Source organism: Zonotrichia leucophrys, chromosome 5 (genome assembly GCF_028769735.1).
Source record: "Zonotrichia leucophrys gambelii isolate GWCS_2022_RI chromosome 5, RI_Zleu_2.0, whole genome shotgun sequence".
NCBI lineage: Eukaryota > Metazoa > Chordata > Aves > Passeriformes > Passerellidae > Zonotrichia > Zonotrichia leucophrys.
This window is the reverse complement of record NC_088175.1, coordinates 1,826,701-1,881,133: the sequence shown is the minus strand read 5'-3', so window position 1 is coordinate 1,881,133 and position 54,433 is coordinate 1,826,701. Positions and strand designations below refer to the sequence as shown.

Here is a 54,433-nt window from a genome sequence, read left to right as displayed (position 1 = left end):
TTCTGTTTCATTTTGTCTTGTTCATGTGTTGCCTGATCTGTTCTTTCCATGTCAGGAAACTGCAGGAAGGTGTCTGAGCAGACACAAATGACTGAATTTTGTATTGTACTTGTTCTGCAGGAAAAGCATCATTTGGTTGGCAAATATGGTGATTAGATAGAATGTAAAGCCTAGGTTTTTTGTAAGCAGTATTTGGTTTTAGAAGGATTTTTATGTTGGAGATCCCTCCAATATGGAGATTGACAAAATTAACTTCACTTTCTTTGAAGCAGACGAGGTTTATGGTACGCTGGCACTGGATGATGTGAAAAACTTCACTTTTCTGGTGCATCCTGAATGCACTGCTATGAATGTATTCAAACTGAGCTATCCAAAACTGAGAGTGTTCAACAACTTCCACAGCTGAAAAGACCTCACCCAGTAGAAAATGGTTAGCTTGTTTCAGTGTGTATTTCTGGATTTGATTTTTGTGTCTGTTCCTCTTTTTTGCAGTCCAATGCAGAATGTGCAGTTAGAGGTAAATTGGTTTCTGGGGTTTTGAGAGTGGGATTTCCACTGATCTGGCTTCACACACCAAGATAGCCATTAAATAAACAGCTGGGGGAATGTACACAAAATGCCTTATGCTTAAAGCCCTAAGCAAGTGGTGTAGTTTCAATTATATTTAATTAGTCTGAGGACTGTTAAAAATAATAGGATAACTTTCTCTGAAATTTAGAGCATATTCTCCTTAAATATCCTAGCTTTACAGTTTATAGCAAAAAATGTTTAAATTCTAGCACAGAAAAGGTAAGTGAGCAAAACTAATTTTTTAAGGTACATATTGGACTTGTAAACTTGGAGTTTACATCATAAAGAGCATAATTAAAGCTGTATTTTCTAGTTTGCTCTCCTGTAGTATTAATGGAACATGAGATGTACTGTGGAGGATCTGGAAGGGGTGAAAAGATCACACAGAGCTTTCAACAGGCTAAGGAAAATTGCACTGTAGCTTATTCTACTGTCATAAATTTATTTTTTATATTTTTATACAGTACATTGAGTAAGTTCAAACCATCATGTTCCATGTTCCACTCCCCAGGAAATGTCCATCAGAATGTCTATACAGCACCTTCAGCAACTGCTTCACTGATGTTTACATGAGAAAAAGTTCTCCTGTTCTGTTTTCATGTTTTGTAAAGGGAGGGCAGTTAGCACAAAATGTCATGCAATATGAATACCTTTAGAGGATAAAGAATTACAGACATGCACATGCTCAAAAATCCAAGTAAAGTATTTGTATTGTTGTATAATTTTGTTTACTGATAAGCTAAAATTCCTTGGAATTGGGCATAACAAAGCAGCAGGTAAAACTGGAGCACTTTCTTTGCCCTGATCTATTCTTAGAGTTAAACATGAAAAATATTTCTAGTGTGAGCACCAGCTGGTACCAAATTCTTTATAAATAAAGTTAACATAGCTTTAAGAGGTAGTCAAATGTCTTTCCAGCAGGAAAAATGCTTGAAAACCTTTATGGCATGGTGCAAAAACATCCTGCTAGTGAACTCCCTCAGTCCCAGAGAGAAATACACTTCAAAGAACCAGGTATGAATGCACATTTATTACAAAAAGCTGCAGGCTAAATTTGCCTTTTTTAATTATTGTGTGAAATAAATCTTTAAACCAAGAGAGCAGCTTGACACAAAATTCTCTTTTCCAAGAGGCTGAAGAGATGCAAATTAGTCTGAGACTGCCTTAAACATAGGAGCAGGATTTTTTCTGGCCTGGCCCTCACTCAGAACTGACATGTGCATCTTGGGTGAGTTTTAGAATATGTTATTTTAGAAGAAATATTTCATTTTTATAGAAAGCATTGCTTTTGCTTTCTCCTGTGTGATCACCTGTGAAGCTGTTGGGTCTCTGAGGAGTTGGAGGAGCAACTTGCAGGTAAATTGGCAAACCAAAGGCAGTTGGGTTTTGTTTATTTATTTGGATTTTTTTAAGGTTATGTACAGCATTTCTCCTGGAAAGAAAAACCAAACAGAAAGATGCATTTCTTTTAAAAATGGCATCTCCAAATGTGATATGTGGCTTTTGTGTTGTTTATTTTTTTCTTACCAGAACAGTGTTAAATTGTCTGGATATTAGAAGCTAATATGTTTTCCTTTGTTTTGTTTTTTTTTTTCTTTAATTACTGCTCTCAGTATTTTTTACTCCATTTTTTTTGCTTATTTCTGAGAGAGTGTCCAGAACTTCTGTAAGCAATTGCTACTTATGTGAAGATTGTAATTTTGAACCTGTAAATAATTAAGGGTTGTTAGCTGCAAAAATCTATAAAAACAAATCCTTGCATGCTGTAAGTAAATACATCTGTTGTGCTAAAAGTTGTTTCTGTTTCAGTATTTGCTTTCTCAATAAAAAAAATTCAGTTTTCACAGACATAACAGAAGATATTTAATACTTCAGTGGTATGAAAGGGCATTGCTGTCAAACTTTACTGGGAGTTCTGCACTTGGTTCCTTCCACAGGACACAGAGTGAAGCCTGAAGGGCAAGTGCTGACCTGTGAGCAGTGAGTGTGAGTGACTCAGCTGTAAATGTGACAGCCTTGCTTTTGGGTGATTCCTTGTTAAAATCACACTTTGCCCTGTTTTTGTGAGATTCCTGAAGGGCTCAGCTTGCAAATCCATTCTCTGTATGGTGTAGGTGGGACTGGCTGCACATTTCCAACACTCCCCTCTGTACCATAATTCTGTGAATGAAGAGACCCCAGAATAAAGTCAGTAGATAAAATGAGATAATTGATTTCTTGGGGTATTGTGACTCAACTTACTGTAATTGGTTCTTGAGTGGTTCTTTGGTCTAAAGTAGAAGTTTGTTGGTTATATAATTTTATTTCTGTATTCTACAAATGACTTCAAGGAAACGAAACTTTTTTGGGGAGGAAGTTGAATGACTTCTTACCAGACTTGATTCTGCAGGAAAGCTTAAGTGGACTTTTGTTTCAGAAAAAAATATATAAGCCTGTTTTAAAATTTACAGCCAATGATATATTTGTCAAATTGATAGATTAACTGGGTCACTAACATCCTTGTTCTTGCAATACTGGACAAAGGCAATGAAAGCTGAATTTGGAAACAAAATGTGATATTGTGTGGCAGAGAGGACAAAGCACTTTAGGTGTTCTCTAAAAAGCAAGTTTCACATGCTGGTTTTGAAGCAGATTTAGCCATGCATTGGAAAAATATCTTTGCACTCCATTCTGTACCAGAAATTATTTGCATGTTGGTAAGAGGCCTTGTAAGAAAAGAAAGGAAAGCAGGGTGTGCTTGCAGTGTATGATCAGTAACTGTTCCTGTAGGATCTGAGGAGAAGAGAGGGTTCATGGGATAACAGTACCTTAAAGATACTGACTAGTAAATGTAAATAATTCCCATCAGGTTGGAGACTTATATTAGTCACTAAACTTTGACTAAATTAGTCACTAAGTTTTCCCACAAGTTTATTTTTGCTAGAAAGTGTAATGAAAGATAAGAGTGATGTTACTGAAACAGAAATTAGCTCTTAAGATAATTCTAGATGACTGAAGTATCAAAACTGAAAAAGATCAGTTCAGGAGCAAGTAATGGGAACAGTAAGAGTAGAGTCTGAGGGGGATTTTGTATTAAACAATGCACTTAAAAATTATGCCAAAATTTGGCCTACACTTGATTTATATGAAATCTGTAGTACAATATAGTACATATATATATATACACACATTAAAAATATTGTGTACTGGAGCTTAATTTTTATGTATGGATTTTTTTCTCTGTTTACTGCATTCCCTGATAAAAGGAAGTTGATAAAATACAAACCAGTGTTGTCTGTGTAAGGTAAGGCTGTATGTTGGTGGCCTTTTGGGAAATAATGCAGTTGTAACCCAGTCTCTCAACCTCTTGGAGAACTTGATTTAAAAAAAAAACCCAAACACAACCAATTGAGATGCAAGCCCTAAGTTGAGGATCATATGTTTGCTGTATAATAGTGTACAACTGATGTTTTAAAAATTAATACATCAGCACTTTGTTTTACTCTTGTTAATGATTTTGTACTCATTGTACACTTCCTGAGTTGTCAATTTAGCTTATATTGACTGGTAACTGAGGTGTCTAACTTCACCTGCAATGTGTGGGTAATAAACTCCTGTTGGGTTCAGTTGTGTTACTGTCTTTATTCCTTCCAGTGCTCAGGGACAAGATGTGAGTTTGTGGATGGATTCAAACCCCAAAACAAACCCCAAAGTTTATATCTGAAAGTTCTTTCCCCCTTATATTTGTTAAGGCTGATTTGATGCAGTAGCTTAGCAAACATAAGCAGAAAATACATTCTGCTTCTGTGTCAGCTGAAAAATTACCTTGGAATATTGAACCCAGCATGTTTTTTCATCTCTCCTGGCATGCCAGTGGCCACATGTGGGTGGGAATTCCTGCTGTAGAGTTCAGTCCTGGTGGCTAATCAAATCTGCAACTGCCTTAGGAAGATTGCCAAAATAATACCTGTAATGAAGAATCCTTTGCAATTGCTTACCTCATGCTGTTAGGCAAAGGGATGTAATCATGTTTGCCTCCTATAGAATGATAAATTTCAGAACATGATGACCCAGATTTCTACTAACTTGCAAAGATTTTTGAGCTGGAAATTCAGGGATGCTGTTTCCCATGCTTCACTGTATGCAGCAGGTACTTTATTAATTTGGTTTTGGTGATTTAGTGTTTGCAGCATTATTCATGCTGTAATGGCTCCTGATTGCTTAGTGGTTATTGCTGTGGACTGCAGTACATCAGCTGCAGATGCTGAAACTCTAAATTAAATAAAGCTTTTACTCAAATTGACACTTTCAGCTTTAAGAGTGAGAATATTTTATCTGATATGATGTTTATGGGACATAATGCTTTCTCTGATCATTTCTAATAAGGTTTGAAGGTGGAAAAGTTGCTAATCTCTTTAAGACAGTGGTAAAAGCACAGAGTCAGCAGCTCTGGCACTCAGAGTGATTTCCCAGCGCTGGTAATTAGCACTGCACTGTGCTCAGATCGTTCTGATGCACTGGCTGTGTGTCAGTGCTGCTATTGTGTCTAGACTTCAGGCTGACTGACCTCACTATTGTCCAGCTGAGAGAAAAATAATAAATGCTTCGGGCCAGGTTGGCTCTTTACACTTAGTGGCCTGTTTGGGCACTTTCTTTAAACCTCTGGTTGCTGGGTTTTTTCTTGTCAATGTAAAAAAATGACTATTTTACAATTTATATATATATATAGTTATGCAGTCACCCTGTTCTAGGATCAAGAGTTCTGGAATACACATCTGATACAGTGGCCTTGTGCTGAGCTTGGCTTTTGGGGACCACCCTTCTGTAAGGGATCTCTGTGTCAATCTGTCTCAGTTGGGGTAAGGAGATCAGATGCTGAAGCAAAAATAAAGATGGTACCCTCCCAACAACAACCTGTACAGCCTGTGCAACCTGACAAATCTTCCTTCTCAAGGAATTGCCCCTCCCAAAGGGCAGTGAGCAGCAGATCTGAGCTGCTTTACCATGCATGCCTTTTGCATTCAGGAATCTCACACGTGGGAGGGGTGGCTGAGGTTCTTGGGGAAAGCCAGCAGGAAGGCAAGGGCTCAAGCTTGGCTTCACTGTTTTGGCTCTGTACTGCAGAGGGGGGCGTATGTGGCCCGAAGTTTAGAGTCCGGCTAGCTGAGGGCGAAAGGCCGACGCCCCTCTGCAATTCCTGGCCAGCTCCCTTCAGCGTCTGAGGGCCTCGGGCTGTGCTGGCTGCGGACTGGCTCACACCGCTGGTATAGGGGAGGAACGGAGCTGACCATTTCCCCGGGGTTAAACATCGGTTTATTGAAGGTGTTGCGGGATCTAAACGCAGGGAAACCAACCGGGAAAAGTTCCTCAATAGGGGGTGAAACAGGATTATAAAGGAGGGGGGGTGGGTACAGGCGGAACCAATCGGGAAAGGTGAGGGGATGAACTTCACAGAACTGACACTCCATGGAGACCAATAATCAAAAGGTAAGGAAGGTGTCCTGGGACCCCAGCCAGCCACCATCTCCAGAGAGGAGAAGGTTCTCGAAACCTGGGAAGAGAAGGGGGTGATTGACTGGGCCCAGGGAGGAGACAACTTTCACTTATAAGGGAAACCAGGGGAGGAGCAATTACATATCCGCAACTATGAATAGCGGTTACTATAGCAACTTAGCTGACAGGGTGGCAGTGGCGGGAAATACTGGGGAAGGGAGGAACTATTTACATAAAACAGGGGGATACAATACAGAAAATGGGGGAGCAAACTAAAAACTTAAGAACACACTACAGCACTGTACAAGCACAGAAAAAACTGAGCATGCATTGGGTGAACTGTGCACTTTGGGTGTTCCCTCTGCTCCCCTCAGGTGGGAGGAAGGCTCCTGCTTTGGTGCCCAGCTTCATCTTTTGGCTTCAGGGAGAAATCTGGAATTCTTGCCTCTAACAAAATGGCCAATAAATCAATCAAACTTCAATCTGTACACCCCTAGCAGGCCTAGGTATTGAGGTTCAGGAATTGAGGATGACCAGGAAAAATGAAATATGTGTCTGCAGTCTGTTTTTCTATCTCAATGTGCCCAGAACATCCACTCAGCCTCTTAGGGACAGCTACAGCAAACAGGGAGGCTGAGGAAGAGCCCTCAGTGCAGGGCCCAGGTTTTTGCTTTCAACATGATCCAATATAAAATCCTAACCTGGCACCTGTGCAGGTATGAGAAGCTGTGAGCACTGTTACCAACAGCAGCATTATTAAAATTAAGGATTGCTGTAGCAAAGAGATGAAAGACACATCTCTGTTACTGCAGGATGGAGGAAGTTAGCTCAGGTTATGTGAAGTCAGGCACTGCTAACTCTGAGCTGACCTCTAAAAATGGTGTCCTTACCCAACAACTTGACTTTGCAATCAAAACTTCCTTTTATTGTACTCTGTAATTAGAGTATATAATTTAATCAGCCCTTGATTTTGGTTTATTAAATGCTTATTCAGCACTAAGTGGCAATTAAGCATTGAAGTGCCTTCAGTGAATCCCAAAACCTGATTATCATCAGTCATAATAAATTTGCCTCACTTGCACATTTTGTCAAGTTCTGCAGATAGGACTGCCAAAAAATTCCAGAGAGGTTTGTGAGCTCCTCCTTATCCCCAACAGAGGAGAACTGACAAGTGAAACCAGTGAGCTGTTCCTTTTAAAGATGTTAAAAATAAACCCCTTTCTCCAGCAAACTGCATTAACTTCTGCTACTTCAGCTGCAGGAATCTGCTGATGGAGCTGTGTTCACTGATCCCTGAGTTGTGCTCCCTGGAATGTACCACTTTGTCTCCATGCACATAGGACCTAGTTACAATCGTTACACTGAAAAAGTTGCAAGCCAAACTACACTGCCACAAGATAACCTTGGCATATTAGGTGGATGCAAACACACAGAAAAAAAAATTAAAAGAAAAAAAATTCTTATTCCAGGCAATTTGCTGTTTGAGTTCTTGACCTCTGGCCTAGAGTACATGACGCTGAAACTCAGATTTGTTTAGACTTCATTTGTTTTTAAGGTGAGGATCTTAAAGATTCCTTTCTCAAAATACCTTTTATGTCTGTAAAGTATCTGTCAAAAGTTACAAGTGATCTCTTGAGCATCTGCCCTGCAATTCCTGTGGTAAAATTCACAGCTGCATCTCTACCCACGGTACCCTGTGACTCAGCAGCATTGCTGTGCTACCCAAAAAATGATATTTTCTGTTAATCCAGCTGCTCTTGTCTGGGAGTGCTGGGCACCAACCCCATGGCTGTAAACTGAGGCTTTCCAGTCGATCCTGCAGCTGTTTTTACCACGTGAACAATGAACAGAAGGTATTTGATGAATTCGTGGCAACTGCCGTGGGAAACTCAGATGAAAAACTACCAGCTGAAAATATTATTGTAACACTGACATTTGCAATACAGTCTTATAATGCATATTGTGTTCTCAGTGGAATCATCTGCCTCCTGTTTGGAAATCTTCAGAACTAATCTCAGCAGTGTGAGCAGGCTTTAGTTCTGGGTGACAGCTCTGGCAGGGCGAGGCTTCACAAAGAGGGAAAGGTATTCACTATGAAAACATGAGTGTGTCATTGGGGTCTTTGTGCTTTGATGTATTTAGATATTTTTCTATGTTCACTGCACTGTAAAAATATCAACCAAATAACTGCTAAGGAGCAAAAATAAACAATAAAGGGGCACTTTTTCATGGCAGTTCGGTGAGCTGTGCATCTGGGACTCCTCAGGAATGCAAGTTCTAATAAACTACTCAAAATGTTGCAGAGTTATCAACAGAAAAGGGTAATCTCTGCTCACAGACAGATAATTGCACTGGTGGAACACAAATACATGCATTATTTATAAGTAGAAACATTTATAAGTAGAAACAGTTTTACTGGAGCATGTAGAATTAAAATACTGCACACAGCTAGTGACAGACAAATGAAATTGTCAGTATTTTCAAGTCTTTTGATTGACTTTCTGCTTTAAGGTGGCATTAGACTGAACTACAAGGTGTGTTTTTATACTGCTTTATGGTCATTGTCCATGTAACTTGACCATGTCATGGGGTTTAGCTAAAGCCTTTTTTATCTTGCTAGAACCATACATAGCTCAAATTCTTAGATTTCCATTTTCAAAAATGAAAGTACAAACTTGGCCAATGAAAATATTTCTATGTTTAAAAAAAGTCTTGAAATAATTTATTTGCCCATGATATTGGTAATATGATATAATATGATTCAATAATTTATTTGTACATGATGTTGGTAATTTATTTGTACATCATGTTGGTACATGATTTCTGGTAAATATGCATTTATCAGAAAAGACCATATATGTGATTTTAACTGCTATGAAAATAAAGCTACAAATTCTTTTCCTCACTGAATAACATCCATCCATCCAAGATTGTGGATTAATGCTACTCATCAGTGCTGCACAGTAAATTCAGAGTAAAACAAGGAATTTTAAATTTAAAAACTTGGGACCATATTAAATAAAACATTAAAAGAAGCAAATGTTTAGTTATGCCATATTCCTTTTCATAGCATAGCCTGGATGTGTTAGCCTGGTAATTGGTAAATAAAAGGAGAAAAATACTGTCTGGAAATTTGACTGGAAAAAAATATAAAAAGGATCTGGGAAAATCTAATTAACCTTCTTGTCCTTTTTCGCGTTTGGGTCCCTCCTAGTAAATAATCCTCCGTGTTCCTGCTGTCCCGGAGGGCGCAGCTCCGTGGGTCACCCGGAGCCATTCCCGTTTCCCGCGCCCGTTCCCAGCCGGGGCGCTCCAACCCCGCCACGGCCGAGCGCAGCCGCGCCCCGCCCGCGGGGCGGGGCTTCCCTGCGTCAGCCAATCAGACGGCGCCGATTGCCGGATGGCCCCGCCCCCGCCTTTACACCAATCCCCTTCCCGTGCGTCGTTTCCTTCCCCTCCTCCATAAGCGGAAGATGGCGGCCGCTGCAGCCAATGGGGGGTGGGGGCGGGGCTGGCGGCGGCCGCGCGGGGCGCACGCGGCGGCCGGGGCAGCTCTGAGGGACCGGGAGTGGGACCGGGATCGGGACACAGCCGGGATAAGGAACACCGGCAGGAACAGGGATTCCATGGTGCGGCCGGGATAAGGATCCGGTAAGGAATACTGGCAGGGACAGGGACAGGGACACGGCCAGGATAAGGATCCGGGTGAGGAACACCGGCAGGGACAGGGACTGGGTCCGGGACGCGGCAGGATAAGGAACACCGGCAGGGACACGGATCCCATGGAGCGGCCGGAATAAGGATCCGGGTGAGGAACACCGGCCAGGACGGGGATAAGGATCGGGATAAGGAACACCGGCAGGGCAGGGACCGGGACATGGCTGGGATAAGGAACACCGCAGGGACCGGGATAAAGATTCGGGTAAGGAGCACCGGCAGGACAGGGATAAGGATTGGGATAAAGAACACCGATAGGGACAGGGATAAAGATTGGGATAAAAAACACCGGCAGGGACAGGGATAAGGATCCGGTAAGGAACACCGGTAGGATAGGGACCGGGACACGGCCGGGATAAGGATCCGGGTGAGGAACACCGCCAGGACCGGGACCAGGACACAGCCGGGATAAGAAAAACCGACAGGGACCGGGACAAGGAACATCGGCAGGGACTGGGATCCCATGGAGCGGCCGCAATAAGGATCCGGGTGAGGAACACCGGCAGGGAGAGGGATAAGGACCGGGATAAGGAACACCGGCAGGGACAGGGATAAGGATCGGGATGAGGAGCACTGGCAGGGACAGGGATAAGGATCCGGGATAAGGAACACCGGCAGGGACAGGGATAAGGATAAGGATCCGGTAAGAAACACCGGCAGGGACAGGGATAAGGATAAGGATCCGGTAAGGAACACCAGCAGGGACAGGGATAAGGATCCGGTCGAAAAACACCGGCCAGGATAAGGATCCGGTAGGGAACACCGGCAGGGACAGGAATAAGGATTGGGATAAAGAACACCGGCAGGGACAGGGATAAGGAACACCGGCAGGGACAGGAACAGGGATAAAGATCCAGTAAGGAACACCGGCAGGGACAGGGATGAGGATCCCGGTAAGGAACACCGGCAGGGACAGGGATAGGGACCGGGATAAGGAACACCGGCAGGGACAGGAATGAGGATCCCGGTAAGGAACACCAGCAGGGATAAGGCTGCCCAGGGCAGCGGGGGAATCACCGTCCCTTGGAAGTGTCCCAAACTACGTGGATGTGGTGCCTGGGGACACGGTTTGGTGGTGGCATTGGCAGTGCTGGGTTAATGTCCGGACTGGATCATAAATGTCTTCTTCAGCATTTTCACCCTAATGATTTGTGATTTAATGAAATACATGGATAAGGAAATTGTGCTGTAAGCACCAGCTGAGCTCACCCAGGTTTGGTGCAGATGGGAATCTTTATTAATGACAGTGACAGTCTGAAACAACAAAAAAAAAACCCCACATCCAGACAAATCTGGAAAAGGTCAGAAGAAGAAATGAAAGTTGCTGTTTGGGTTTTTTGTTTGGTAGTTTTACTCCTTTGGGGAAAAAAGGAAAACAAACTTTTCTATGGTTTTGGATATAAAAGTAGTTACAGAAATTACTGCCAAAGCTGTGATATGCATATCCTAAACTTTTATATAATCAACAGATATCCTTAAGTATGCTGTGTTGCAGAATTAACGTTTCCTACAAGATACAGGGAGTGGAATTGTCAATTCTCTGTTTTGCTACTGGCTCATATTGGTTATAATCCTATAATTCTAGATTAATTTTTCCTAGACATGTGTTACATATTTGAAAGGATGCAGAAACACAAGCTCTTTTCTTAGTATGCTGATTTTTAGGTCTGTAAGAACTTTGTTCTCAGAACTAAGTTATGCTAATACCTTTTATTTCCTCATATTTTCAGTGGGTTTCCTGTTTGAGAGAAGAATCAGATTCAGTGAAGTGTGTGTGCAGAGCAGCTCCTGGAGATAATTGTCCCTGTCAGCAGAATAATTAAACAGGTTTGTGTTCGTGTGAATCCCATGGTTAGTAGGTGCTGATTTTACGTGGTTCTGGTTTAAAGTTTGCATGTTGGTTTTTGTTTGTTTCAAGACAAAACGCATTTGGAGGAAAACACAAACAGGTGTAGCAGTCCCAGACCTTGTGGAAATAAATATGTTATTTTTTTTTTCCACATAAGAGTTCTTCTGTGCATGAATTGATGATGTTCAGGTGGCTTAAAATATTTTTTTAAAAAGAGCATAGAATCATAGAATGGTTTGGATTGAAAGGGACCTTAAATCACCTCGTTCCAAGCCCCTGCCATGGGCAGGACACCTTCCACCAGGTTGCTCCAAGCCCATCCAGCCTGGCCTTGAACATTCCCAGGGATGGGGCAGCCACAGCTGCTCTGTGCCAGGGCCTCACCACCCTCACAGGGAAGAAATTCTTCCTGCTCTCTGTCAGTTTAAATCCATTCCCCCTTGTCCTGTCACTCCAGGCTCTGGTAAATATTCTCTGCATCTTTCTTGCAGGCTCCCTCCAGGTTCTGGAAGGCTGCAATTACATCACCCCAAAGCTTTCTCTTTTCCAGGCTGAACAATCCCCATTCTCTCAACCTTTCAAGATGAATTTTTTTGAAATGCTTTTTTCTTTCACAGCATCATTTTTGCAGGGCAGCCCTGGGGTCTGGGCTGTACCTGGCTGTGTGGGAGCTCTCCTGAGAGACCAGATGGTTGTTGCCTGCTGGCAGCACTTTCCAGCTTTGTTGTGCTTTTTACTGGAAGTATAAAAAATAATGATATTTCCAAGCTTTTCTGGGAAAAAAAAAAAAAGAAAAAGGGCAGAACAGAAGGAAATCAGCACTACCATGCTGCTCAGCTGTGTTGATCTGTGTTGATACCAGGCTGCCTCTGCAGACAATCTAAGTCTTGGGTTTATTTGAATGAAAAGATGGTTTTTATGGGGCTCAGCTTCTCCTGTGTGAGGACAAGCCCATTAGTGGCTTTCACACCAGACATTAAAAAGAAGCATTGAGAGTTGTGAATCAGGGTCTTGGCAAAGTTTTGGAGTGTGCTTTTGCACTCTGGAGCAGCTCAGGTGCAAGATGGGCAATGGAGGATATAAGAAAAGCAGGAGAAGAGCATATTGCCCAATCCCTTGTGGGGTTAGGAAATTCAACCTCAAACAAACATTCCTTTGCCCTCCTCAGAGACCTCCACCCTGACCCACCACCCACTTCTCCCTCCCTTCTCATGTCCCTGTTACTCTCCCTTTTCCTTCAACAGAGGAGTTAAACACAAAAGAGTTACATAAATTCTTGCCAGTGCATTTTCCTCTCTTATTTCCAAAATTAAAGTAAAATGATTGTTTTGCTGTATTGTTTATAACCTTTCTTGCAATTGCTTTATTTCTCCAGCAAAAACTTAATTTTTTTGTATTTCTAACTTACTAACAACTTTTTACTTGCACCTCTCTGCAGCTCACCATCTGAGCTCATCCTCTCACCATACTGAGATCTTTTTTCCCCTGCCTCTTATTTCAAGGCAAAACCTTGGTCAGCTTCTCATTAAAAATAAGATACAAAAGTGCTGTACAATTGGTGAGAAGACCAGCATTTAGTTAAAATTGGCAAACTGGAGTTGTGTGCTGGCAGCACCTGGAATAGGAAGCTTCAGGTATTGTTCACTTTTCAATAATTTGAGGATCTTTTCATAATAATAATTTGTGTATCTTTGTTGCTATGGGAATGAGTGGGAGAACTGGAATTAAGTGTTATTACTCCTTTGTGCAATCAGAAGGGACAAGCAGCTGTGAAAGCAAAATTTCTTGTTTAGAAACATAGAGCACTTACTAGCAATTCTAACTGACTTCAGCTTTTATGCAGATCATGAAGGAGTTTTTTGAGGTAAGAGGATTTGATTTTAGTTTATTCAATGTCTGCCAGGATATATAAGGAAATACATGACTCAGCTTTGAAAGGGAGAAAAACAGATTTAAAGAAAAGTTAATTCTAGTGGTTTAATGTCTTGGGCAACTATTACTTTGCATGTGCATTGAACACTCCTGCTTCAGGAATGTTTGTGGGAGATAGATATGAGTGGAAGAGGTTGAGAGAGGATTTTGTAGTTGCTGGGTTTGGTTTGTTGATCCCTCTTCCATAGGAAATGTGAGTTATGGGTGTTTGGACTCAGCATTTGCTGGATGCTACAAGAGCAAATACAAATGCACACAGGTCAGTCATTTTCTGTGTTTATGTGTGCCTTGCATGGACATATGAGCTGCATCTGGTAGGAAGTCTGAATGATGCAAATCCAAATGAGACTTTTAATAAAGAACTTGTATATTTTTAACCTCTGATGGTTCACAAAGAAAAGTTGTGCCGTAGTTGAATTTGGTTGGGTTTTTTTTCCTTCCATTTTTCGTGCTAGGCAGTTGTAAGCGAAAGCTGTGATTTTTGATTTACGGTCTGATTTGAGTAACGGAGGCTTTTAAAAGGAAGAAGAAAAATCCCGGTGCTTTATTAACTCCCGGTTAATTATTATTGTGTCGGTAATCGCGGTGCCGCTCTGGGGCGGTCACTGGCGACACCCGGTGGCCGAGAGCGGAATGACAGCCCCGGGCTCTGGCCCCGATTTTTGGGCTTTTCCCCCAAACCTGGGCTTTAGGTGTGGCTGTTGCTCAGCTCCTTGGGCTGTCCCCCAGCTCCAGCAGCGTGCAGAGGAGGCCACCTTAACCTGGAACCTCTGTGCACACACATGCCCTCTTACTAAATTCCTAATGCTGCTTTGGAAATTATGGGCTGAGCAAAAAACATGTATTGCTGTTGTCTGCCTGGCACTGTGGTGTCTTCCAGAAGGGAATCATGAGCCAGCTTATCTCAGAGTTGCTTGTTTCTCAGTCTGCCTTCCTATTTGGGTTCTTTGCTGTGCAAGGACAGTGCTGGGTGCCAGCCTGGCGGCGTTATAAAAGCAGATGGAGGCAGTTAAAGTTTTTACCCCCACTGTTAATAACTGGGAAGTGTTTTCTAAGATAAACTTTATGATTTCTGCTCCATATTTTATTTATGGTCAGTTTATACTTTGAAACTCTTGTGCCAGTATTGTTCTTGAGTAGCTCCCCTCCCTCCCTCCCCAGCATTAATTCCTTTGATGTATTTGTAGATAGTAATTGTATCCCCTTCAGTCTCTGTCTTTGCCAAGCTACACAAGGCAAAGCATCCAGCTACTTCTTGTGGAATAAACATTCCATTACCTGCAGCATCTCACCCTTCCTTCTCTGCCCTCAGCAAAGGGCACTGCTGGGAGTCTGCTATGACCCTGTGAAATGTGGATTTACTTCAGCATTGAGAACAAACATGGCTTGAGAGCAGAGTTATTAAAATGCAAACAACTCTTGGCTTTGCTTTTTATCCCTGCATTATTTTGGGGCAGCAGGCTGCTGAAGATGTTGGGAAGGTGTTTGTGGATCCCAGAAAAGTGAATTCCCCACCTAGGTCTTCAGGGTTTGTGGGTCCTACCAAAAACATGGAGTTCTGGTTTTGCCATCAGGGATTGTCTGTGCTGCTGCATACAGCAGATCTCTTGATCAGAAAATTTGGAATATCAATACCTGCACACTTTCTCCTTTGTCCTTCCCTTTCTTGATTTTATTTCTTGTGACTGAGTCCTAAATCACTTAAAGAGTGAAAAAACAGTTAAATGTCAACTTCCAGTGGAGTATGGAAGATCACTGTGCATTTGAGTGTCATGAAAAGTAAAGGCTGATTTTTTAAAAAAATCTTTTATGGCATTGGTGAAGCTGTTGCTGGAGTTCCATGTATGGTTCCCTGTCTAAAGGCTCCTGAAAACAAAGAGCTGAAGAAAGTGCCTTGCATGGCCTCAATGTCCACATTCTCAATTCCTTAGCATCTTTTGTGGAGACTCAAAAGTAAATTCTCCTGATCAGGATGAAGGCAACATAGCTCTGAAACCCTTTATTTCAGCCTCTTCCATCTTCCTGTTGTCACTTAGACGACATCTTTTCCTTTTGTCTGCTACAAAGCATTGAAAATTGAGCTTAGGGCACGATAAAGATTCAGCAGAGCCTCCAGCTGTCAGACTGTGCACAAAGAGCATGTTTTGGAAACTGATAGTCTGTGAACTGCCACGGGCACACAGGGGTCTCAGGTTTCTCTTGTTGCTTTGAAACTGGAGAGGGTCTGACAAATTACCTTGACGTGGGGATGTTCTGGAGCAGCTAAATATAAAAAAAATTTGATATTGTGGGATGTGACTGGCAAAGACACCTTAGTGATCTGCATGTTCTGGGGAAGCAGATGAGGAAAATGAGGAGAAGTCATTTTCCCTGCTTGGGCTTGGCAGATGTTTGTGCCTGTGCAACACATCTGGAACTGCAGAGAATTGCTTGGGCAGTGATATTATGTGACCGTGTTCACAGGGTTCTTAGATGAGGGAAGAGATGAGGATCTGACTCCATGTTTCAGAAGGCTTGATTATTTTATGTTATATATTACATTAAAACTATACTAAAAGAATAGAAGAAAGGATTTCATCAGAAGGTTAGCTAAGAATAAAAAAGCAAGAATGATAACAAAGGTTTGTGGCTCGGCTCTCTGTCTGAGCCAGCTGACTGTGATTGGCCATTAATTAGAAACAACCACATGAGACCAATCACAGATGCACTTGTTGCATTCCACAGCAGCAGATAACCATTGTTTACATTTTGTTCCTGAGGCCTCTCAGCTTCTCAGGAGGAAAAATCCTAAGCAAAGGATTTTTTATAAAAGATATCTGTGACAATATTAGAGTGGGGCTGAGAATTATCAAGCACACAAATGTTGTTTGTCTTGTATTCCCCTACATCTGCATTTAAGGGGAATCTTCTTACCTGTTCAGCAGTGACTGATTTAAGCTTGGGTAGTTAAGAAAAGAGTCCTGAAAACATAATAGTTTGTGTTCTGAAGAATGAGCTCTGATAATGAAGTGTACTTAAGGTAAATTACTGTTGTGAAAGAATTTCTGAAGTATTCCAGTAAATAAAACATTGACTTTATGTCATTGTAGGTATTCTGGCACCAGTGTGTGGTAGTAGAAGCTCTTTTTCCAATTACAGCAGTTTCTTTATATCCTTTTATTATGGTTGCTGCTAAATTCAGGCTGAAATTTCCCAGGCTTCCTGTGGTGTAGAAATAAATTATTTGGAAGAATTTCAGCAAGTTTTATAAATCTTTGGGAAGACTTCTTACTTATTTCCAGGTTTCTTCTGTATGAGGATGCTGGTAGTAAATGACAGTGTCTAAATTGAAGGAAATAAATGGTGTTGTTTCAGAGTCACTAAATTATTCATGCAGCTGTGTAAGTAATTTTTTCCTTTCACCTTTCTCTGTAGGGTGGATCATTGGTGTTGCCTGTTCATGTGGTGTTTTGTTCAGCTTAAAATGGCCCTGAAAATCATCTCTCTTGGAGTCCTTTCTTGTAATCCCAAACTAGAAAGGGCACCAGAGCACCTTGTGAGTGTGGAATTTGCAGGTGCACCACGGTGTCACAGTGACTTTTGCATTGTTTCTTGTAGCGTAGACATTCAGAACAAGGCTTCTTGTGTGACAGTGTGCTGCTGGCTGTACTCACTGATGTTTGTGTGCACAAGGATTGGGAATTGGGCAAACACTGTCCTTGTTTCACTGATTGGGAGGGTGAGGAGTGAGTGTTGGCCCTGGCTGGGAATTGCTCAGCAAGCTGTTCTGCCACAGTCAGGACTTGTTCAAATCCACTTAGATAAATCCTTTATTTCTGTCTGGTTTGAGATGACCACCTCAGTGCCCAGTCAGACAGCAAAGCTCTTGGACCCCTTCACAAAGCAAAATGCTGTTTGTGAGCATGAACATCCTCCGAGCTGCTCGTGCCTGCTGTGCTGAAGTGTGAATGCATCAAAACTGAATGCTACCTGCAGGTGACCATTGCAGCTCCATGTCTGATTTCCAGCAGCTGTGGCTGTCTGTTATTTGAGAGGCTGATGAGCCCTGGATCCTCTTTGCCTTGTTTGTGGTTACGAGAATCATCTCGGCGCGATGCGTTCGGTGGGAGGTGCTCACAGGAGAAAGGAAATGACTTTTCTGTGGTGGCTGTGGTCTGATGAGATAAGCACAAGTGCAGAAGGCTGAGACTTGGATTCTCTTCAAGGTCTGCAGCAGACTGGCAGGATAGCTGTGGTTCCATTACAGGAGCAGGCACAGGGCTCATCTTTGACCCCCCCTGTCTCAGTGCAGGAATCAGGGCCCAGCACCAGAACAGCTTCCCTGTTCTCCAGAATCCACATGAGGATGCAGCATTTGTTCACCTGCTCAGAGGCTTCTGAGATTGCAATTTAAGCATAGATGAGCTTTCAGAGTGTCTTTGAATACAGTATTCTTTGACAGAAAAAAAAGAAGATGAAAACATAATTTATAGAATTTAGAACACAAATAGCCTGATTGCAGTATCTCTTTCTGTAATTTCCCCTTTGCCTGGGACTCTGTCAGACCTGCCTTTATGAAATAGGATTGCTTCTGCTGCAGCTTGATCTGAGAATAGCCAGGAGAGCAAAATAGAGCATCTCTTATCCTCTTATTACTCCTTTATTGGATGACCACCTCAGCCACACCTGGATGCAGTCACATCCTCTGCCTGGGGAGGTCACTGCAAGGAAAGCTCCCCCTCACAGGAGGCTCCTGGCTGGCTCCAGCTGCTCATGGCACAGTGGGATTTCAGGGACAGCTGCCTTTGTGGCTCCTCTGTTGGTAGGTCTGTGTCACAGGCAGGGAAATGGATGAAAAGAGAGATTGAAAAAGGGATGTTCTCAAATGTGTTTGGATTATTGTTTCGTACAGTTTCTTAGAGTGTTTAGAAACTATGTTTCCCATGTTTATGTCAGGGCCTTCTAAATTCTTCTAGAGAAAGTAGGCTAGCAATCTGAGCATCATATTTTAATAAATTTGCCTTAATTTTGAAGCCAAAATTTGTAATTTGGCATTTTTATGGTTTTGTATAGTGCTCTCTACCTTATTTGAGTTTTAAAATTGTACATTGGATTATTCTACACTTTTTCAATTGGTCATTTGATATTCTCTTTGATTCATGTAGTTCTGTCAATAGGCTTTCAATTACTCAAGCTTGAATGTTAATTCATTGCACTTTGGACCTGAAGGCATGCCTAAATGTTCTAGATCTCCACCATATTTTCCAGTGTTGCAAAATCAGGATAGGTCTTTCTAGTTTGAATGCAGAATCTTGCACCAGAAAAACCCAATCTGAAAGTTTCCTTTTGATGAAAATAGTCACTGTATGGTTTTTGTGATCTATGCATTTAAAGCTATGCTTGATCCAGTTCAGAAGTTGTTTTTGCATTCTCTCCCTATGGATGTCCAGTATAATATTCAAAAGAGGTTTTTTTTTCTGTCCCCAAAAGATGAGTTCAGAACAGTTGTAGTTTCCATTTATAATTTTTTTTAAAAATTATTGAATCCCAAAGCACTGAGCACCTGGTCCTTTTTCCCTTTATTCTTTCTTACCTCTGACTCTTACTTTTTCCCTCCAGCCAGTGCTGTTTAAGGCCATTTCCTTGGTTCTGTCTCCCACCTACAGCTCCTCTCTCCACTGCTAAACAGGATTGTACCCCAAAGCTCACTCCTGGTGGGAGGACACAAATTGATTTCATGAAAGGCAAGTAGCTTGCTAGACCTAGGTTTTTGATCTTCCCATAGACTTTGTGTTTTATCTTTTTCCTCCTTTCCATTCTACTGATACAATTTTCTCTGTACTGCAAATGAGGAATTACATGGAGCTTCTTTCTGACTGTGCCTTACATTTGGAAGTGAGATGTAGCTGATTGGAGAGGATGAAATAATTCTCTTGGCAGTTACATCTTGTCTCTGCACTTTAGTGTAGCCTCTCGTGCATTTTATTCCCTTCCTGCCTGATGACTAAATGCTCTTTGCCTTCAGCAGGCTTTATGGGAATGCTGGAAAAACCCTCTGCTTGGGTGAAACAACAAACCCAGCTATGGGAGAGTGTGTGCTGGAGAAACTGAGCATTCCTGAGGGGCGTTTTGGGCTTGCCCTGTGTGCTCAGGTCATTTGCTGGGGAGTGGTGCCAGTGAGGAGGGGTCTCTGCAGGCTGCTGAGTGTGATGTGTTCTCCCTGCACTGCAAAGGTGCAGCTCTGATGTGTTCCCTCTTGCAGTAATTATATTACATATTGCTAGAGTTTCAGACCTCCTTGATGCTTTTTGTAGGCAGCTTCTCTAGGCACTGACTCTTCCTTATCCTCACAGCAGCCAACTGACTCCAGTCCCCCTCAGCCAACCAATCCACTCTTTTATAACACTCTTCTGACTGGCTACAGGTGTGGCCTGTTAAAATCAGGCCTGTTCCCAATCTCTAATAATTGGCTCAGCTGCAACACTTTAGGGGGTAAGATTACTTTCTATATTACCTTTATTTACTAATGCTCTATCCCCCTACACTCCCTGCACTGGGGCAGTGCAGCAGTGATGAGTTCTGTCCTGCACTGGAGAAATGCAGCTCTGATGTGTTTGTTCTCCCTGCACTGGAGAAATGCAGCACTGATGTGTTTGTTCTCCCTGCACTGGAGCAGTGCAGCCCTGATGTGTTTGTTCTTCCTGCACTGGAGAAATGCAGCTCTGATGTGTTTGTTCTCCCTGCACTGGAGAAATGCAGCTCTGATGTGTTTGTTCTCCCTGCACTGTGGAAATGCAGCACTGATGTGTTTGTTCTCCCTGCACTGGAGCAGTGCAGCCCTGATGTGTTTGTTCTTCCTGCACTGTAGAAATGCAGCCCTGATGTGTTTGTTCTCCCTGCACTGGAGAAATGCAGCAGTGATGTGTTTGTTCTGCCTGCACTGGAGCAGTGCAGCCCTGATGTGTTTGTTCTTCCTGCACTGGAGAAATGCAGCCCTGATTGTTTGTTCTCCCTGCACTGTAGAAATGCAGCAGTGATGTGTTTGTTCTGCCTGCACTGGAGCAGTGCAGCCCTGATGTGTTTGTTCTTCCTGCACTGGAGAAATGCAGCCCTGATTGTTTGTTCTCCCTGCACTGTGGAAATGCAGCACTGATGTGTTTGTTCTCCCTGCACTGTGGAAATGCAGCCCTGATGTGTTTGTTCTCCCTGCACTGGAGAAATGCAGCACTGATGTGTTTGTTCTCCCTGCACTGGAGCAGTGCAGCCCTGATGTGTTTGTTCTCCCTGCACTGTGGAAATGCAGCACTGATGTGTTTGTTCTCCCTGCACTGGAGAAATGCAGCAGTGATGTGTTTGTTCTGCCTGCACTGGAGCAGTGCAGCCCTGATGTGTTTGTTCTCCCTGCACTGTAGAAATGCAGCCCTGATGTGTTTGTTCTCCCTGCACTGTGGAAATGCAGCCCTGATTGTTTGTTCTCCCTGCACTGTGGAAATGCAGCCCTGATGTGTTTGTTCTCCCTGCACTGGAGCAGTGCAGCACTGATGTGTTTGTTCTCCCTGCACTGGAGAAATGCAGCAGTGATGTGTTTGTTCTGCCTGCACTGGAGAAATGCAGCCCTGATGTGTTTGTTCTCCCTGCACTGTAGAAATGCAGCAGTGATGTGTTTGTTCTGCCTGTCTTGGCAGCTCTGCTGCTCCCAAATGCAAACCACATGTGCTGTTCATGCAGGAGCTGCCTCCCGCTGCCCAGAGCTCTGGGTTTGTTCTCAGCCTGCTCTGGAACTTGTAATAATTGGGAAAATAAAGGGAGGGTCTGCTTGTATTGTTTGTGGTAGGAAAGAACGGTGCAAGATTTCATCTGCTGCTGTTCAGATCCCTTGCTATTTTTGGTGTTTGACCTCTGCAGAGAAGATTGCCAGAACTACAGGTCTCTTTCATTTTTATTACGTGTTTCTACCCTCCTACTTGTAAGTTACTCTTATGTTAGTGATTAAATCTTTGAGAATGTGCCATTTTTCCCTGTATTTTTCAAAGGAAAATTTGTATTTCTATATATTTTTGAGCTAACATTCCCTTTTGGAAAGGAGAACTTGGCAGCATCTTCTGTACACCGCTCAAAGGAAAAGGGAAATAACTTATGATTTGCTGGTTTATCTTTTGAAAAACGTTCTGGATTGAAGAGGACTGATGAGCCTGTTGGCTTGAACTGAAGCTGCAGAGTTTAGAATGCTGCACAAACAGCTCAGCAGTAAGTGCTGGGACAATGTTAAGTTTAGTTTGTGCAGATAGGTGCTTTCTTTTTATTTCTCCTCCATTGGAAAGGGCTGCCTTTAGCACAGCTGTTTGCTTCTAGTCTTGCTGTGTGGTTGTTTCCACACTCCACCAGTGAAAAACACATAACAAAGGCATCTGAAAATCCTGTCCTGCCTCTTTGGCATCACTTCCACTTCGTGCCTTCTATTCTAAACACTGAGTTTATTTCTTTTTTAAAGGAGCTTTGTAGGATGCCCTGGAGGTCAAAATATTTTAGGTTATTTCAGAGAATGGTATTTATTCTGAGTTCCCAAGATGTAATGAGTTTTGAGTGTCCTTCCAGAAGCTTATTTTTTCTGGTAGTTGTGGTATCCAGGGGATGTGCAGGGGTTGCATGTAACTGTGTACTTAATTCATGGAACAGATCACCTGAGTGTAGTTCCAAGTCTGGATATAATAACATATAAGTTTCAGGTTTAATTTGTAAAAAGTGGCTTTTCCTGGCTCAGGGGATGCAGCTGAAAGATGCAGCTGAAAGATGCAGCTGAAAGATTCATTCCAGGTAAGGAATGGTGATCCCAAGGATGGGATTGCACCTCTGTGTGAGGCACGAGTGACTGGCCAGAGCCAGCCACCTTCAGCCAGGTGCTGGTGTGCCATCCCAGTGCTGGTGGGGGTGTCCTGGCACCTTGGCATCCCCTGCATTTTGTCAGTGTTGAGACTGTAGGTCCAGACTGTGTGTGACTTAGCTGGAGAAACTGAAAAACCTGAATTTAATGAATTTACTCACATTCTGAGCAGAGGAGGGTGCATGGGGAAAGAAGAGCTTTTGGCCAGTGCCTTCTGTGATTTTTTTTTCTGAGACTGGAGTAGTCCGGGAGCAAGCTGTTGGTACAACTCTTTATGTCAGGGAGTTTGTCATACAGACATGAGCAGTTCTCCTCTCTGATCACAACTGGCTGCTGTGCTATGTCCAGAACATTTCAGACTCTGATTTTGCCAAAGGATTCTTTGGAAAACAGATACCTCTGTTGTTGAGCTTAAGGAACTGAAAGTGCTTCAGTGCAGAGGAGCATGTGCTCTGTAGGTGGCTGCAGTCCAGTGCTTAGTTATCTCCTATTGTGTTTGGAAGACCATTGTTTCCTATTTGTCTCATAAATTTAACACAGATCCTATTCCTGCCATTTAAACTTTCCCATCAAAATACAACAGTGACTTCCCCTTCTCAAAAGGAAGGGCTGGCAGCTACACCCTGAAGTTTGAGCATGAATTGTTTATATAACCTTCAATCACAATTTCATAATAGTCTGAAGACTTTCTTGCTAAAGCAGACATTTTACAGAGTTTTTAGCAAAAACCTGGCTGCCATGGAACACAAGTCTGAGTTTCTGCAGTGGAAATAGAATTGAACCTTCACCTTCCTGGTGGTAGAAATTGCATTTCTGTCTGAAAACATGAACATCATTTTCTGGTGTTTCAGAATAGCTGTAGTTAAGTCATTCTGAGCAAAAGCTTAGGAGTTGTATTGAGCTAATTTTATTTCCCAGAAAATATTATTAAAACTGAATGAACCTGCTTTTGCAGACTCTGGCTTTTTACAACTTCTGGGTATTTGCAGAGTTCCCTCACCTTCCCCAGCAGTAAAAGCTCTGACATGAGCCTTGTAGAAACTGCTTATTGAAAGATACTCTCTATCATAGTCAGTAATATTTAAACAACTGCAGCTTGCCTTCCAAATGGATGACATTTGTCAGGAACATGTCTGTTTGAGTTTATTTGGCCTTTTGAGTAGACTAAGTCTGAATATTTAGAGCTTAAAATTCAGGTCAGCTTGGAAAACTATATTTTTCTTACAAGAAATTCACAGAGAGAACCAGATTTTTTTAGTAACCATAGCACTGCAGGAGAGCTGGTTTACGAAAACTCCTTTCCCCACCCTCAAGCATGTGTGTTTGAAACTCTGTTTAAATAGAAGCTTCCATTGTAATTCTTCACTAAATTGAATTAAGCAGTTTTCCTAATTAATAATGTTAAAAATATTTTATGTCTTCAGTTAATATTATTAATTTGCATGGCTGTTTAACAGTTTTGTGTTTAAGCAGCGTGGCAAACAGCGTTTGGGAGCAGTTGGCTTTATGTAATAGTTCTAGTAAAAGCTTGTTTCATTTGAGGACATACCCAGAAAAGTAAGGAAGGAACAAGTTCTGTGGGTAGGTTGTGCACAGGGTAATGCCAGAAAACACGTTCAACTTCTTTGCTTCAGAGGGGGAAGGAGTTTCCACAGGATGTCTGCATTTTATGGCAGAAATGCCTTAAATGTGATGTGCCTCAGATGTGCTCTGAAAGGTTGCTTTGATGTAGAAGATTAACCTGGGGACCTCATTGTCAGGATATTACTGAGGCAAATCGCTTAGTGAGATTATTTGTGACTTGGGAATTAAGTTTTTATGTGTGCCTGCTTAAGCTGTTTTTTAAGAATTTGCTGGTTTGTCACATGGTGTCGTGAATATTTGTGTACACCAAACCAGAGGAGGGAAAGCAAACCCCTGAAACCACAAACAATGCCAAGAAGAAAAAAAAAAAAGCAGAATGCAGCTTTGTCATAGCAACTTCTCTTTTGTTTTTGGTCTCTCATGGGCAATTAAAATAATTGCAACTAAAGCAAGTAATACGTGGAAACTTGCACATTCCACCCCTAAAAATCCAGCCTGGAGAATTTGCAGAAAAATTGATGATAGAACAGCTGGGTAGGCATGAGAATGTTTTCTCACATTCTGTGTCTGCCTGGTTTTTTTATTCCATTTCTCTTTGCATTTTTTTCTTTAAAGGGTCATTTCATGCATATGGTACCTGGGGTTGGCTGCTGGTCCAGACCTTAAGGAGATATCAGTACCAGTGAGAAATCACTGGAGTGTTGACCCCTTAAAACCTGCTGTGATTCCCTGAATGTTTAAGTTTGGATTCTTTTTAAACACAGAATAGTGGTCTCATTGAACCTGTGTTCTTGTCAGAAGTGGATGACTGTAAGAACATACCTACATCTTGCTTTAAAAAATAGTTGTAGTTTGTGAATCACTAAAATTATTGCAAATATCTCTTTAAAATGTAAATGCTGCTGTGCTTTTCCTGACTCTGGATTGATGGAGTCTTTACTGCAATTACAGAATAGAATTTTCTGTTATATTATAGAAAGGAAAAGTATGTTTTTCCTTTTTTTAGGGCATATTTTAGAAGTGAATTTGTGAGAGAATCCAAGAGAATTTTGTTTAATTTTGGTTTTGCTGGGTGAAGTTTGCATTTGTGTGCATTGCTGAAATAGTTTGGGTTTCTAGGAGGGTTCAGTAGTGCCAGAGAGGAATTGCCTCTGAAGGGAAGATTTTTATCAGCTGCACTAAAAGTTCTGTGGTTTTACAGGAGGATCAGAAAACGCTGAGGTGCTTAATTGCAGTGAATTCCACAGGTGACATCGCCTGTTCAGGTGGTCCCTGATACCCTGGCAGGTGTTTCTGTGCGTCATTGGGCACCTAAATACTTGTGAAATTACCTCACCAGGCCATTTCAGGCTGCAGTGCTGTGTCATTTTGGTCTTGTTCTCTGCCTGCCCTGGGCACGTCCCTCGGCACAGAAGTTCACTGAAGAAGTCTCCTGGAGCTGCAGTGATGCAGCTGTTTGTGGGCTGTGCTTCCTAGAACAGAACTTACTCCTCCTCAGGTACAGGAGTGACTTCATTCTGTTTCCACTTTTGAGAACATCATGTTACTTTATAAAAATAATAAAGCAAATTTAGCTGAGTGATTTTCCCAGATAGGCTGTTTAATCTGTTAAGGGGATTATCTGGTGTAGTGCTTACAGACACGAGAGACTGAACTCCTTGAGTCAGGGAGCCCTTTCCTGTCCTGTGCTCCTGTGAATGAAGTTGTGTGGGGAGGACATGGGGATAATTGAATTTTATCTCCGTGCATCACCTCTGCACACGATGCTTCCTCATATGAGTTTTTAAAGCTAACCCTGTTGAAGAATGTTGTAATTAGAGCTCTCCTTGGCTTTTATTTGCTGCAGGTTGCTGGGGAGATGTCGGCAGTGGAGGAGGTGGAGCAGCAGCTGGCGGGGCTGCGCATTGCCAGGCGCTGTGTGCCCAGCGAGGAGCCCGCCTACCTGCTGGACATCCACACCTCCAGAGCTGCCCAGCCCGGGGCCAGCCCCCTGGTGGCCGTGTCCTGCTCCAATGAGTCCCTCAGGGTGTACGACGGGGACACGCTGCGCCTCCTGCGCGAGTACGGCGCCCGCGGCGGGGTCCTGGCCGGCGTCAGGTTTGCACACACCTCTGCCAGCCTGGTGTTCTCTGCCTGCAGCCAGGGCACGGTGAAGTGCTGGGACGTTCGCTCAGCCACGCAGAAACCAGTGCAGGTGTTCAGTGGTTATCCCTCCAACGTCTTCATCAGCTTCGACGTCAGCTGCAGCGACCTCATCGTGTGTGCCGGGACGGAGAAGGTTGAAAAGGACACGTTTCTGGTGTTTTGGGATGCAAGAGGCATTACAGACTGTGCCAGTGCCACCAAAGAGCCCTTGGGAGTCTATTCTGAGAGTCACAATGATGACATCACCAAAATCTGTTTTCATCCTGTGGAACCCAATTTGGTTGTGTCTGGCTCGACCGATGGCTTGGTGAATGTGTTTGACATCAACAAGGACAATGAAGATGATGCTTTGATATCCACTTGCAATTCAGATTCCTCAGTGAGTTCTCTTGGCTGGGCTGGGGAGGATTACAAGCAGGTCTATTGCATGACACACGATGAGGGGTTCTGCTGGTGGGACACGGCTCAGCTGGACACCGAGGAGCCAATAACCCTGCTGCACGTCCTGGATGCCAGAGAGTCAGTGAGCACTGAAAACCACAGCCTGCATTACCTGGTGGGAGGCTTCTACCACGAGAAGGCAGGGAAACTCTTCCTGCTTGGGGGAACCTCCACAGGAGACATCCACGTGCTCAGCTGCAGCACCGAGGGCCTGAGCCTGGTGGGGACCCTGCGTGGGGGACACGCGGCCCCCGTGCGCTCCTGCTGCTGGAGCCCCACGGAGGAGTCTCTGCTGACGGGTGGAGAGGATGCTCAGCTGTTGCTATGGAAACCCGGGGCTGTGGAAAGGTCCCTCACAAAGAAAGCATCTCTGAAGATCTCTTCTTCCGTGCAGAAGAGAGTGAGAGTTCACAACACCTCCCTCAAAAGCAGGAAAAAGTGAATTGCCTGAAGTGAGAATCTCTGCTGTGTAGAGCCTTCCTGGTGTTTAATCTCTCCAGGCAATACTTGGTCGTGTTTTATTTGGAGGTTTTCTGTGGAAAAAAACTGTGGTGCTTAAATTCCCCCTGGGAATGTATTTCAGTCATCAGAAGAATGCCTTTTATTTTTTTTTAAGTTCCTAATATTAATCAAACAAGAGTAAATGTTTGCTCCTGAGTTCTTGAGCAACAGATGCTAAATCATATTATATAAAACTGTTTCTGTGGTTATTTAATGTCTCAGACAATGTTTTAAATGTGTAATACAGGCCTATGGCTTGCAAAGTTTGTTACCTTCCCAATGATATTCCCCTGGCACATTTTAACAGCTTTTGTATTCCATGCTGTATCCTGCTTTCTTCACAGAAAACTTAATGAAATTGCTCAATTTAGTAAAAGATTTTATGTCACATCTTAATGCCTGAAGGAATTACTTCTTGATGAAACAGAAAGTAAGTAGTTTTGCACTGTCACATCACTGGTTTAGAACAAGCTCATAAAGAAGCAGCTGATAGAGCCATCTTTTTCATAGCAGATATGAATGTATTCAACCAAACAGCAGCTAATTTGTATGAGTATGAGAACTGTTCAACTGGCATTATTTCCTGCATGAAAATACCCAAGAATTTTGCAAGCAGCTTCATTCTCTCCTCCTAAGTGCACCTGGAAGAGTGGGGAGATCTTTGGTGGGTTGGAGAAATTGATGGCTGTAATTACAGCAGTGATGCTTAAAATCCCAAACACTGGTTTGAAAGAAACTGGTATCACATGCTGAGTGGGGATGCTGAAACCCAAAAATGAGCACTACCTTCAGAGTTATGGAGGAACAGACTGATGTGAGGAGACTTCACCAAAACCTTTCAGAGGTTGGCTGGGTCCTTTAAGAAAAGTTTCTCTCTGCAGAGAGGTTTGTGCTTGGACATCTCCCCAGGAGAGCTTTGTTTTATTATTCCTCCAAATACCCACTGAGTGGTGCAAAACCAGCCCTGTGCTTGTAAAATGGGTGAGACTTCATGTTTATTCTGCTTTGCTGGCAGACTCCAGCCTGTGCCCCTGGCTCTGCATCACCTCCAGCCCTCCCAGGAGCAGGCAACTGGTGTTGGTATTTGGGCTGTAGTTACACATGTGCACTACAACTGAAAGCAGCACCAGAGTGTTTCAGAATTGCTCTCTTATAGATTAGCTGGCAAAGGATTGAAGAGGGGTTGGGTTTATTTTTTTTTCCCCCTGAGGGTAGATGGGCAATTCTTTCAGAACAACTCCTGAACATGAGGTTTAGAAGGTTATCCTGGAGTTTAGAAACAGTTTCTGAGGTACAGAACATACTCCAGTGTGTGGTTACAGCTGTGCTGAAGATGCCTGAATCATCTCTGGAACTGAATCCTTTTCAACCACAAGTATTGAGTTTCCATGTGATTTTTCACAAACTGGTAATACCCTTTAGCCACAACTGTGAATCCATTGTTGGTTTGGATTTGCCTGTTGGTGATAAGTGAGATGATTCACTTGGTTTTGTTTTGAATAACTGCTGGTTATTTAAAAGTGCAGCTTCAATTTGAAAATGACATCTCTCTACACCTTTTTTGTCACTTGTGTTAAATTCATGTCGTCCCCAACATCCTTATCTGTTGCTTTCCAGATTACTTTGTGCTATTTTGAGATGAGGTGGGCAGTGAGTGTCAGGGCTATGATGCACCTGGATCATGTGCCCTCTCAAGATCTATTATCCCAGGTTTTTTACCTGTTGTGTGAGTAGACCAAGAGTTTCAGACTCTGAATTCTCAGTAAAGCCCTCATGGGCCTGACTTGGTTCAGAGCCAAATTGAGGGGGGGGAACTGAAGGATGATTGTGAGATTTATTTTATTGCAGGTACAGTGTATAACTTGCTTTTTAGGTGTTTATCCACTCTCTCCCTGGTATTTGACACATTCATTGGAGTGAAGTCGTTGGGTCTGTCTCATGCTTGATTTCTTGAAGACAGGTTTGTGTGCACGTAGAGAAATGCACAGAGAGGGAGAGAAATGCACAGAGAGGGAGCTTGTGCTTGTCCCACTTGCTTTCAAGTGTCTGCTGAGTGAAATTCCAGCGTGCTGTGCCAGCTGCCTTGGAATTAAAGCAGCAGAGGTGGGAGTCTGGGACTGAAGAGTTTGCAGTATGCAACCTGTGCCTGTTGTCTTGTTCCTGGATGAGGTGGATATTGATTTGTTCTGTATCAGTCACAGCTGAAGCCATTATTTTCTCTGGGAAGCTGATTTCTCCCTTTTACGTGCATAACAGAAATAGCAGCAGAAGGGGAAAAAATGTGTGTCTGTATCTTAAAATTCTGCAAAGGCACAGCAGCTGTCACGAGACTGAGGCTTGTGTTGCCTCTGAAAATACTCAGTTTTGTTGTTCCTCTTTTTCTTTTTTGTTGACTTAATTTCAGGTTAATACCCACAAAATAAACATGGATGGAAACCACATGTGAACAAGTAATTAGCACTGCTTGCTTCTGCAGACAGTATTTCACAGACCACAGAGCACAGGCAGAATCCATGTGTGATCACATAAATAATAAGAGACTCAAAATCAGGTTAATGTGTCCAAAGTATTTAATCTCTTAGGGTAATTTTGACATCTCCAAGCTGGCTTCAGCATTGGTAAGAAACTCTGAGTCATGGAATCACAGAATGGTTTGGGTTGGAAGGGACCTTTAAAGGCCATTTGGTCCAACCCCCCTGCAAGGAGATGGGACATCTTCAATTCAACCAGGTTGCTCAGAGCCCCATCCAACCTGACCTTGAATGTTTCCAGAGATGGGGCAGCCAACCTGTGCCAGTGTTTTACCACTCTCATTGTAAAAAGTCTTCCTTGTGTATAATCTGAATCTACCCTCTCATTTGAAAACTTTTATCTCTTGTCCCATCCCATCAGGGTCTGCTAAAACCTTTGTCCCCATCTTTTCCATAGGCCCCCTTCAGGTATTGAAGGACTGCAGTAAGGTCTGTCAGAGCCTTCTCTTCTCCAGCCTGCCTCTGTTCACAGCAGAGGTGCTCCAGCCCTCTGGGCATCTCTGTGGCCTCCTTTGAGCCATCTCTCCTGTGCTGGGTCCCAGAGCTGGCCCAGCACTGCAGGTGCCTCTCAGCAGAGGGACAGAGGGACACAATGCCCTCCCTGGCCCTGCTGCCCACGCTGCTGGGGGTGCAGCCCAGAGTGGGATTGGCTTTCTGAGCTGCAGGCACACATTGCCAGCCTCTCCAGCAGGAGCACTGCGTCCTTGGCAGGGCTGCTCTGATCCCTTCATCCCCAGCCTGGATTGATACCAAGGGCTGCCCTGACCCAGGTGCAGCACCAGCACTTGGTCTTGTTCAGCCTCATGAGATTCCTGTGATCCCCCTTCTTGAGCTTGTGCAGGTCCCTCTGGATGGCATCTCATCCCTCAGGAGTGTCAGCAGCCCCTCTGGCCTTGGTGTCACCTGTTGATTTGCTGAGGCTGCACTGGGTCCCACTGTCTGTGCCATTAATTAAACAGTGCTGGTCCCATTTCAGACCCCTGGCCTCTGTCTGGACATGGAGCTGTTGGCCATTACCCTCTGGATGGGACAATCCAACCAATTCCTCATCCCCCCAACAGCCCAACATCAAACCCATCCCTCTCCAGAAGGGTGCAGGAGGGGACTGTGTCAGAGGCCTTGCAGGAGTCCAGCTGTGACCTTTATAGACCTCACGTCACTGAAGTTCTGTGCAAGTGGCTTTAGGAAATCATCACTGTGTGAATGCTTTAACCCCAGGGGAAGCTCTCATTCCGGAAGCAGGATCAGGTTTGTTCCAGTAAATGAAAAGCAGAAATCCAGATAGACTTCTTAAATGCAAAAAACATGGCCATTTTTATTCAGAGTTTATAGTAAAAGTGCTCTATGGTATATCTGAGCAGCAGATTATCCTGCTATAAACATAAAAACATGAAAATTAACTTACTTGCATTTGGCATGTCCTGAAATGTCCTCTTCATTTCTTTCTCTTGTCTCTGTAATTAAAGTGCAGTGCTTGCATGCTCATCATTGTTCTTCAAGTAAAAGATTGTTCAGGATGACATCCCACAGTCTGTGGATAACTTCATCAATTACTTGAGTGTAGGATTTTACCCACACTTTGGAGATGAGGTGGAAATTATTTGACAAATCTAAAGTTGTGAATTCATTTCTGGGTGGAATTTATTTAGCTAATTCCCAGCCATAATCTATTCTGTGGTCAGACTGTATATGGCACATGTCCTGTGTATTCAAACTACATATCTACATTCAAATATCCCTTAGCAGAGAAGCTGATACAGTAAAACATTTTAAAGACATGAGTGCAGGCTTTACCCTGTTCCAAATGACAGCTTTCTCTTGGCTCCTGCTGTGCTGTGGCTCTGTGGGTCAGAGTTGTGTGAAGCAGTGCATTTTGTCATGGGAACGCTGATTCAGCCCCTGCACACTCCTGGAGCTGCATCTTGTGTTTTTCAGGATCCTGGACTGGTTGGGGTTGGAAGGGACCTCTGGAGATCACCTGGTCCAACCCCCAGGTTCACTAGAGCAGGTTGCACAGGATTGTGTTCAGGCAAGGTTTGAATATCTCCAAGACACTCTCTGGGCAGCCATTCTGTGCTCTGCCACCCTCACAACAAACAAGTTTTTCCTCATATTCAGATGGAACTTCCTGTGCATCAGTTTCTGTCCATTGCCCCTTGTCCTGTCACTGGAAAGAGCCTGGTCCCATCCCCTTGGCACTCACCCTGAAATATTTGTGTTTTGGGGAGAGGCTCCCTTCTGTCAGGAGGGTATGGATGCAGTTAATTGCATTGTCAGTCCATCAGCAAAGCTTTTGTGCTCCTGAAAGAGCTGACACACTTGCCCATCTCCTAAAGATCATCTGCCATGGTTAATTTGGAATTTTTTTCACCCCTTCAAAATGGTCTCCTGTTGTTTGGCTTCTTGGTCTCTTTTTGGACGGGGTAGTGAGGAGTTGTGTTGGCTGTTTTTCGGAAGAGATGAGTCCTGTTCCTTTCCTCTGGGAGCTCTCCTGCCCTGTGCAGGGTCTGCTGGACTCTGCACTTCCAACCACACTAAATGGGGAGTGGGAAGCAGAGGGAGAGAAGAAAAAGGGGAGGTTGGCCCCAGCTGAGCCTCTGACAGGGCATCTCTCCAGGGAAGCTCCTTCATAAGGAGCTGGACCCTCTTACCTTTAGAAACACATGTAAGAGCTTATTCTTGAGCTTGATGGAAGCAGGATAGGACCTCAAATAAATTATGCAAGACATAAACACCCTTTAAGCATAAAAGCCAGTTCCTGTTTGTCTGTGAGATGGGTTTGTCTGTGAGATTGTCTGTGTGATTTGGCAGTGAAGCGTGTGAGAGGCAGGAGGTGTTCACTCACCAGGGCTGGCTGTTCTTTTCTTCCAGGAGCTGTGAGCCACTGGTTGAGCCACTCTTGCTCTCCCTGCTCTGCAGGAACCAATGGATTTGTGGATTCCCAGTGCCATGAGAAAACAGGAGGGCAGGAGTTGGTGTGGACAGCTGAAGGCAGCAATTCAGTCTGAACTTGCTGCACTGGGGTGATTGTACAGCTCCCTGCTTCCTTAGCAGAGTTATTTCCTGATAGCCTATCAACCAATTCTGAGGATATTTGAGAACTTTTTGTTTTCTGTTTTCTTTTTCTGCACCAGTTGAGGCCTGGCACAGGGGAGAGGTGTTACCTGCAGTGCTGCCACTGCAGGCCTGGCCTCAGCTTCCTGACAGGCTCTTCTGTCCTGCTGGGATTTCTACACGTGTGTTTCTTCCAGCCTTCCTCCTCATGCCTTTGGAGACTTTGAAATCTGTATTTTGAAAGTTATCTTCTTTTCTGGAAATAGAATGTCAGAAAATACTATTCTGTATACTTTTCCTGCAATCTTGGCACCGATGTTTTTAAGGGAATAGATTACATTTTGAATAGCAATTTCAGTTTTACTCTCTCATGCTCTGACTGAAGATCTGATGGAGCTCCAATCCCATAAAGGTGGCACCTGAGCAGCCTGTGGCTGCAGGAACTCAGAACTGGCAGTGAGAAATGCTGGGAGGAGTTCAGGGGAGCTCTCAGTGGTGATTTAAAATAATAATTTGGAGAAATGTGGGAAAAAAGAAGGTCTAATAACTCAAAACACACAGTAGGGCACTGAAGGACTGTTGCATCCCAGGTAATATATTTGATATTACTGATTTGGAGAGTATATTAGATAAAAACTGAAGCAGTTTTAGAGACTGAGTCCAGTTTTCTTGATGTTTTTAATACAGAAATTCTTGATTTTTAAAGGAATTTACCTGCAAGTACAATGTGTGCCAGCCCTCAGTACTTCAAGTCCAGGTTAAAAGAAATTGAATTTATTTTAATAAATAGCAGGCCAAACAGCTGGAAGTGGCTCCCTTAACTTTTGCTGGGACTTCTGGAGAGCAATGCCCATAGACAAAGCACAGTGGTTCTGATTTTTGTCTTTGATTTCAGGAATGCAGATACATGGAAAATGAAGGCAGAAAGGTGGACTGACATGTCTTGGAGAAACTGAGGCTGGCACATTTTTCTGTTGGGAGCTCTGACTGGTACAAGGAGCTCTCAAAGGTTCCTTTAAAGGTTTTTCACTCAGGCATTCAGAGAATGCAGAGTGCAGTGTTTTCAAACAATAACATTTCAAATTTTCAAACAGAAATTTGAAAAATTTCATCATTTGAAGAAGGAAGGCTCAGGGCTTCACTCTAGCAATGAACTGGGTGAATTATCTCAGTTTAGGATTGACACATCGTGGATCAGCATAAACAGGGGGATGTTCCTTGGATCAGAACAGAATGGTGGTTGTGCTTCACACCCCAAAAATCAAAGACTAGTGTTTATTAGAAAGCAACGAGCATTTTAGAAAACAATCTTGTTTTGATAAATGAAGACACATAATGCTGTATGGGTCAGGAGGATACCTTGAGATAGCAACCCATCAACCTGGCAGTAATAAAGATCTTGTGTAGCTTTCTAGATGTGTGTGGTATTAAGCCACAGGTAGATAAAATCATTGTTGGAATTCTTATGGTTTGGTTGAACTTATGGAGTCCTAACTGTTGCAAACAGAAGAAAGCATGAAGGCAATTCAGGAATGTAGTAAAAGGAGCACACAGGCATCCCAGCACATGCCAAGGAATGAATAGTGGAGCTTTGTTAAAACATTTTGGCTAAAATAAGCCCAAATCCTTATTTATTCTTAATAGTGTTATTATTTTAACATTTCTGTTGTGGTTTATTGCCAGGATGCCTAGACAGTGAGTGAGCTGTAGCTCAGCTGTTCTGAGCAAGCTCTGGGCCATGTGCAGGGGGTGGGAGCTGCTCTTCCCTCTCCTGTCCCCACCTGCCAGCCTGGACACTCCTGTCTCCCAGGCTCACCTTGCTTTTCTTTCAGATGTTTTAAGTGAGCAGGTTTATTCTGTTTCATAGAAAAATTTGCTCCCATTTATTTTCTAAGCTGTTAGAATGCCCCAGGACTGCATTTAAACGAGACATAGCTGAAGTATTTGTGGTTTCTTACAGGGGTGTGTATTAGACCCATTTGCTGATTTATTATTAGACACATTTAATAGATTTACAAGCATGGCAAAATTAATGTGAAGAATTACCTATTTATACGGCAGTTTTAACTACCTGGTCAGTTTAAAGACACAGACACACAAAAAAAATCCTGAGATTTGATTACAGTTGACAATTTCTGTAGGTGAGGGTGTTTTTAGAGAGTTTTGTTGGTGCAACAATTCCAAAAAGCTCCACAGTATCTTGCAAATGAAGAGCCAGTGTTTTCCAGATGGCTCTATAAATAAATTTGGTAGATGCAGAAATAAGTGAAGGTATTTCAAGAGCTCCAGGCGTGTTTTTGCACATGGTGAGCTAATAGAGGAAATGAACTTCCTTTTGTTTGCAAAGTACAAACCCCTCCAGTCCTTAACGTGTTTTCCACCCTGCTGGGTGAGTCCAGCCACGGCTCAGCCTTTCCCTGTGGATCCTGGGCTTCACCTGGACCATGCTCAGCAGCTCAGGGGGGAAAGGCCACAGGGAGCTCTGCACAGCTCATGTGGCTGCAAACGCCAGCATTCTGCTGGCTCAGAATCCAAGGTCCAGGAGAATAAACCCTGCACGTGTGGAGCAGGATTTATTGCTCCTCCTAGAGGAGCAAGAGCTGCTGTGTTTGTGTCTTCCCATTCTTTTCCCTGTTTTGTTTTTTAGAGATTCTTTAACTTCCTGTGCAATCTGGTGTCATCTTATTACAAAAAGAGAGTGTTGCTGAACTGACACTTGAGACAGCAGAACCCAGGTGACCAAGAAGGCCAATGGCACCTGGGCTTTGTCAGGGCAGTGATTGTCCCCCTGTGCTGTCCAGTTCCAGCCCCTCACTGCAAGAGGGGCTGGGGTGGGTCTGGAGAAGGGAATGGAGCTGGGGAAGGGGCTGGAGCTCAAGTCAGATGAGGAGCAGCTGGGGGAGCTGGGGGTGTTTGATCTGGAGAACCTGTCGGACTCTGACAGGAGGGTGGAGCAGGTGGGGATTGGACTCTGCTCCCAGGGAACGAGGAACAGGATAAGAGGAAATGGCCTCAAACTGGGCCTGAGGAGAGTTAGATTGGAAAAGAAAAAAATTCTTCACAGAAAAGGTTGTCCAGGGCAGTGGGGGAGTCACCATCCCTTGAGGGATTTATAAGGTATAGATGTGGCACCTGGGGACATGGTTCAGGGTGGCCTTGGCAGGGCTGGGCTGATGGTTGCACTCAATGATCTTGGAGCTCTCTTCCAGCCACAATGGTTCTGTGGTTCTGTGATCTCTAAGGGCCTCCTGTTCCCTGCCTTGCTCTTCCTGATTGATCTCAAACCATTTCTGTTCTTTAGGCAAAGGTCAACCTGACAGTGACCAGGAAAATTCCACCTCCCTGGCTCCCCACACAAGCACTGGGAAGCCCTTGAGTATTTATTCCCTACGTCCCACAAAGTATTGGACCAAATACCCAGGAAACATGCTGTTTATTAAGAAGAAATAATTTTAATCCCAAACTGCAAGAATGTTACTGAGTGCTCCAAGAGCACTCTCCTGCTCCCTGACATTTTGGGCTGTGGGGTTTCATGCAGGATATTGGAAGAAGAGTGGGAAGTGCATTGTGCCCCCTGCCATGTTCCCTGCTGGAATGTGCAGAGGGATCAGGTGTGAGCAGCCCTGCTCAGATGCTGCTCTGAGAGGCACTTTGCTCCACTTTTTGGAGCTTGGAATCACTTGTGAATGCCAACAGCTATCAGAAAGGTTTTAACATGGCTGACATTAAAGCAACTGTGTTAAGTGGAATAGTCTAAATATATACTTGGAATAATAAACTAGTACTAATCTCCTGGAAGAAAATGGTCCTCTGTCACTCAAAGATTATTTTTCCCAGATTTTAGACAGGATTTAAGCTGGGTTCCCCCCCTCCCACTATCTCCAGTATAACTAAAATAAACTGGATGATTTTTAAAGTTATGTTATTTATTCTCAAGCAATGAAATTAAAACCTCCAAACTTCAGAACCCAAATGAAATCTAGGTTTCTAAAAGCCTAGATTTTTTTAATATTAAAAAATACACATTTGGTTCCATTAGGAGGGTTTTATTACAATATATTTCATGAGCAGAATGGTCTTGAAACCCATTGATAAATATTGCATCAGCTTTTAGAAAATGGTACAAAAGAGCATCTCTCTTTAGCTTCCTTAGAAAAGTCTTCTCTGAGTGCCACTAACTTTTTTTCTGATGTGTTCCCACCTGCTCATGGTGTTCATTGCAACCAGCAGGGCCCAAGGCTTTCCTGCATGGATGCACAGCTCTGTCCAGGCTGCCTGTGGTGTTTTGTGGATAAACAGATTGTCCTGCCAGAGAGCTTGTCCTTTGGGTGTGGATGTTGTATTTTTCATTTTAGAGAGGGAAAGTGAGGCAAAAACCTCCCCAGCTGCACGTAAGAAATCTGTGCCAGAGCTGATGAGAATCAGGAGCTCCTGCCTCTCTTCCATCCCTCAGCTCCACAAGGCTGCTGCTGCTTTGGCCTCTTGTGGAGTTTATAAAATCATCACCTGGGGTAATTTTTTTTGTTTAATTTAAACATTTGAAGCTTGGGGTCTGGAACCCCAGAGAGACAAGGGGCACAGAGCTGATGTACTGAGGGAATAAACCACTCAGGGAAGGGGAAGGAGATGAGAACAGCAGCAATACAAGGTCATCAAACCAGAAACCCCCAACCTTTCCCCAGCCCCTTCCCATTTCTGTCAAGCTTTTGCAGAATAGCTGGCAGGGAGGGGAATGAACACACGATTTTAAAGGATTCTTAGAAGAGAAAAAAGCAATGGCTTGGTGGTTTCCTGAGAGCCCCTGGGGAGAGCAGAGGAGGGGCAGCAGGGGAGAGAGCAGGAAAATGTTCATTTGGAAGTCAGACAAAGAGGTGATAAAACTCCTCCTAGATGTGTATCAGGCAGGAGTAGGACAGGTGTAACCCGTGTGGCCTGTCCTGTGCTCCATCAGTGCTAAACTGCAAACTCAAGGGCTTCTGAGGGATGGCAAGAGGGCTCTGAGGAGACCTTTATTACAGTGATTTCTGTTTTCCTAAAGCAGAAAGCCTCAGAGAGATTGTGGGGCTCCACAAAACGTGCTGGAGATGCAGCAAGGCTCCTGTTGGTGTGAGGCTGCAGGGCACTGACAGATAATGATGAGCCTTCACAAAACCCAGAGGGCAAATGTTGGGAGAGAGGAGGAAGAGTCAGGAAAGTGGGACTGGGATGTGCAGGAGGAGCCCAGGCAGGGTTTGGAACCAGCTGAGCTGTCAGCCACGGTGTTTTATGATGATGCCCTGCAACGTGATCTCTGTTTACATTTTAATAGATCCATTTAGCAAACGCAGTGCTGGGATTGCTGCCAGCCCTGTTTTCCTTGCTAATGAGTGTGAGGGGAAGGGAAACACAGGCAGGGAACCTCTTGTGCCAGTCCAGCAGGAGCTGGGCCTGGGGACGGGGCAGTGGGGCTGAGGTTTGTGCTTAGCCCAACTCCTCTCCACTGAGCAAGGACTTTTATCAAACTCTGCCCTCTGAAAAGTCCAGGCTGTGATCCTTTGCAGCCTCAAGATAAAGATGGACAGAGGCTTTTGACCATGGGTGGCACTAAAGCAACCTTTTGGTGTTTTCTTTTGCGTGTTTTGTCCTTAAAGAGCTGGATGGGAGAACAAGAACAGCTGAGGGTGATGTGGAGGTGGTGTGAGGTGAGAGACCATGGGGCACTCAGGGGCTGTTCCCTTCTGTCCTCTGCTGCAGGGACTTGACTGCCCTGCTGTGTTCCTGTGTGGGTTTTAGAAATTTTGGGAGCTCTTAACACCACACACACTTGGGAAACAGCACGAAGTGTGTGCAGGAGCCTGTGTGTGCTTGCTGCCATTGTGCATTATGTAGGAAGAGATGACAAACCAAGTCTGTTTCATTTCATTTTAGCTTGAAAAACCCATGGATCTCTCCTGTGGCTCTGTTTGTGTTTACCAACACTTTAGCAGTGTTGTATTTACTGCCCTAAGGGCACTGACAATCCCTTTAAAATCATCATTCTGGGAAACCAGGACAGGTCTGAAATGGCTGTGAGAGTCCATGGGAAGGCTGATGATATTTTTTGTACTGTGTTGGTCTGGCTGGGATGGAGTTAATTGTGCCCAGAGCAGCCCTGCCAGGGCTGTGCTGTGTATTGGAGGCTGGGAAGGTGTTGATAAATAACACAAAGCTGCTCTGGCTGCTGCTGCCCAGCACTCCACAGCACCAAGCTGCCTCTCCAGCATCCTCCCCTCAGCAGGGTGGACCAGGATTTGGGAGAGGACACAGCCAGGACAGCTGACCCCAAGTGACCAAAGGCATGTTTCAAACAATTTGGTGCCTGGTCATCAATAAAAACTGAGACTGGAGAAAGAGGGAGGGCATTCCATCCTTCCCTACACCATCCCAGGAAGTGGCTGGACCTTTCCTGCTGGTGGGAAGTAGGGAATCAATACTTTGTTTTCCTTTGCTTCCATGCATGGCTTTGCTTGTGCTTAATTTAACAACTTTTATCGTGACCCATGAGGCTTTTTCCATCTCATTTCCCTTGTCCCCACCCTGCTGAAGGAGGGGACTCACAGAGTGGCTTGGTGGGCACCTGGCTTCAGCCCCCTACAAGGAATTGTCTTTCTCTAGGTGCTTTAGCTCAAATACAGTGTTTAATACAGCCTGTGTGCCACTGAGATCTATTTACATGTGAGAAACATCCAGACTTTAGCATGTTTAAAATTCCTTTTACAACAGAGGCTTCTGTGAAGACATCACAATTACTAGTAAAATTAATTAACAAGAATATTACATTATTTATTAACAATAAAATTAAATAGCCAAGAATATGAGTATCTAATCCTGCCACACATCTGTGAGAACTGCTGAACTCAGGTTTGGTGGGATGACCACCAGAGTGGGATGCCTAAACTCATCAGTATTTTCCTTGCAGAGGTCACAATGTACAGGGGGGAAAATCAAACCCCAAAAGTACAAGCCTGGCTCCAGGGCCTCTTCTGCACTGACCCTGCAGCCCTTCCCCTCTCCTGGGCTGGGAAACCACAGGAGAGAAGACAGAAGGTTTTCAGAGGCTGCTTATTCTGCTTGAAACAGCCTGTGAGCACTGCAGACTCTGATCTTCAGTCTGCATACGGGAATAAATTCAGTAATGACAATATTTTTTACAGTAATCAACATATGATAGGATGAATGTCTGGGAGCCAAAACTGGACATAATTCCAATAAGAAATAATGTACATTATAATGGCACAGGTCAAAATTAACCATTCAGCAACTTGCCTACACCACACAAGGCCACAGCACAGGAAATACTAAAAATTAAGATTGGGTTTCCTTCACAAGAGATGGCAACTCCTCATTTACTAAAGCATCACAACTATTTTCATGCTCGTATACACTTTCATATATTTCATATATTTGAGTGTATGTTCATATACTTTTACAATTTTCTTTTATTTTTTCTTCCTCAAAATAATTTCCCTGATAAAATACAGAATGGATTTTTCAACTCTTTAGCCAGGAGTATTAACTTCCATTGAATTCTTCTCCCTGCTTTCTCTCCCAGTTAAGAAGTTGTCACTCTTGTTAATTCAGTTTAGTAATTCTCTGAAAGGATCATAATTCTCCTCACTCTCATAAATTCTTGGCTTTTTTCTATTTGTTTAGCTCAGGTATAGGATTTATCAATTTTCAGGAAAAAGCTGCAGTAACTTGGTGCATCCTGGAACATGGGAATGACCAGAAGCCACTAAAGGACAATACAGGGGACAGTTGTGTCATTCTTAGAACACCTAAATACCCTGAAGATTTTTAACTGTGAAAGAACTGTTAAAGAATTACAAAGTTACAGGGGAAAATGATCCTGAGGAAGAAAGAAAAGCAATAAGCAATTCACAGGAATAGGAGAACTAGGAGATGGGAGAAACTTGCCTGAAAAAATTGTGTATTGTGAGGCACTGAGTGGTTTTATAGTCTCATACATGTGTGCTCAACTATGGTATTTTTGCTCCAGTTTTCTCATAGGTTAAAAGCTGCAAAAGAATCATTCTGGTTAAGCTGAAAAGAATGGAGACATTGGTGGTATTTGCAGAGGAGAGGCATTCTTCACTTACTGGGAAGGTTTGAGACTTCTGCTGGCAACAGGACTGGCCCTGGTTCATCTCTCTTGTTTATATTTTGAATTTTCAAGGCACATACTGAATTTTGCCAAGTGACAGCAGGGAAAGTGTCTGTGTGGAGCAGAGTCATGCCCCCACAAGGAACTGGCTTCCTTGGCACATCATTGTTTTCAGGCACTGGTGACCCTCTGAGTGAGAAATGGAAAGAGGAATGATGAGCCAGACTGCCAGACAGGCACACACAATTAAACACATTTGAATGTGCCTTATTTGTACCCGTAGGGATTTATTTGTATTTCTCTCCTGAACAGCCTGAGCCTGCTGTTACCTTCTTTAATAGCCACAGAGGGTCAGTGCCCTCCTCAAGGGCCTGGGCTGGAGCTTGCTGCCCTCCTAATTATAGCAAACATCCATAGAAATGGAATAATTAGAATAGATTGGGTTGGAAAGGACCTGAAATCACCTCACCATGGGCAGGGACACCTTCCACCAGCCCAGCTTGCTCAAAGCCCCATCCAGCCTGGCTTGAACATGTCTGGGGATGGGGCAGCCACAGCTGCTCTGGGAAACCCCTGCCAGGGCCTCTCCACTCCCATAGCAAAGATTTTTTGTACTATTATCCAATCTAAACCTTCTCTCTTTCATTTTGAAGCCATTCCCCCTGTCCTGTCACTCCAGGCTCTGGTAAAAAGTCCCTCTCCATCTTTCTTATAGGCTCCTTTCAGGTACTTACACCTGATTCCAGCTCTCTTGTTGAGGAATAAGTGATTTTGATGCCTCATTTGATCACAGGTATCATTCATGATGATTTTATTCAAGCCCACTTGTGGCAGAAAAATAAATTTTTGTAGAGGTAGAAAAGTATTAAGAAAAATTTCTTCACTGAAAGGGTTGACAGCCATTGGAACAGGCTGCCCAGGGAAGTGTGGAGTCACCATCCCTGGAAGTGTTCAAAAAATGTGTAGATGTGGCACCTGGGGACATGGTTTTTTGCATTGTTTATACTGTTGTCTCTCTTCCCAAATGCAAAGCCCCGTGGCTCACTGCAGCTGGCAAAATGGTTCACAGATGCTTTTGCTGAGTTTGAAAAACTCAGTGGAAAAGCCTAAGAGGCACTGCTGTGGTGAAAAACTGTAAGAAAAGGACTAGATACAGCTTTGTGGTTCATACTTTATTTACAAACACCTTTGAGTGGGTCAGTACAACCAGCTGTAATTCTTTCTTCTCGATTAAAGAACCAAAACAAGAGCAGAAATGTTGCAATTTGCAAAATATACTGAATTACTGGCAGAGTTCCCTGGCTGCAGGTTATCCACCTGATTTCAGTGCCCATCCTTCTGTGGCTGGGATACATAATCAAATAAAGCAAATGTATGTAAAGGGAAATGTTGATAGGTTGGTTTTTTTCTGTAATATTGATTTTTCTGAGCACAGCCTTTAGTCAAAATAAAAAAATCTCAAGAAAGTCTTTGGCTGCCTACCCCAGTCAATGACACTCAATCCCATTAGTGGGAAAAAAAGTCATAACCAGCTAGAGAGTGTCTCTACAAGTACAGAAGCAGCTGTTGGAACACAGGATCAACAATTTAATCAGAGGTTTTGACCAACAGTGTGCTGGGCTTAACAACAGTTTGTTAAAAAAAAAACCAACAATGAATTGTAAAGGAAATTGGAAGTGTGAATAACTTTGATTTAGGAAATAATGAAAACTGTTTTGGACTGTGACTAGCCTGTTGAATCCTTAATGGAAATATGCACTCCAGAGCCACTGGGATCTTTCTACATTGGTGTGATGGAGGAAAATATCCCATGATATACATTAATTGTGTATTGGGTTTGCATGACCAGAGAGGTTCTGATGATGAAGGATTGTTAATGCTAGCCTAGCCTGCACACAGACATTTTAATAATCAGTACATTTGCAGGAGAAACATCAGAAATTTTGTAATTCTTTAGAATTACTTCCTGGATTTGATGATCTTGGAGGTATTTTCGAGCCCTAATGATTCTATGATTCCAAACAAATGGCATCATTTTTAGGGCCTATGAATGCAGCAGAACAGATGTGTAGCCCTTTGAAGATCATCCATGCAAAGAAATCAGTGCACAAGTTGTAGAAGAATGCAGGTGTTCTTTCAAAAGCCTTCTTTGATGCTAAAAACTCCAACATGAGATGGAAAGTGGGCACAAATGGCTGAGACTGAGCCTCTTGCTCAGTGGAGAGAAGTTTTAAGCAAGAAAAGATGAAACCCCCTCCCAAACTGCCCTTTCCTCAGGACACAACATTCTCAACACACTTAGTACAGGCTGTTTGCCTGGACTTGCAGCCCAAGTAACTCCTTTGTTGCCTCTTTCTGGAAGAAAAAATGAGTGGGAACGGGTCCCTGAACACAGCACACACATGCAGGGTCAAGTTTCCAGCTGAGAAAAGCTGCCCAGAGTTGTGGGTGCCCCATCCCTGGTCAGGCCCAGGCTGGATGATCCTTGGAGGAATCTGGTCTGAAAAGTGCCCCTGCCCACAGCAGGGGTGGAATGAGATGATCATTGAGGTCTCTTCCAGCCCAAACCATTCCAGGATTCTGTGATTCCTGCTAATTCACCTGGACACTGAAATGCCCCTGATTCCACACCTGGGGTTAAGCACAGACACCTCAGGGCTCTGCTGCTGCAGGGACATTTGTCTGTGTCCCCTGAGTGTTACCTGAAGTACAGAAAATACACATCACCTCCTGCAGATCCTGCCAGCACCCTGAGCAGGAACTGGCTCTGAGCACCAAGGAAACCCAGTCATTCCAGAAAACACCATTTATCTCCACAAGATGCTTAATCACAGAGAGAAAAAATAAACATACACAGATTTTAACAAATGCACAGAGGACTTTCAGGCTCGGTGTTTAAACACTTGCACGTGGATGCTGTTATGTTGAAGATTGCAGTGCAAGTTGTTTTCCATTACCATCTGTGTGGCAGGTTACCTTTGTCAAGTGGGCAGTTTGGCTTATCTCTCTCTTTGAGTGACCACAATCACACCTCCCTCGGGAGGGGACATCTGCTGATAACAGCTATTGAATGTCACTGCATGGCTGATAAGAACTGCAGCATCCCATTGGGAGATGTGAGCCCAGGGGGAGGAGCCAAGCATTCCTGCCTGGATATAATCCAGAGGTGTTTGAGACACCAGCACGGCTTCTCCACTGGATTTCCCAGAGGAACAGCAGCTGCCTCTCCTTCCACTGGATCTTTAGAGGAAGAATACACCCTTCTCTACAGATCCCCCTTGCTCCTACAGAACCACCCCTGACACTCCAGGAGGGCTGCAGCCACATTTCCAATGGGACTGCCACCAACAGCCTGACCCACAGGGTGTCAGGTTGGGTTCTGACTCTGTCAGTGTTGTTCTAGTGCACTGCATTGTTTATTTTATCCTTTTACTTTTTTCCTTTTCCCTATTAAAGAGCTGTTATTTCTTGCTCCCATATTTTTGCCTGAGAGCCCCTTAATTTAAAATTTATAGCAATTTGGAGGGGTGGGAGGGTTTACATTCTCCATTTCAGGGGAGGCTCCTGCCTTCCTTAGCAATTCCTGTCTTTCCAAACCAAGACATGTTACCAGTCCACCTGGCTCAGCCCTGCTGTACATCCATCCCAAAAAGCAAGAGGGGCTGAGCTATGGAGAATCACCCTGTAGGACTGATTTGGGCTAAATTGCTCTGTGGCTGGATCCACATTCCCACCTTCTGGAAGTATACTGAGTTTGGATTCCAGAAATAAGTCTGCTGCATGGGAAATGTGATCCATCCTATTGCTCACAGTTTGCAGAAGCAGCAGCCATCTGCTGGGGTTTAGAGAAGGCTGAGGAACACAGGATGTTTGCTTTCATTCAGATGTGCTGTGGATGTGCCTCGTGTGAGCAGACTTGTCACAATCCTAATAAAACAACTGGGACATCACACTCGAGAGGAAAGCTTTGCCTTATGGGGTAAAATTAAACTTGAGCAAGATAGAAAGCACTACAAATACACATGCACACATGCATATACATAATCATTTAAGTAAAGGTCAGCAGAAAACAGGCCAGGCAGAAATTTCAAGCAAATGCAGCACTAACTTTGAGACTGAATTAAATGCTTTCTGAGGTGTTTGATGGAAACCACTCCCAAGAGAAAAAAAAAATCCACAAAAGGTATAAGATAAGGAATGGTCCAGCTGCAAAATAAACCTACACGGCAAAATTACAAGATGAGATTAATTCAGATAAACTCTCCCACGGGGGATTTGGGATTACTGACAGAACTGAAACGTGGGTGTGGATTCACAGCACCAATCCAAGGCTTGGGAAGAGGAGACAGAGGCATTCCCTTATCACAGGCACTGATCACCAAGGCCACCTGGGAGGCTCACAGGGAGCCGGGCTCAGGTGTCTGCAGCTGCAGGAAAATGTCATCCACAAGGAGAGTAACTCCTTGCTGCTGCTGTGAACGTTACCCACAAAGGGGAAACACTCCCATGGGAGCAGAGGATGCAAGCAGCATCCTGCAAATGCAGGAGGAGAAGGAACCCGAGCAGTAACCAGAGATGCAGATGGAGGTGCTGGCAAACAGCATGAGCAGCAGCTAAGGCTGTTCCTGCCAACAAGGGAAAAAGTTAAGTATAGTAAATCAAATAAAATTAAACATGCAGCAACAATGGATGCCCCACTTTTCTCTGCAAATGTCTTTTACCCTGTTTTCCCCAGGAGGTAATGAGGATTTTTGTAAATCTCTGTCAAAAGCAGACAACCTTGCTTATATGTCTGTCTTATGGCTTGAATAAGTGGAGAGTATTTCAGGTGGCAAATATTTTTGCAACAAAAATAAAATAAAACATTCTGCATATGCGGCATTGAGGTTGAAATATCCTGTGGATGATCACCAGCAGGACTGACACTACTGGTATTTTCTGTGAAGAAAGCATTTGAATGGGATAACAGGCACTGTATGAAAGCTTTGGTGAGTGAATTTGTCAGAATCCTGTCAATTCCTCAAAAGCAAAGCAGTGGGACAAGGTAAATTGCTTACACAGATGGATCAAACCAGTTTGCTGATGCTACCAGGAATTCTGAAAAAAGTCTCCTAAGCTTATTCACTGCTCTGTATCAGAATGGTAGTGTGCAACTTCTGTAAGATCCCAAAGAAAAATCCCTGGATGATGCTGGGAGAAGGCCTGAGGTGGGTTTCACTCGGGGCAGAATTACACTTGATACCATCAGAACAGTTTGAATGTCATGTTATCAAATTCTGGATGAAAATCAGTGTACTTTGGAGGAAAGTTTAACAACCCAAAAAGGATGCTTTATGAAGAAGATGAAAAAAATCTATTTTCACATCTCCCAGGATGTGACTTACATAATAATTTAAGATCTTAAATGAAGATGCAGAGAGTTTTCAAGAAGGAACCCAAGATCATAATATGAATTTGACCTAGCTATAAATCAGAGAAAAGACAAAAAATTGTATTTTGAAATTGTACTCAAGCAGGCATTGAACAGCATTTCCCTGGAGTATCTCACACTCATGCATCAAGATGGTGATAAAATTTCAGGAACAAAAGACTCTACAAAGATTATGGAACTAAAAAAATGTCTCAACAGCCTATCATTAAAAGCCAGTAATTGCAAGAAACTATAATTATTCTAAAACAAACTTGCTGAGAAGTGCTTGTCTGAAGGGCTCTCATTAGCCATTTTACTAAAAGCTTTCAATATTAGAATTTCAGTGCCTAGTGTATTTTTGATGGCCTTTAACACATGAAGTAGAGGTGCACACCTATAGAATTGCAGTTAGAAATTAATTTGCTCCCAGGCAGGAGATCTTAGAACTAAACATGACTCAGAAGCACACAATTCTCTAAAATATTCCTTTATTTATTTGTATTTGAGCTGAAATGGCTCAAGTGGGAGCTACAATTTCTTTGGATGTACTAAATATAGCTTAAGACAAATTTTCCAGAGGTGTCCTCTGGTGCCACTTGGTGCCCCAGTAAATTGTGGTTTTAACTTCTCCTTGCTTCTTAAAAAGGGAAATCTCAACTCTGTTTTTGATCAGCTCTCACTCAAGTCTTGGCTATTGATTCTTGCTATAAATTCTTTGAGGTCCCACCTGACACTGGATAATGTTGAAAATTCCCAAAGTGTGGGGACTGCACAGCATGTCAAAGAAACCACTCAATAATGATAATATGCCAAATATTACACATCACAGATTTTATATTGGTTCCAATTCTTCTGTATTTACTGAGCTATCTTACCCTAAATCTGGTGTCTAGACTTCTCTACAGAGCAGACTTTTAAAGCTGAGTGATGCATTTTTATTTAGTATTTAGATGGGCTTCTCCACTTATTAATGTGTGTCATGTATGTTGCAATTAAGGCAGCCCATTAAATATGAGGACAGTTTAATCTCCTCAGTGCCCTTGAGCATCTGGTTTTTAAAATTCTGCTTTATTGAACCTGTTCAAACCTTTTGCCTCCCTAACAGGATGTGGACAGCTTGCAATATTCCACCTTGCCAGATCAGAACAAAAAATACAAAGCAGTTTTGATATTGATAAATAACTCATTCATCTGTCTCCCTTCCACTGAAGATCTTGACAAACCTCTGTCAAATTCAGCATGAAGCTTTTTTAATTCTGAGATCAAGATCACCAGGGTGTGAATCCTGTCCTTCTGTGGGAATTGTACCATTTTATTATTACCATCTTAAGCCATTTTATTTCTTGGCTTTCTCTAAATTACACAGAGTTAGAGATAAGGAAGGATGCACAATGGATTTGTACAGTGTTATATTTTCTGTTTATTTGCCATTCTTTTCCTAACTTTGGCATCCTCAACTCTTTTGGCCACCAAGAATGGGGAGGCTTTAATGCCATTTCTTCTCAGTGTTTCCTAAAAATCAGTCCTATCAGAGTGCTCCTTTAAAGTGAGATGTCCTCATCTCTTCAAGTTTTTAAACTTCCAGTGCTTGCACACAACACCAGTTTTGTTCTTGTTCCAGTTATCTATTTTTGTGTGGTCTGCTTAGTCATGACATTATTTAGGCATTTCTTTGCTATTTTCCATCTCAATCTAATGAATTTCTGCCTTTTTCTAGGATTTATAGCTTTTGGATCCCAGCTCCAGTTCCTGTCTCACACAAAGTCCTTTCTTAGTGGTCATGTATAGGGTATCTGAAATTCAGGGTCATGACAGAACTACAACCTCCTAATCCACGTCATTTTCTCAGTGGCAAAATTATCCTATTTGTTTACCTGACAGTGGATCTCAGAAGACTCTACAAAATGCTCCCATTACCTTTCTTTTTCTATCCTTCCCATTTTGGCAGTATTCCTATCAATCTACTCATCCCTACTGCAAAATCTGAAACCCATTAAGACTTGTCTTTTAAATTTAAGTGCTGCTAGACCCCCTCTGATGTTAAGCATTCCTTACGGTGCTGAGCTGAACCACTGAGTATAGAACACTTCCATTTGCTGTAAATTGAAAATTTAAAAAGTATCCAATAGGTTAAGGCTGTACAATGAGATAAAGCAGGTTGCAAAAATACAACATGAACACTTGCCTGTTCTCTTTTACAACAAAGAGAACGAGATATCTCTGTCTCAGCCAACTCCATCCTTAGGGTCTCTGCACTTGTGGAAAAATCCAATAGTATTATTAACTGCTGCTATGATCATGAAAGATGCACCAAGCTTGGGAGGGAGCTGGTGATGCTTCAGTGAGATTGGGAAGTGCTGCAGTTCACTCACTTTGTGGGCACCTGCACCACACACACACACACAGAGGCATTTTACTCATTTGTTCTTTCCAGGGTGATGTTGTAAGGAGGAAGCTGGGCCACAACAGAAGGTGCTCACCTGATGAGGATGTTTTATGGCAGTGTAATATTGGTCTGTAATACATTAAATGCAGAGATAACTGAGGAGACAGAGCCAAGAAATGGTTTGGGTTGAGAGAGACCTTAAAGATCATTTTGTTCCAACCCAATGCCACGGGCAGGGACAATTTCCACCACACCAGGCTGCTCCAAGCTCCATCCAAGCTGGCCTTGAACATGCCAGGGATGGGGCAGCCACAGCTGCTCTGGACAACCTGTGCAGGACCCTCACAGTAAAGAAATTTTTAGTAACACATCATCTAAACCTATTCTCTTTCAGTTTGAAGCCATTCCCCCTTGTCCAAAAAATTTCTCTCCATCTTTCCTGTAGGCTCCCTTCAGGTCCTTGAAGGAGACTTGATCACAAAGCAAAGAGCACAAGCCAAGCTGGTTTCACTGGAGACTCTGACATCCCCCAGTGGCCCATGTAGCACCCGTGGCTGTTTCCAGGCAGATCCAGGTGCCAGAGGCTGCCCTGTGGCTGCTGTCCTGGAGGAAGGAGCAGCACCAGAACCTTCTGAGGCAGTTGTAGGTGGCAGTGCATACATTGCTTTGTAATACATTAAATGCAGAGATAACTGAGGAGACAGAACCAAGGAATGGTTTGGATTGAGAGAGACCCGAAAGATCATCTTGTTCCAACCCAATGCCACGGGCAGGGACAATTTCCACCACACCAGGCTGCTCCAAGCCCCATCCAAGCTGGCCTTGAACATGCCAGGAATGGGGCAGCCACAGCTGCTCTGGACAACCTGTGCAGGACCCTCACAGTAAAGAAATTTTTAGTAACACATCATCTAAACCTATCTTCTTTCAGTTTGAAGCCATTCCCCCTTGTCCTGTCACTATATGGTCTCCAAAAAATCCCTCTCCATCTTTCCTGTAGGCTCCCTTCAGGTGCTTGAAGGAGATTTGATCACAAAGCAAAGAGCACAAGCCAAGCTGGTTTCACTGGAGACTCTGACATCTCCCAGGGGACAATATAACACCCGTGGCTGTTTCCAGGCAGATCCAGGTGCCAGAGGCTGCCCTGTGGGTGCTGTCCTGGAGGAAGGAGCAGCACCAGAACTTTCTGAGGCAGTTGTAGGTGGCAGTTGGGGCGGGCAGGGACAGTTGGGGAGGGGGGTTGGCCCAGCAGTGGAGCACAAGGCCTGAGGAAGGTAAGAGGTAAACAGGCAGGGAAGGAAAGCGAACAAAAAAATTCAGAAAACTTGGCTTAAAGGAGTGCCTGGAGGCAAGCTAAGGCGCTGGGGGAGGGGAACAAAGCAGGAACAAACCCATGAATTGGGGAATAAGTGAGAGCAGTGTTGTGCTGGAGGAGGCAGCTAGCCAGCTGCCAAGGCGAGCAAGCTCCTACTTATCTTGCCATGTTGACTACAGAAACAGACCTCAAATGACGCAGTGTCTATAAACAGAGAGGAAGAATTAGTTCCCATTCTGGTAGTTGTGTCTATGACCCTAAAATGCTTACCCCACACACAGCAGGAATTCAGTTCCTGAGGGCACTGACAGTGCCATGGCACAGCTGATAGAGGAGGAGCAGGAGGAAGCTGTAACAAGCACTTGCTTATTATTACAGAAACTTGGGATGGCAATTGCAAACACTGCCTAAAAGCCACACCACTCCTCCCCAAAACCAAAAACGTGAATCAGGAGTCAACTGCAGGGTGAACAGACTTTAGCAGAATGCTTTCTTGTTACATGTGAATTGGATTCCAAAGTAAACAAAAAAAATCTCAGATTGTGCCCTTTCAATCCCAGTGATGAAGCAGGACAGGTACTTTGATGCTGTGTTCCACAGCATTTATTTTTGTTAAAAGATGTATCAGAAAAGCCTTGTTCAGATGCTGATTTACCTCTTCAAACAGCTCTGCTGCTTCTTCCATAACACTTTCTCTGGCTGGTCTTTTTCCTGATGGTCTGAATAATTAGTTCTCTGGGGAGATCAAGTCTTTTCTTGCTTCCTACTATTGGAACAGGGAATATCTGGACTAATCCCATGGTACCCTGATAATGCTCCCTTTGACATATAGGAGATCCTTTATGGAGCGTGATGTGACCCTTCCTGCAGACAAACACATGTCACATGTGCCAGGTGAAACAGGCTCCAGCTAGACCCATTTCTGTTTATCACTCAATGCAGCAGGGCTTGCACAGTGGTATCTCTGCAGCAATCCTGTTTGATAAGCTGCTCTGCAAAGAGCAGAATGCCAGTGTGGATGAGAGCTCCTGTATTCCTGCCTGGGTGGCCATAACAGATGGTCTATAGTGGAACTCCAGACACACAAAAAAACGTGAAGTGGCACAAATCTGAGTCACTGGTACAAAAATCTCTGTTCTGGAGGGCTCTTGACTGCTGTTCCAACTGTCTGGGTGCTAAAAAGCAGAGCTGAACTGGTGAGGAGCTGGCCCTGAAAATTCCTTTCCAGCTATTTTTAAAAAGCCCTTTTGTAGGAGAGTGAGGTAGTGTAAGTTTCCAAAAGAATAGGTTTGTCTTGTACCTTTGATAGCAATGGAAAAACACTGATCAAAAGCATTTATTATTGCTTGTAGATCTCCAGGAAGGGCTGCAGGTACTGCATGTGCACATATTTTCATATATATGCCCACACACTGGTATGGGAAATGTTGGTCATGGGAACTTTTATCTGAGGAAAGTTAATTTTTATTCTTGCAAATTGGTATTACATGTATTTATACAAACACATACATAAACATATACAGATACACATCTATGTAAAACACCTGCAATACTCAGTTCTTCTCCACTTCTCTCCATGCTTGGGATTCACATGACCTTTTTCAAAGCAGCAATTTTTACAAAATACAGGCTAAACAGAGAATTGGAGAAGTAACAGTACCCCTTTAAAACATCAACAGTCTTACATTCATGTCTTATGTTGTGCTCTGAAATCTCGTCACAGATGAGGACTTCACAGATTAAAGCAGAAAAAAGAAAGCGACCAGGAAATAAATGGGAAGCCCACTGCATAAAATCTGATGGCCACATGATAAAGAAAAGGTAAGATTTGGTTATTCCCAGATAAAGCCTGTATTTTTTCCTTGAATTGTTACTGTCCAAACATCACCTGATACAAAACACATCATAAAAATGCTTTACACAGCCAAAATGGACCAGCCAGACTACATGGACCATCTAAGAAATGAATTAGCTGAATGCATTATTTACCAGCTTGTTCAGCTGTACTGAAGAACTAATTCTGTAGTTATTATACAAAGTCAGAATGAAGAGTAAAAACATCTGTGTGCACTGGACAGTGGACTTGGACAGCACTGTTGATTTTTATCCCTTCTATGGCATTTATTTTAATAGATACATCACAGGTTTCAATTTTAGGTATTTGATGTTTTACAAAGATGGATTAATCTCATACTAGGAAAACTGAAGTACATTCATGTAAAATGACTTGCTCAAGTGCACCTGAAGTGCCAGTGTAGCCATCAGGCTGTGCTAGAACCTCCCTTCTGCAGAGTGTGCTGCCAGCAGCTTTATGAGCTGCTCACTGCACTGCTCACATCAAAAGCAGCACACAGGACACTGAGCAGAACTGAGCAATTCTGAGCTAACAGAATTAAGCACATGGAACAGCACAACACACACAAATACAGGTTCTGTCCCTCACTAATGGGACATTGCACTGGTTTTGCCATATTTTACCTTATATTGGTATAACTCCAACCCACGTTCTTTGTTACCCACCCTTGTTTGCATTTAGACTATTTTAGCTGGTTTATTTTAAGAAAATTTAAAGTTTTAAATGTCTACAAATACATACAAATAACTCTTCTAAACTTAAGAGTTACACAACCCTTCTGTAACTGTGGCACAGTTCAATCTTAGTTTTGCTTTTTTAAATACAATCCTTCCGAGAAGTGCAATCGATTTACAGAGGATGACAAATTCTACAGTCCTCTGACTTAATATCACATGGAATTTCATTTTAAAAGATGTCTTGACTGCTTGATTATAAAATAAAAATGAAGGCATGGCATTAGGGCTGTTGCAGGAAATAATTTCTCAAGCAGCATTACTGTCTACTTGAGGGAGAAATACCTGGCTTGGGAGGTCAGCAGAAATGGATGCGGGGGTAAAACAGGTCAGCAGGATTGTGAATAGATCAGACTGACTCAAAAGCTTTTGTATTGGCAGGTGTGAACAGGAGTGGGGTCTGGGACAGGCAGGACAGCAGATGCTGGCCTTGCTGAGGCCTTAATTTTAGTAATGTTCATTCTTGGGCATTACTGTTAAAAAAAAAAAAAGATGTGAGTGGTTTTGAGACGACACAAGGAGAAGACATAAGCATCTTAATAGGTTTAAACCTGTGCCACACCAGGAAGGATTGAAAGGAAGCAAAATTGTTTTGTCTATAGGTGAAAAAAATATATCTTAAGATATAAAGATGGATTTTGAGAGATGAGAAGCACAACCACTCACATCCATTACAGTTATACTTCAGTGGCCATGAGCTTTTAACTAGTGCTGCAGGTTCCTCAGCGGGAGCTGGACCAGGGAACTGGCTGGAAATTAGCAGTTTGGAAAGCAGTTTGACAACAGCTTAAATGACTTTGAATCAAGTCTGACACAGTCTCACTTCCTCCGTTATGCCAAAAGCTGAGTCAGGAAGCTGAGTAGGACAACAACTAGATATCCTTTGCAGGGTTAGTAATGCTGAGGGGATTCAGTACCTGCACAAACAGCAGGGATGTGGCTGACCCACCAAAGCAACCAGCTCTCAAACTGCCTTTGAGCTATTTTCCTAAAAAAAAGACTGTATGTCAGAAGGATTTGGTCATATCGACATAGGAGGGCTGCTACTCATAGATGTCAACTTGTTTTAAAACATAACATTGATATTAACACCATTGCAGAATCACACAATCAATGAGGCTGGAAGAGACCTCTGAGATCTAGGACTGAACACCACCTTGTCAACCAGACCACGGCACACCAGTCTTTCCTTAAACACCTCCAGGGACAGTAACTCCACCGATCTCCCTGGGCAGCCCATTCCAATGTCTAATCACCCTTCCTGTACAGGAATTCTTTCTAATGTCCAACCTAAACCTCCCCTGGCTCAGCAGGGATGTTCCCTGACATCCCCTACTTTGTCCCTTTATTTCTGTCACTTGTCTGAGAGAGAAGAGACTGAACCCTGGCTACACCCGCCTTTCAGGGAGTTACAGAGCACTAAAATCACCCCTGAGCCTCCTCTTCTCCAGACTAAACATCCCCAACTCCCTCGGCTGCTCCTCACAGGACCTGGTGCTGCAGATCCTTGCCCAGCTTCGTTACCCTGTAGACATTAGCTGTATTTTGGGAAAACCCCCAGCAAAAACCAACAAACCAAAACCATCAAACACCAAGCCATCGGGCAGATAAATTTAACCGAAGTTTACGATATTTAACTATGGCATCTACAAGCAGTCACTGTGCTGGTCCCTAGTTCCAAGTACATATAAATATACTCGGGAGGCAAAAAAAAAAAAAAAAAGGGATGCAGGCAGCGATCACACACTGGGCTGAGAAACCCAAGGGTGCAGAGCTGCAGCAGAGAAGAGTGAGGGGTGCAGTTTCCCAAAGCAGGGACCCGCCGGCTCGGTCCCTCCGGCGGCACCCAGCGCGGCCCCTCGCCCGCAGTCCGCCCCGGGCAGCGGCTCTGCGCCCCCCAAGAGGCTCCCACGGGGCTTTACCTCAGCCTGAGCGCGGTCTCCCCTCAGCAGCGC

General features: G+C 43.5%; 1 protein-coding gene across 6 annotated transcripts; it reads left to right on the top strand.

Annotated features, from left to right (window-relative positions):
* The first annotated feature begins 9,554 nt into the window (after window positions 1-9,554).
* On the top strand, window positions 9,555-29,302 carry WDR89 (WD repeat domain 89). Of its 6 annotated transcripts, XM_064713388.1 has the most exons (4): window positions 9,558-9,693; window positions 10,144-10,248; window positions 11,490-11,586; window positions 25,831-29,302. In XM_064713388.1, exon 4 carries the CDS (start codon window positions 25,843-25,845, stop codon window positions 27,010-27,012), a length of 1,170 nt encoding a protein of 389 aa, XP_064569458.1. In that variant the 5' UTR covers window positions 9,558-9,693; window positions 10,144-10,248; window positions 11,490-11,586; window positions 25,831-25,842; the 3' UTR covers window positions 27,013-29,302. The 6 variants fall into 6 exon arrangements, with proteins under 6 accessions (XP_064569460.1, XP_064569458.1, XP_064569456.1 ...); XM_064713390.1 differs by lacking the exon at window positions 10,144-10,248 and having other exon boundaries at window positions 9,555-9,850; XM_064713386.1 differs by lacking the exon at window positions 10,144-10,248.
* The last annotated feature ends 25,131 nt before the right edge of the window (window positions 29,303-54,433 follow it).

Excerpts from the sequence above, each read along its gene's own strand:
- WDR89 (XM_064713390.1), top strand. The coding sequence starts at position 25,843 with ATGTCGGCAGTGGAGGAGGTGGAGCAGCAGCTGGCGGGGCTGCGCATT.